The sequence below is a fragment of the Aotus nancymaae genome, unplaced genomic scaffold, assembly GCF_030222135.1.
Source record: "Aotus nancymaae isolate 86718 unplaced genomic scaffold, 86718_ANA_hifiasm-v0.15.2.pri h1tg000030l, whole genome shotgun sequence".
Lineage (NCBI taxonomy): Eukaryota > Metazoa > Chordata > Mammalia > Primates > Aotidae > Aotus > Aotus nancymaae.
Window position 1 is genome coordinate 953,716 of NW_026988443.1, and position 70,621 is coordinate 1,024,336.

The 70,621-nt window shown below is 50.2% G+C and overlaps 3 protein-coding genes across 5 annotated transcripts in view; all 3 read left to right on the plus strand.

Annotated features, from left to right (window-relative positions):
• The first annotated feature begins 11,500 nt into the window (after positions 1-11,500).
• LOC135277190 (uncharacterized) lies at positions 11,501-22,535 on the plus strand. The gene is made up of 3 exons (XM_064382925.1): positions 11,501-11,871; positions 17,956-18,447; positions 21,049-22,535. The coding sequence occupies exons 1-3, from the start codon at positions 11,501-11,503 to the stop codon at positions 21,065-21,067; spliced, it is 882 nt and encodes a 293-aa protein (XP_064238995.1). The 3' UTR covers positions 21,068-22,535.
• A 5,951-nt stretch (positions 22,536-28,486) lies between these two features.
• Positions 28,487-38,874, plus strand: LOC135277219 (voltage-dependent T-type calcium channel subunit alpha-1I-like). 3 transcript variants are annotated; one of them, XM_064382977.1, is made up of 4 exons: positions 28,487-28,986; positions 29,297-29,427; positions 31,921-32,010; positions 36,428-38,874. In XM_064382977.1, the coding sequence occupies exons 3-4, from the start codon at positions 31,927-31,929 to the stop codon at positions 36,608-36,610; spliced, it is 267 nt and encodes an 88-aa protein (XP_064239047.1). In that variant the 5' UTR covers positions 28,487-28,986; positions 29,297-29,427; positions 31,921-31,926; the 3' UTR covers positions 36,611-38,874. The 3 variants fall into 2 exon arrangements, 2 of the variants coding, with proteins under 2 accessions (XP_064239047.1, XP_064239048.1); XR_010344792.1 differs by having other exon boundaries at positions 36,501-38,874.
• Positions 38,875-66,589: 27,715 nt separating this feature from the next.
• Positions 66,590-70,621, plus strand: part of LOC110568476 (tubulin alpha-3 chain-like) — a 5,457-nt gene continuing 1,425 nt past the window's right edge. Inside the window, exons 1-3 of the mRNA XM_064382979.1 lie at positions 66,590-66,710; positions 67,635-67,783; positions 68,412-69,092. Of these exons, the coding sequence (XP_064239049.1) occupies positions 66,590-66,710; positions 67,635-67,783; positions 68,412-69,092 (951 nt within the window). The remainder of the gene's footprint in view (positions 66,711-67,634; positions 67,784-68,411; positions 69,093-70,621) is intronic.

The window sequence follows — 70,621 nt, forward strand, 5'->3', positions numbered from 1 at the left end:
AGGCATTGTTTTAGCAGTTCCCTTAGGAGAGCTTCCCGATGATACACAGGGCCTCAGGGCTCTGGGGCACTTAAACACATTCTTCTTAGCCCTATGAAGAAAGAAATTTTAAATTATCAGGCCCGGAGAGACAGTAAAATGAAATAGCAATCAGCCTTGAACTATATATTCATCTCTGGAAACTGCATGCTATTGCCACAAGGAGCTATGTATCAGCTTAATAATGCCACGCCCTAGAGCTTAACAATGTAGAGCCAATCATGAATCAATGTTATTTCTGTAAACCAATGAGAATTCCTGACCTATTTGTATCATCCCACTTCTTGCCCACCCCTTTTGCCTTTAAAAACTGCTTATTAACAATGACCCAGTGAAGCTCCTTTCCAAGGTTACTTGGGTCTGAGTCTTCCAGGCAGCTGTCCTCACTTTGGCTCAAGGCAACCCTTTACCTTTTGTGCCTCAGCCTCTTCCTTTTAGGTAGACAACTACTAGCGCTGGGCCCAGAGCCAGGGGTGGCCTGGAATCAAGCTAGGCCCTTCCTCAGTGGGCCAGCCTTCCCCACAGCTGGGGCAGCCTCAGCTGTGCATGGTTCAGGGCCCCACAGGGCCACCAAAACTGGACTGGGCCCTGGCAGTGGCAGACTAAGCTCTTCTTTATACAGGTGGAATTTTAGGGTGAAAGGAACTGATCCTCCATAGGGCAGACCAAGAAGGAAAGGAAGGAGGCAGAAAACAGCCTTTTGCCTGGGCGAGTATAATCCATGGATTGGGGGTAAAGACTGGGAGGGTTCAGGAGTCAGCTCTGTCATTAATTCCTGTAGCCTGGCTGTGGCTTTTGAAGCCCTCATTTCTGTCAATGGTGTGAGCAAAGCACTCAGAGCTGAGGTTGGTGGGGTCAGGAGAAGTTGCTAGACATGGGACTTAGGGAAGGGCAAAGATGACTAAAACATCCAAGAGCCAAATCCCTGCCCATGGAATATCATAGTCTTGTTGGGGAGACCAGCACTGCATGTGAGGGTGCCACAGCACAGCACACACAGCACACACAACACAGCACACACAACACACATAGTACAGCACACACAGCACTCACAACATACACAACACACACAGCCCACACAACACACACAGCACACACATCACAGCACACACAACACACACAGCACAGCACACACAGCCCACACAACACACACATCACAGCACACACAGCACTCACAAAACACATAGCACACATAGCCCGCACAACACACACATCACAGCACACACAGCCTGAGCAACATACACAGCACAGCACACACAGCATGCACAACACACACATCACAGCACACACAACACACACAGCACAGCACACACAACACGCACAACACATACATCATAGCACACATAATACACACAGCACAGCACACACAGCACACATAATACACACTGCACAGCACACACGGCCCCCACAATACACACAGCCCAGCACACAAAGCTCACACAACACACACATCACAGCACACACAGCACACACAATACACACACACAGCACACACAGCACAGGACACAGCACACACAACATACACATCACAGAACATATAGCACACAATACACACAGCACACACAGCACAGCACAAACAGCATGCACAACACACAGCACAGCACACACAGCATACACAACACACACACAACACACACAGCTCGCACAATACACAAAGCACAGCACACACAGCACACACAGCCTGCACAACACACACAGCACAGCACACACAGCACACAGAGCACAGCACACACGGCACACACAGCACAGCACACACAGCACACACAACACACAGCACAGCACACACAGCACACACAACACACAGCACAGCACAAACAGCACATGCACACATAGCACAGCACACATGGCACACCACAGCACAGCACACAGCACAGCATACACAGTACACACAAGACGCACAGTTCACACAGCACAGCACACACAACACAGAACAGCACAGGCACAGAGGCCCCCGAAGGAGGGGTGGGGGTTTGGGAAAGGCTTCCAGGTAAGAAGAGTTTTCACGTAGACTAAAAGAAGGTCAGGCCTCGGTGTTCCCAGGAGAGGGGACAGAGTGCCCACAGTGTGCATGGATACAGCAGCAGGGCCAAGCTGGCCACCACGGCCGTGCTGACGCTGGACCATCACGGCTGGGCAGCAGGGTAGTGGGAGATGCAACTTGGACCCAGAGCCAGGTCAGACCTGCAGTTAAGGGCTGAGAGGTCACTTTCCAAAAGGCGTGGGCTTCATCCTGAGGGCAGGGAAGGAGTTGGAGTAAGAGACAGGCAGAATCGGACCCACGGCTGACAGACTGGCCTCAAGTCCTTGGAGGGGCTGCCTGACTGTTTATCATCCAGACGGCAAACATTGGAAGCTGCTGCTGGGGACAAACAATCCTGGCTTTCAAAGAGCGTTTCCCCTCAGCCTAGCACCTGTGTGTCAGTGGTGACAGACGCTGAAGGCTGGAGAACATAGAGCAGTGTGGTGATGATGGTGAAGAGCTGGAAGGAGGCGCAGTGACTGTTAGAGACAGCAGTGCCAGGTCCTGCTCCACTCCAGGGACCCTGGGCTCCTGAAGCCCAGGAGGCCACATGTAACCCTGTCCCGTCGCCCACTGCCTGGCCTGAGGGCAGCATCCCCTTCCTTTCCTGGAAACTCTGCCCTCAGGGCATCCCTGGGGCCCTCCTGGTGTCCTGCCCTGACCATGCCGTCCCCACTTCATCTGCACCTGGCCATCAAGCAGGCTCGCCTCCACCCGCACTGGGCCCTCGTCCCTCGCTGACCTCCTACCCAAGGCCCACTCTCCTCTGCTCGCCTCTGCCCGCTCTGTGTTCTGACGCCTCTCACGCCTCCACTCACTGGCCCAGAACTGCACTCTGAGTGCCTGCTCCTCAGCTCCTCGTGAATGTTTAGATGGCCCTCCAGCTCCTCCCGGACCACAGTGAGCTCCTGATGTTTCCTCACGAGCTGCAGGAATCCAGTGGGCCCCAGGGGCCTCCTCTGGCCCAGCTTCCTGAGCCAGACGCCTGCGCCCTGACTCCCCTCCCTCCCTTGCCAGCTGTAAGGTCTGTTCTCGCCGAGTTTAAAGTGAAGAAACTGAGGCCAGCACAAGAAGATTCAATGCGAAGGGATTTATTCAGGCTCCCGGACGAGGTTCTGCGGTCCGACAGGAGGGGCCGGACAAGTCGCACGGACTCCTCTCAGACGTGGGGTTTTATAGTGAGTGGAGGCGTTTGATTGGCTGTGCCCAAGGTGAGTGGGGCAAAATGGCAGGGAGTGGGGCCTGGATGGAACAAAATGTCAGGGAGTGGGGCCGGGATAGATGATAGGACAAAATGGTAGGCAGGGAGTGGGGCCCAGATAGATGATAGGACAAAATGGTAGGTAGGGAGTGGGGCCCAGATAGATGATAGGACAAAATGGTAGGTAGGGAGTGGGGCCCAGATAGATGATAGGACAAAATGGTAGGCGGGGAGTGGGGCCCAGATAGATGACAGGACAAAATGGTAGGTAGGGAGTGGGGCCCAGATAGATGATAGGACAAAATGGTAGGCGGGGAGTGGGGCCCAGATAGATGATAGGACAAAATGGTAGGCGGGGAGTGGGGCCCAGATAGATGATAGGACAAAATGGTAGGTAGGGAGTGAGGCCCAGATAGATGATAGGACAAAATGGTAGGCGGGGAGTGGGGCCCCGATAGATGATAGGACAAAATGGTAGGCAGGGAGTGGGGCCCAGATAGATGATAGGACAAAATGGTAGGCGGGGAGTGGGGCCCAGATAGATGATAGGACAAAATGGTAGGCGGGGAGTGGGGCCCAGATAGATGATAGGACAAAATGGTAGGTAGGGAGTGAGGCCCAGATAGATGATAGGACAAAATGGTAGGTGGGGAGTGGGGCCCCGATAGATGATAGGACAAAATGGTAGGCAGGGAGTGGGGCCCAGATAGATGATAGGACAAAATGGTAGGTAGGGAGTGGGGCCCAGATAGGACAAAATGGTAGGCAGGAAGGTCCTGGTGGGGCTTTTTTACCCGGGCTCCCGGGGGCGGAGGGGGTGGTGTCTGAACTCCCGGCAAGGGAAGGAGGTGTGTCCAAGCTCCCGGTGAGGGGAGGGGGTGTGTACGAGTTCCCCGCGAGGGGCGGGGGGTGTGTCCGAGCTCCCCACGAGGGAGAGGGGAGCCTCTGAGCTCCCGAGAGGGAAGCAGGGAGCGTCTGAGCTCCCGGCGATGCAACCAGCCTTACACCAGCCATGTGCAAAGCCACTCCAAAGGCTACTGGTTTTCCCATGAGTCTCTGGGTACATGCACTTCTCCCTTGTCTCAGCCACCAGCACCCTATCAGGACTCCTCACAGCCTTACTCGTCCACTTCTCCCTGCCCCGCCCCTCAAATCTGCCCCCAGAAGAAAACATGATTGTGTTGTCCATGCTGAAGCCATGCAATGGCGCTGCTGTTTTCTCAGGGTAGGAGCCGTCACCCCCAACATGCCCTCCAGGCCCCACCAGCCGTCTCAGCCTCACTCGGCCCCACTGTCCACTCAACACGCTCCTCATTCGTTTATCCAATCAACAAATATCTTTTTCCCACCCTGTGTTTTTTTTTTTAATTATGGAATATGACAACTCAACAACTAAAAGACAACCAAGTTAGAAAATGGACAATGAACTTGAACAGAGGTTTCCACAAAGAAGATATACAAATGGCCAACAGGCACATAAAAAGATGCTTAACATCATTAGGCTTTAGGAAAACAAAACTGAAATCACAATGAGACTGGGTGAGGTGGCTCACACCTATAATCCCAGCACTTTGGGAGCCCGAGGTGGGTGGATCACCTGAGGTCAGGAGTTTGAGACCAGCTTGACCAACGTGGTGAAACCCCGTCTCTACTTAAAATACAAAAAAAAAAAAAAAAAAATTAACCAGGCGTGGTGGCTCATGCTTGTAGACCCAGCTACTCAGCAGGCTGAGGCATGGGCATTGCTTGAACCTGGGAGGCAAGGTTGCAGTGAGCCGAGATCATGCCACTGCACTCCAGCCTGGGCAATGGAGTAAGACTCAGTCTCAAAAAAATAAATAAATAAGTAAATAAGTTAAAAAAAATCACAATGAGATGTCACTTCACACCCGTTAGGATAGCTACTATCCAAGACATGGAAAACACCAAGTATAGGCCAGGATGTGGGGAAATTGGAACACTTGTATGCTGCTGGTGGGAATGTAAAATGGTTCAGACACTGTGGAAAAGAGTTTGATGGTCCCTCAAAAAATTGCCCTCTGACCCAGCAATTCCACTCCTGGGTATATAACCAAAGGATTCAAAGCAGGGACTTTAGTACCAGCACATGCATGTTCATAAAAGCACTGTTCACAATAACCCACAGTCCAATGTCCATCAGCAATGAACTGAATGACAAAGTGTGACATATCCAAATGATGGAAACTATCTGGCCATAGAGAGGAATGAAGTACTGATAACGTGCTATAAAGTTGAAAAACCTTGAAATCTCTGTGCTTAGCAAAAGACACCAGGCACAAAAGGCCATATAGTGTATGATTCCATTTATATTAAATATCTGGAATAGATAAATCCATAGAGACGGAACACAAACCCTGGTGATTTGCCAGGGACTGAGGGGAGCAATTGCTTAATCGCTATGGGGTTTCCTTTTGGGGGAAATGAAAATGCTTTGGAATTAAATCGAGTTGGTGGGTTCACAACACCATGACTGTACTAAATGCCGCTAAACTGTCAACTTAAAATGGTTGGTTTGATGTTAATGTGAATTTCACCTCAAGTTTAAAAAATGAAAAAAATTGGCCGGGCGCGGTGGCTCAAGCCTGTAATCCCAGCACTTTGGGAGGCCGAGGCGGGTGGATCACGAGGTCAAGAGATCGAGACCATCCTGGTCAACATGGTGAAACCCCGTCTCTACTAATACAAAAAATTAGCTGGGCACGGTGGCGCGTGCCTGTAATCCCAGCTACTCAGGAGGCTGAGGCAGGAGAATTGCCTGAACCCAGGAGGTGGAGGTTGCGGTGAGCCGAGATCGCGCCATTGCACTCCAGCCTGGGTATCAAGAGCGAAACTCCGTCTCAAAAAAAAAAAAAAAAAAAATGAAAAAAATTAGAAATATTTCAAATGCCACAGAAGAGTATACATAATATTTTAATCGACACCCACGTAATTATTGCCCAACTTCGTCAAATCTTAATATATTGCTTTATCTGCTTTTATGTATTAAGGGAATGAAGCTTTCAGATGGCATCTAAGCCCCCTTAGACATCCTTTTGTTATCTTATTCTCTCTCTCCATCCTCAGGGCCACCCGTAGGCTGAATGTGGTGATCACTTCAAGCAGTTTAGACTCTTACTGCACACATGTGAACTACACATGGCATTGCTTTACATGTTTTCATACTTTATGAAAATGCCAGCATACAGTACATATCCTTCTGCAACATGCTTTCCAGGCAACATTATGTTTTGAGGTTTATACATGTTGACTTTGTTTATCCAGTCTTCTGTTAATAGACATTTTGGATACTTCCAACTGGCTGTCTTTAGCTACTGCAGACAGCATTGCCAAGAACACTCTCATATTTGCCTCTGTAGTTACATGTTGGAAATTTCTCCCAGAAACACATGGAGGATGTGACTTGTTGGGTGACAGGGGATATCCACATCATCATTTTCCCAGATGTTAGCACATTGCTGTCCAAAAGAGTAGTTCCAATTTACACACCCCAGGAGCAGATTTACCGGGAAGCTGATGATGTTAATTAAGTTCAAGACTTCCACTTACTCAAGCCCCTCCAAGACTCTGCCTAATTTTGATTCTTTTATAAAGATGATTCCCCCAGTTGTTTAAGCTTCAGGCTAAAACCTGGACCTTCCCCGGTCCCACCAGCAGCGCATGAAAGTCACCATTGTTCCTCATCACTTGGTAGCGTCAGACTTTATAATTTTCTGCTAGTCCGATGGGTGTGAAATGCTTGATTATTTTATATATCTGTAGTCTACTGAGTTGCTGATGACTCAGTTCAGATTCCCATGCCTGACCTCCCAGCAGCCTGGGAGGCACAGATGTCCAAGGCGATCAGGGTGGAGCACCACTTCCATGTTCAGGGGAATGCCCACTGGAACAGGCGAGGGTGGCAGCTCAGGGCGGGGCATAGCAACCTCTCCTTGGCCCAGCACCCCTATCCCAGAGCTCCTGACCTCTGAAAGCTGCAGGGTCTTCACAGGAAGAGGAAGGCGGGCCCAACTAGGCAGTGAGACTGCCATTCCAAACACTCCCAAAGCCACAGAGGCTGTGCCCTTATTGCATGTGGTGGGGTCATCGGTGCAGCCCAATATAGGCCAGGGGTGAAATGGCCAATGCTCTCCCCTCCTCCAACAAAACCCAGGGCTTTGCTTCTGGTCTGCTGCCCTGCAAAAGTTCCATCCAGTGAGGAACTTCTCCTTTTGGAGCCACTCTGTCTCCTCCTCCTTCTCCATTCTAAGCCAGGGACTTCATGACACTGGGACACCATTCAGGGAACAAAAGGTTGGCAGGGAAGGATTTCTGTCTCAGCTGTGGCCCCTAGAGGCAATGTCTCCCACAGAGTGCCAGGAGAGACCCCCCACTCTTTCAGGACTTTTGAAGGAAAGGCCTGAAGTGGGCCATGAGATCATCCACTCAGCCCCCTCCTCCCCAGGCGGGGTTGTGAGTGAGAGCTTGAGGAATCCCACCAAGCCTTCCAGGGGCACACCCTCCTCCTCTGTGCCTCCGAAATGCGAAGACGAGTGTGGTCACATCATGTGTTGGATTTGGGGTGGGGGGCTGCCTGGAATCAGTTTGTAGTTTTGACACAGTAAACTGGACAGAGTAACAACTAAAATGACACCTTTTCTGTGACCCAAACTGACTGGATTTTTTTTTTTTTTTTTTTTTTTTGAGACGGAGTTTCGCTCTTGTTACCCAGGCTGGAGTGCAATGGCACGATCTCGGCTCACCGCAACCTCTGCCTCCTGGGTTCAGGCAATTCTCCTTAGAGAGTTTATTCCACTTACATTTAATTATTGACAAGGAAAAACTTCTGCCATTTTGCTCTTTGGCTTTTGTATGGCTTAATATTTTCTGACCCTCATTTCCTTTGTAAGTGCCTTCTTTTATGTTTAGTTTTTTTTTTTTTTGTAATGACACATTTTGTTCCCCTCTGATTTCCTTTTGTTTATAGATATTTTCTTCATAGTTACTATGAATATTACATACAATATCCAAAGGTTGTAATGGTCTAATTTGAATTAATACCTACTTCAGTTGCATATTAAAACAGCCTGGGCAACATGGTGAAATAGCATTTCTACCAAAAATACAAAAATTAGCTGAGTGTGGTGCTATGTGCCTGTAATCCCAGCTACTCAGGAGGCTGAGGAAGAAGAATCACTTGAACCTAGGAGGCAGAGGTTGCAGTGAGCCAAAGATCTCACCACTGCACTCCATCCTGGCAACAGATCAAGGCTCCATCTAAATAATAAAAAAAGAGGGGTATAGTTCAGTCTTTCATTCGTTGATATAATCTTGTGCCTCTCAACTCAGTCCGCAAAAGCACTTATGTTCATCTAGTATCACAAGTGGAAAACATTATTACTTGCCATAAACAGAAGGCAACTATAAGCCTAACTACAGGTTAAAAAAAACAAACCCAACATTTTCTCATATACTACCTAAATCCTATTCCCATTGAAAGCTCTGGTTCTGAAGTGTATCTTCTTCATGGGAGTTACGGAGCATTCAAAGCATGTCAGCACTAAATTAAGACTCAACCTGATATATTCAGAACAATTGGAAGTGAATCCAAAAAGGGATGCGATTCAATGTTTTAAAAATGATTTTTCAGAAAGCTCTTGAAACCATTTTATGTTCCACAGCAGATATTGCTTAGGGGTCAAGTGAAGAATAGGTTGGGAAGCAAGAATCAAATTTAAATACCAACCCTCTCAGTGAGCAGCTGAGTGACGTTGAGCAAGTGGATACACCTCTCTGAGTATAAAGTGTTCTTTTTTTTTCTTCTTAAAATGGACTACAAAAAAGTGCCATGTATGGTTTTCAACAAAACCATGTATGCAAATGTAAGTAGCAACTTTATTCAAAATAGGCAAAACTTGGAGACAACCCAGAAGCCTTACAATGGATAAATGGTTAAACAAAAACGGAGCTACACCCTCAACATGGAATACTGTTCTGCAATAAAAAGGATCAGGGGTTCGGCATAGTGGTTCACACTTGTAAACCCAGCAGTTTGGGAGGCCGAGGTAGGTGGATCATGAGGTCAGGAGATCAAGACCAGCCTGGCCAAAATGGTGAAACCTCGTCTCTACTAAAAATACAAAAATTAGCCAGGCATGGTGGCGGGCGCCTGTAATTCCAGCTACTCAGGAGGCTGAGGCAGATAATTACTTGAACCCCAGAAGTGGAGGTTGCAGTGAGCTGAGGTCACACAACTGCACTCCAGCCTGGGCGACAGAGTGAGACTCAGTTTCATAAATAAATAAATAAATGGGATCAAATCATTGATGCACACAACTTGGATGAGTCTCTAGAGAATTCTGCTGAAAAAATACAACGGTCTCAAACAGTTGTACACTATACAATTTATATAGCATGCTTGAAACAACAAAATTATGAAAATAGGGAACAGATTAGTTGTTAGCAAGGGGTTAGGGATGCAGGGAGGACATGAAAAGGGAAGAAGGAGGTGGATGTGGTTATAAAAGAGCAACACCAGAGATCTTCCTGATGTGGTGGTGAATGCACAACCCTGCATATGTGATCAAACTGCATAAATATACACACGAGTGCAAGTGAAATGGGAGATCTGACGATCGGTGGATTGTATTAATCTCAGAATTCTGGCTGAGATACTACAGTTTGCAAGATGTCCCCACTATGGAAAACTAGTAAAGAGTATACAGGCATCAATCTGTATTATTATTATTTGTTCTTGTTGTTGTTGTGATTTTTTTTATTGCATTTTAGGTTTTGGGGTACATGTGAAGAACATGCAAGATTGTTGCATAGGTGCATACGTGGCAGCGTGATTTGCTGCCTTCCTCCCCTTCACCTATATGTGGCATTTCTCCCCATGCTATCTCTCCCCAACTCCCCACCGAGTAAAGTCCAGGTTCCCCACTCAGTCTCCGTTTAGACCCAATGGAGCTCTTTTTCTTTTTACTGGGCAGGGTCTGGCTCCCCTTGTGGTTTCTGCTGACACCCCATTGGGGTGGCCCCATTCCCACTGGGTGGTAGTGAAGATCCAGGCTCCCCAACTTTGCCTCCTCTGACACTGCCCGGCAGGAAGGGGGAGGGCTCTTCATTACCAGCAGGTGGAGTGGAAGCTCAGGCTGTCCCAGAATGGGGTATGGGTCAGGGGTGGGTGTGGCTGTCTCAGCTCTCTCCCTGGCTTCTCTGACACTACGGGGGGAGATGTTGGGATTCTTTGCTACAGATTCCTCTCAGTCCACTGACGGAGAGGCCTACTCTTTTCTTTTCTGAGACAGACTTGCTCTGTCGCCCAGGCTGGAATGCAGTGGTGTGATCTTGGCTCACTGCAACCTCCTCCTCTCGGGTTCAAGCGATTCTCCTGCCTCAGCCCCTCCAGTAGCTGGCATTACAGCGTAGTGATCTACGCCCAGCTGATTTTTGTATATTTAGTAGAGATGAGGTTTCAGCATGATGGCCAGGTGGCTGGGATTCCCCCGCCTCGCCCCCCAGATCCCTGGGAGAGGTCAGCACGGCCCCTCCCGGTGGGTGTCACAGAGACAGATGCGATGCGGGTCCCTCTCCCTGGGAAGGGGTGGGCTGGTTCTGGTCCACAGGGCCCCTCCGGGTGCTGACCTAGGATGGAGTTGAGGTGTGGCAGCGCTGGACCCCAGGGCCCCTGCCTGCCTCCTGGGGAGCCCAGTGACCCAGGCAGCCCTGGTGAGTCTGAGGTGTCTGGGCCCTAGTGAGGCCCCTGGGCTCCCACAGAAGAGATGCGGACAGTGAGGCCGGGGAGGCCCTGCTGCCCTCAGGACTGTCCCTCCAGCCCCCAGGTGTCCGTGGTTCTAAGGGCCCCCTCTACAGAGGGGCAAGGGAGCCCACCCTACATCCAGAGGCGCCGCGCTTGCGGGACCCCAGAGCTCCGGCCAGGCTGCTTCCTTTGCGGATCATGAGCCTGAGGTCCAGAGGAGGGCATGGGCAGTTCCTGGGTGCTCCCCAGGCAAAGGGAGCCGATCTCGGGGCTGGAGTCACAGGGCTCCACTCCAGTGACCTCTAGGGCCCTAGAGCTGAGGATGAGGGACTGGGTGCCTTTCGTCCACCCCTGGGGCTGGGCAGAGGCTCAGCCTGTCCCACAACACAAGGCTGCTTCTGTGCGGTCCCGGCCGGGGCCCCTTTAAGAGGGGGTGGTGCTTCAGCCTGTCGCTAGGGACGCTGTCAGAGTGCGCGCCCCTATGGAAGCCAAGATGCGCTTCCGTGAAGGGTCCAGCAGAAGCCGCGGCGTCACAGTGAGCAGAAGCGGCGGCGGTGTGGTCCGAGCAAGTGGAAGCGGCGGCCACAGGTGGCAGCATAGTCCCAGCGAGTGGAAGCAGAGTGGTCCTCCTTGCGAGCAGATGCTATGGCGTGGTCGGGGCCAGCAGAAGCGGCGCGTCAAGAAGTGGCAGCGCCGTCCCGGAGAGCAGGTGCGGCAGGGAGCAGAAGCAGCCGTAAGCGGAAGCGGCGACAGGGTACCAGCTAGCCGGCAGCGCGGTCCCAGTGAGCAGGAGCCAGCTTCGAAGAAGCAGTGGTGGCTTCCATGTGATGGCGGAGGAGGCAGGTCTTCACGGTAAGTGGTGGGGCATGGACACCACTGGGAACCCTCCGGGCCTCCCTGCTCCTTCCCGGCTGCTCGCCGCCGCTGCCTTTGGCCCCTGACTCCTTTGTGGGCATCTGGGCCCCAGTAGTCTGGGTGGCGGCTGCTGTGAGGTCTTGGCCGCCCCAGCGTCCACACTTTGGTTGGGAACGGTGTCCAACCTGCGTCCAGCATAGGAGCGCTTGGCCCAGAGGCCGCAGAGTTGAGGTCCAAGGTTATTCTGACGTCTCAGAACGTTTAGAAAGAGACCTCGCTAGAGCAGGGGACATCTGTAGTGTCAATTATTTGAGGAGTCTCCACCTATTTATATGTTTTCCGTGGTGTGGATTCTGATTAACATTTTCACCTACCATGTATGAGTTCCCCTTTCTCCAAAACCATACCCGCATCCCCCCAACCCCCTCTTTTTTTCGTGACAGAATCTCGCTCTGCCCAGGCTGGAGTGCAGTGGTGCCATTTGGTCTCACTGCAACCTGCGCTCCTGGGTTCAAGCAATTTTCCTGTCACTTTCTAATAGGCCCTGGAGCCCCATGTTATCCTGGGTCCTGAAGAAGAGGGGCCGGGCTTGGTGGCTCATGCCAGTAATTCCAGAACTTTGGGAGGCCAAGGTGGCAGATCACCTGAGGTCAAGGGTTTGAGACCAGCCTGCCAATATGGAGAAACCCCTGTCTCTACTACTAATACAAAAATTAGCCTGGTGCAGTCGCGGTATAAACCCATGGCTGGGCTCAAGTTTAAGAGGTCTTCTCTGACATTCCTTGTGGAACAGAGTTCCATCAAGGCTAATTTTTAAAGCCTGTGTGGAAAATAACTGTTCTTACTGTACTTTATGCAGATAATCAGGCCAAGTATAAGACTAAAGTTTATTTTGCAAGCAACTCAATCCTGTCACTGATAACGTGTTTTCTTATATGGGTGACCAAAATTACACACATAAAACACAAAAATAAACATGGACTACATCAACCCAAGAAGTTTCTGCACAGCAAAGAAACTACTTCCCAAATAAAAAAGCATCCTATAGATGAGGCAAAAATTTCAGGCAACCATGTAATTCATGAGTTGTTATCTAGGGTGTATGCAAAAAACACTACAAAGTAGCAAAAGAATCTAATCTAGTAACTCGCAAAGAACCTGAACAGACAATTCTGCAACACATAATCGAACAACAGATAAAAGGTCCTCAAAATTATCCAACAAAGTTAACAACTGTGTGTGGTTTAATTGAAAAACACACAGATAATCTCACACAATGAATATTCCTAAAAGGTGGTGTGTTCACTTCAAACTTTTTTGAATACTCACAAACCAGTCAGCATGCACTCCCCATTCTGAGTCCATAAAAAGCCCTACTCTCAGCCATATTAGGGAGACTTTCCTGCCTTTGGATAGGAAACAGCTTTCACCCTTTCCACTGAAAGCTGTTTTTATCACTCAAACTCCCCCATCTTAAAATTCTCCACCTTGCTTAGCCTTTGATTGTCAGTGCATCCACATTCTTCTGAGGCACAGAACAGGAACTTGGGAACCAGTGCACAAGCCAGACTCGGCCCAGGTGGGCTGAGTGGGTAGGCCTTCTCCTGCAGTGGGTAGTTTGGCCAAATGCAGATTGGATGGGGCAATCACTGGCCGGAGGACCCTGGTTTGCAAAGTAACTGAGAAGAAAATCCTGAGTCACAAGGAGATGGTGACAGTTTAGGAAATAAGACAAATTTAAAAGTCTCTAATATACTAAGAAGAATATTTAAAGGCAGAGCATGCAATTCAGTCATCAAAGGTTTAAATAAGACAAACTGATGGTGAGCTTAGGGACATTTATTCCTTGTTTTACAAAACGGTGACTGGAAACCATTTGTTAGGAAAGAGGAAATGAAAAGTGTGTGATAAACTTTCTCTGTACCATAGGAAGTTAACAAAGTGTAAAATGATAAAAAATAATATTTAGAGGAACAGTAATTACTATTAAAAAGTGAAAAGAGGCTGTTCAATGTGTTGCTGGTTTGGCTGGTTTACTGCTTAAGTGAGTGACCGCACAGCCCTCTTCCTCTTTCTCTCCTTACCACTGTTTCATGCTGCTCAAGTCCTAAAGGCCTGAGTGCTGGGAAACTAGCTAGCTTTATAGTTTTATTTTATTTCAAAATTAAAACAAGTACCCTTTTTTTCTTTTTTTTAGACAGTCTTACTCTATCACCCAGGCTGGAGTGCAGTGTTGCAATCTTGGCTCACTGCACCCTCAACCTCCGGAGTTCAAGTGATTCTCCTGCCTCCCAAGTACCTGGCTTCCCAAGTACCTGGGATTACAGGCACCCACCACCATACCCAGCTAATTTTTGAATTTTTAGTGGAGACGGGGTTTCACCATGTTGCCCAGGCTGCTGATTAACTTCTGACCTCAAGTGATCTGCCCGCTGCAGCCTCCCAAAGAGCTGGGATTACAGGCATAAGCCACCACACCCAGCCAGATAAGTAACTTTATGACACATTAAGGTCTGAGAAATCACTGGCTGGGTTGTACAAGAATCCTAATAAAATAAAAATGAAAGGGAAAAAATATATAAATGTCTTTATTACTACCAAAATGCACACTTAAAAATTGTAAAGAGTGTAAATTATATATTTTACCTCAATTTTTAAAAAATTAAATAATAGAAAAATAGCAGCAAAGTAAAAATTCTGACCTTATTGTATTTTAGTTCATGAACATATTTCAGAAACACACCAACGTATGTACAGTTTTAATATAAAATTATATAAACCATTTTATATAATGGTATAAACCAAATTATATACATAGTGCTATAGATCTTTTTATTTTATTCTCCCCCCAAAAAATAATCAACCAAACACACATAATGGAGAGGCATTTGGTGATGCTAGTTTTTATCTCTTTTTAATTTTTTGTAGTGATCAATAAGGATAAACTTCCATGTTTCCTTCTCAGCACTTCTGCAACTTTTAACAGTATGAAAGTTAAGACAGCCGTGCATATAATCACAAATAAAACATTTCAAAGGCAAGCAAGGCTAGCATTTTTTAGCAGTGTCTCATTACAGTTTTTGACAGTGCATTTCTCATTAAGTGTTATTGATCTTATGAAGCCATCTCTAGCTTATGAATCAAAGTGGTTTTGATGTTTTGTATATTATGTTAGACCCGATGCAATCCATAAATTTCTTTCAAGCTCCAAAGACTTTGTTTCATTTTGTTTTAGTCCTTTACCTTGCATAAAATAGATCCTTTGAGATTTGACTCGGAAAGCTGAAGATCCTGCTGCTCTGCTTCGTTTTCTTCACCTTTGGCATCATAGGTGCGCAGCTCTGGGTGGCCCTGCTGTGTAACCGCTGCTTCCTGGAGGAGAATTTCATCGAGTGAGTGCAGCCCTGCCACCCATGCAGTTCTGCGGACTCCTACTAATACAGTTTTTTTGTTTGTTTGTTTGTTTTTTCTTTTTTTTGAGACAGAGTTTCGCTCTTGTTACCCAGGCTGGAGTGCAATGGCGCGATCTCAGCTCACTGCAACCTCCGCCTCCTGGGTTCAGGCAATTCTCCTGCCTCAGCCTCCTGAGTAGCTGGGATTACAGGCAGGCGCCACTATGCCCAGCTAATTTTTTGTATTTTTAGTAGAGACGGGGTTTCACCATGTTGACCAGGATGGTCTCGATCTCTTGACCTCGTGATCCACCCACCTCGGCCTCCCAAAGTGTTGGGATTACAGGCGTGAGCCACCACGCCCGGCCCTAATACACAGTTTTAACCTCCTAGATCATTGGGAATCAGGACCAACAGGATAGAAGCAGGAAATAGACGGAGGTCAGTAAGAGAGGAAAGGGAAGTTAAGGCACAGGCAGAAGTGATGCCCACGAAGAAAAAGAAGACAGAAAACCTGAAATGCAGGCACAGAACTTGGCCCTCTGTACATTCATTCCTCATGGTGGCCTAGGCAGATAAGGTGAGCATCCAGGAAGTGTGAGCTGCCATTCACCGGCTTGTGTATGAAAGCGAGGCGGAGGGGGGAGCGGAACACTCCTCTGAGAGAGGATTGTTGAAAGCTGACAAATCAAGTTCAGCTCTGGGTGGAGAGTAAGGCCAGAGTCATCCCATGTCTGTGACTCCTGCAGAGAGAAGTGAGATTTAGACCTTAACTCACAAGGCATTTTTAGGGCAGGGAGCAGAGAAGTTGGGAACCAGGGTTCACAAAGAGTCAGCAGGATATTTTCTGGATGATCAGAAGGTAGGAATTGGAGATCCTAGCTTAGAACCTGGGGGAACCAGGCAGGGTCTTGGTCAGGGGCATCCATGATTTCCTCAGTGTCCTTTTTTGGGGCTGTCCTCAGTGACATCTGTTACCTGGAGGCTTTTCTTGGGGTGTAACACACAGAGGTCAGAGGTGGGACCACAGAGAACCTCAGCCCAACCTGTCACTATGCAGATAGAGACTAAGGCCTAGACAAGACGGGACTCACCCAGGTTCACACAGCAAGGCTGCCAGCAAGTGTTCAGCCTCTTTCTGATTGTGTGGGTGTCAGGACGCTGTCATTCCACAAACACTCACCAACCACTTCCAGGTGGAGACGTGGAGAACTTTCATCGCGGCATCTTTCCTCTGTACTGTCTCACTGGGGAACTGGATGCATTGACAAAAAGGACGCTGGGCGCTCTGTACTATGGCAGAGAGGGGCCTGGAAGCCCAGAGCAGGTACAAGACTGCCTGGGTAGGGACCAGTGGGGCTTCTCGCTTCTCATAGGATATGATCTAGAGCTGAACCTAGAAGGCCAAGGAAAGTGTCTCCAGGCAGGGAGGGGGATAGGGAGGGGTTGGGGAGGGCATTCCTGAGAGACACCCTTGCCATGAGGTGTGGGGTGCATGTTAGGAACTGGAGCCCCAGCCTGGCCTTCAGGGTCAAATCCTGCCTGTCACTTACCAGCACTCCTGGATGTTTATCCAAAAAAGGGATGGCTTTTATACAGACGTGTACAAGAATATTTATGAGTCGTAAGAGCCAAAAGACCAGAAATATCAGCAGAATAATGTTCAAAACTCACCCTCAGTGCTCCTTCTGATTAGAAAAGTTCTTGGCTTATCTGGCCTGACTGAGCCTCCTATTTGACAGATGGGGAAGTGGAGGTTCAGAGGGAATGGGGGCCTGCCTGGGTAGCCCAGGGCAGCAGCTGCAGAGGCAGGACCAGGTAGGAGCCTGACAAGTGTGTTGTCCCAGAGGGCAGGGCCAAGCCCTCTCTTCCTGTGACCCACACACAGGCCTGGCGCAGGGCAGATCACCAGGAAATGCTTGTGGATGAGGTGACAGACAGGGATGAGAAGGCATCTTCTTACCTAAGAAGCAGGGGATTTTCCCAGAGTCCTCTGGGCCAGCAGCCACCCCTCCCCAACCCTGCCCTTGCCTTAGGACCCCTGCTCCCCAGTCATGCCAGTGGGGGAGTGGACGGGAGGGAAGGATCAATCACTGATGAGGCTGCAGCCTGTGAGAGCCTCCTGGCGGGCAGCTTGAGGGAGATGAAAGCATCTCCTCCAGCTGGCAGGCAACTGAGCTCACTCCCAAGCTCAGCAAATGCTGGGGATGGGGATGGGGCTGCACCCCGATACCTGGAAGCTGGAGGGGAGCCCTGCTCCTGGAGCCAGCAGAGCCATGATGGGGCAGGATCCCTATGCTGACTGGGGCAGTCTCTCCCTCCACCATCCCAACTAAGCACAAATAAAGCCACGTGAAAACCCCAAGGGATCGTTTCTTTTCTCATCTGGGAGCCTAGCTGAGGCCAGAGGCCATAAAGAAGGCAGGCCTGGGCCTGGAAAGCCCAAGACTGGCTGTGGCCTCCCTCCCTGGGCTCAGTGCTGGTATCTCAGGCAGATGGGAGGCCCAGGCCAGGGCCTAGGGCTCTGAAGGGAGCTGGGCTTTGAAGCAGATCCCAGTCTGGCCTGGGGAGCTGCCTGGGCCATCACTTTCTCCTAGAGTGAGGCCTCAGCAATCTTTTATTGTCCCATCTGTGTCTGTGCCTGCATCACTCTGGGCCCCTCCACCTCCCCTGCTCCTCTCTTTCCCAGTCCCCACCTGAACCCCTGCATCTCCACTCCTTCTCTGAGCCCGTCTTACTGTCTCACATGTCTGTTACCATGTTTCTGTATCCCGCTGTCTCTTGCTGTCTGCTCCCTGCTCAGGCCTCTGTGTCTCTGGTTGGTCCCTACTCCTCCTTCTTGCTTCATTTCTGCCTCCGTACCCCCATCTTCATCTCTGTCTCCATCTCTCCATCTCCCTCTACCTCCTCCTTCCCGTATCTCCCTGCTGGCCCTGCCCACGACTCTGCCTCTCTCACCCCTCTGTCCACCCATTCCTGTCCTTGTCTCTGTCCTTTTCTGCCACTGGTCACAGGTGGTGTCCTTCTTCATGATCAACCTGAGCCTCGTTGTCATAGCGACCCACTTCTCAGAGACCAAGCAGCAGCAGAAGCACTACCTGTCCTCAGCACAGTGGCCAGCTACTCTGAGCCTGGCGACTGCTACGAGATCTTCCAGGATGTCTGCCATATCTCGCACAAGGTCAAGCACTGCACCCTGGGCCTTTACTTGCAGAGCAGGTACCAGGCCCTGAGCCTGAACGCCCCCTCCTCCATCAAACCCAGGCCCCAAGTCAAGGAGCCCAGGCACTACAGCAAGTGGCCCAGCATCCAACAGGGCACTCAGGCACTGTGTGCAAAGTATCACCCCTTCCCAGCATATCTGCAGGCCCAGCAGCCTCCAAATGCCAGGTCTTCATTTCGCACTCAAAGTGTTTCCTTCACAGCCCCAAGGGGAGCTCCATCCCCACTCCTTTCTTCCCTCTCCCAGCACCTGCCAAAGCCTGCACTGAGCTAGGCCTGGGGCTGGGGAAACTCAGCCTTTGCCCTGGAGAAATTCCCTTGATTTCTTTGTGTGCCAAGACAGCCCTAGGATCCATTCTTGAAAGAAATTAACAATTGTCTGTCCTCAGTCTCGAAAAGCTAAAATTCTTCTCCTGCTGCGATCCATGCCACCCTTCTCTGGGTTTCTGCTGCCCTCCCCTGCTTTCCAGCACACCCGAGCAATGGCACTGGGCACTGGGCACAGAAAGCCTGTGGGCCTGCCCCTCAAAGCTGTGGCTTGTTGGGGACTCATGCCACCCTGGGCTCTGCTTGCCGTGGGGCTGTGAGAGTTATGTTTTTGTTTTTTGTTGTTGTTTTCGTTGAGACAGGGTCTCACTCTATCACCCAGGCTGGAGTACAGTGGTGCAAACAAAGCTCACTGCAACCTCGAACTCCTATGCTTATGCCATTCTCCCACCTCAGCTTCCCAAGTAGCTGGGTCTACAGGCATGAGCCACCACACCTGGCTAATTTTTAATTTTTCTTTTCAGAGACGGGTGTCACTGTAGGTTGCCCAAGCTGGTCTCAAAATCCTAGGTTCAAGTGATCCTCCCACCTCAGCCTCCCAAAGTGCTGGGATTACAGGCATGAGCCACTGCATGTGGCTGAGGGTTATGATTTTAGGCTTGGAAAGGGGTTCTCCCCGTGATTATCTCATCTGTTCCAGAACACACTCTTGAGAAGGGAGAAGATGGTAGTATTATCCCTAGTTTTCAGATGAGAAAACTAAGGGTCCGGGTGATGAAAGGAGGCACTTAGGGTGGTTCACACAGCATCTTGGGCATCAGGGTTGCCAGGCTGTGGGCACCTGCCCTCCCTGGAAATGATTACTCTCTTGGGAGGAGGCAAACCAGGGCCACATGAGGTAGGCCCTGCCCGCAGCACCAGCGCCACTTCTCCCTGTTGGTGCCAAGAAGGAAATCAGCAGGCATGGGGACTGCACTTGAGCAGCCGTGGCCCTCTGCAGGCCTGTCCCCCACCCAGAAAGTGAGGACAGGGGACCCGAGCACGTGGCCCGCAGCGGTGGGAGTCAGCTGCCCCAGGCCCCCTGCTCTGGAAAGCCCTGTCCTTCCAGCTCTCCCGTTCTGGGAATCTGTTCTTGGGAGGCATGCTAAGAGCTGCTGTTCACCCATCCTCTGGTGCCAACCATCCAGGCATGGTTGTGGAGATGGCCAGTGGGCAGGCCCAGCACCAGATGTGGGAGCTGAGACCTGGGCAAGGCTTGCACCAGCATTTCTGGAGGATGTATGGGAAAAGCGTTTACTCCGAGGGCCTTCCTGCAGCCACTCAGTCCCTTCTGGCACCCTTGCCCCCATCCCTGGACCTCCCTGCTTCCCTTTTTCCTCTGCCCTGGGAAACAAGAATAGGGTGCAGCCCCCTGTCCAGGTGGGAGCAGTAAGCTGGTCCTGGGAAGGGCTTTGGCCTGTCGTCCGGGGAGAGGTGGGACTGCCCCCAGGTCTCCTGGCTGCCCACCCTGGCTCCTGACTGCCCACCCTGGCTCCTGACTGCCCACCCTGGCTCCAGACTGCCCACCCTGGCTCCTGACTGCCCACCCTGGCTCCTGACTGCCCACCCTGGCTCCTGACTGCCCCCCGGGGCTCCAGATTTGCGAAAGAGGCAGAGTCCTTACCCGGGACTCAGGAGGTATTTGGAGGCAAGTATAAAAATAAAGGGCAGGTATGACAATGCTTTCTTTCCCTTTTATGGTCCTTCCTTCGCTTACATGAGCAAAATGTGTTTATTCTAGGAATACATAGAAAAATACAGAGGCCTCTCTGATACCTCTTTGAAATGGTCATGTGGAACTCAGTCCAGAGCCAACCCAGTGATCCTCAGTGATCCACAGGCAGCAGAGGGATGAAGTTCCTGCTCCTTGCCTGCACTTCCTGCCTGCCCCCTCGCCCCCAGCCAGCTGTGACTCTCCCTTGCATGGTGGGAAGTCCTGGGGCCTTCCAGAGTGAGGGCCTGCCCCTGCCCCAGCCCCAGAGCTTCATGCCTCCTCCCCTCCCTGGGAAACAAACCATCATCCCCATCCCCTGTACCGTGGCCTCCTCTGAGGGGGGCCACCCTCACATTGGCCTGGCTCTTTCAGAATTACATGTGGTTCCCAAGCTCCATGAGTGGGGCTCCGGGTCTGTTCCATGAGTCACCCAAGTCCAGGCAGACCTCGTGGGCCTGGGAGCTGAGCACACTCAAGGATGTGTTCCAGGCTGGGTTGGGCCTGGTGTGGGCACTGACCCTGCCTCTGTTTGCTTTTCAGAGCTGTGCCTGTGATGTAGCTCCCTGGACACCATGCTCCATAGCCTGGTGCAGTCCATCTCCATCACGCTGGCCTCCGACCCCGCCAGCTGCCCTTGCTGCCAGCATGAGGCCAGTGGGTGGTCCTCAGGCCTGGGCAGCACCGACTTGGGCCAGGAGGGTTCAGGCCCAGCTGCTCCGCTGGTGGCGAGGACAAGGTGTGTGGGAATGGCCCCTGGAGCAGCAGATACATAGCCTCCTCAGAAGTGGGGAAGGAGGAGGTGCAAGCAGATAGGGTTGGCTGGCTGTGCAGGGATGTATGGCAGGAGACACAAGCCAAGCCACATGGTTTCATGGACACTAAATACTTCAACCAGGGCATTATCATGGCCATCCTGGTCAACACCATCAGCGTGGGCATCGGGCACCATGAGCAGGCCAGTGCGCAAGGCCAGGGCCAGGCCGAGGGATAGGCATGAGAACCCCAGGCTCCTGCCCAGGCATGGGCAACCCCATCTGCCTGGGATTGCCTCTGTCCCAGCAGAAGTACGACCTGAGGTGGTTCAGTTCATCCCCGTGACCTTAGTGCCTGCTGGCCCAGAGCTAATTTCAGAGAAGGGAGGTTCTCGGGTGTCTGCCCAAGGAATGGATGATTGAACAAGTGAATCTTGATAGGAATGAACCTCTCTGGGGCTCTTTTCCTCCTAGGCTGCTCAGTCTGAACACCAAGGCAAGCACAGCATCACCTCTCCACCTGAGCCTTTCTATTTTTCTTCTTCCTTTAAAAAAAAAATTTAAGTGATAGGATTTTGCTCTGCCACCCAGGCTGGAATGCAGTGGTGCAATCAAGCAATCCTCCCTCTTCTGCCTCCCAAGTAGCTGGGGCCACAGGCATGTGCCACCAAGCCTGGCAACCTGGGCCTGTTTGTTCTCCCCCAAACAGCTGGGGTAATTTTTTCAGAGGGGCAGTCTGGTTGGGCGCTCCCCCGCCTCAAAACTTCTGTTTCTCCACATTGCCCTCAGGACAAAATCCAGACCTTCCCACCGGTACTCAAGGCCCTTTGTCTCTGCCACACCGTCCCTTCACCAAGCCAGGGTGTCCTGTCCCATCCCAATGACTCCGTCCCCATAGCCCCATGGTGCTGAGGGCAAGGAGGCCCTGCAGTTGTCTTGCGTGTCCCCTCTGCATCTCCCTCCTGCAGTCTGGGAGCATGAGGTACAGGAGGAGGAGGCACTGAGCTGAACAATGTGCCCCAGGCCCTGGGCCAACACGGGGCTGGCAGACCCCAGGGGGGATAGTGATTAGGAAAGGGGACAGCTTCCTGGAGGTGGTAGGAGTTCAGTGAGGATGTGCATGAGAGGACAGCAGGGCCTCTGTGGGGACACAGAGAAGAGGGGCCGTGGAGTCAGCACAGATGCCCTCATCCATGGGCCCCACCCGGGGCTGACAGCCTGGATGGTAGGTCCAGTCCTGGCCCCATTTGGAAAAACACCATGGCTTCTGCTGTCCACCAGCCTCTGGGTGGGGTGGCTCCCCTGGACCCACTCCTTAGCCCTGTAAGCATCCTCACCCAACAGCTGTCCATTCTGAGGCCCAAGAGGCAGAAGCCACTGGCCCAAGGTCCTACTGCCACTCAGGGGCCAGGTTTGGACCCACTTCTCCCTGTGGCAGGACCAACACCCAGGGAGGGCTTGGAGTTTCCACATTCTCTTTGCTTCCCTGTAGCCCTCCTTCTGCAGAGGCCCCATACGCTGCACCTCATGGGGCCACACTCACATCTCCCTCTTCCTTAGCTCACCAAGCACAGGCTCCGATCAATTTACCTAAATAGGGTTCCTGGGGCGGCTGCGATGCTCTGTTCAGAGCTGCTGGTTTGCCAGCCATTCTGGCTTAATTAAAAAGGTCCCTGGGGAGGGCTGGCAGGAGGGCTGTCTGCAGAGGAAAGCTGGTAAGACAGGGCCCCAGGAACACCATTGCCTAAAGTCCAGCTTGTGGCCAGTGCCTGACCCAGGCCTGCAGGGGTAGGGCAGGAGAGTAGCAGGCAGCATTCCTGCAAAAGGCCCTACAGGGAATGAGTCCTGAGGGGCTGGCTGCAGTCTCCAGGCAGGGCAGCACTGAGGGGCTTGCACAACTCTGCTACACTTGAGCCCCGGCCTTGCCAGTAGCTTGCTGGGGCCAGCTGGTGAGAGCTAATTTCCAAACTCAGGAGTTTTATCAGCCAGTGATGAAACAGTTGGTAGCCATGGAGGGAGTATTTACACCATAGAAATTGTCAGTTGCTACACATCAGAGCTGTTTTCAGACACCTCTGTGCCAGGGTACGATTGGTCCCTGCCTTTTCACCCACCCTATCCAAGGTGACACCACGGCCGGGGCAGGTCCAGCCTCAGGCCATGTCACAGTCCCTGCTCAAGCCTCCTCAGGATCTCCTTCTCAGGCCTGTCCCCTTTCCATCCTGCCACATCCACCGGAGCAAGCTCTCTAACCTCGAATCTGGTGGAGCCTCTTCTGGGTACAGCAGGCTTCACGTGGCTCCCCGACCAGGCCGAGGGATGAAACAGGCTGTTCCCACTGTGCATCTCCTGCCCAGACACTGGGACCACCTTCCTCATCTACCAAGCAGGTGCTTTTCCCTCATAAGAGTGGGCCACCATTTACTGTGCACCCATTCCACACCAGGCCCTGAGCCAGCATGGCGCTAGTGAGTCCAGCCGTCTTCAAGGCAGGTATTATTACCTCGCCCCTCTTATACTCTTGTAAGCCCACTGCCTAGAGAGGCAAATCAATCACACCATGTTTGGGTTTCAGTCCTGGCTCTGGCTGGGCTCAGTGGCTCAGACCTGTAATCCCAGCACTGTGGGAGTCCATGGCAAAAGGATCACTTCAGCCCAGGAGTTCAAGACCAGCCTGGGCCACATAGCAAGACCCCATTTCTACCCCCCAAAAATTTAATTATTCGAGTATAGTAGCTCACATGTGTAATCCCAGTTACTCAGGAGGCTGAGGCAGGAGGATTGCTTGAGCCCAGGATTTCAAGACCAGCCTGGACAACATAGTGGGACCCTGTCTCTACAAAAAATAAAAAAAAATTAACCAAATGTGGTGGTGCACGTCTGTAGTCCCAGCTACTTGAAAGGCTGAGGCAGGAGGTTTGCTTGAACTCAGGACTTTGAGGCTGCAGTGAGCCATGATTGTGCCACCGTACTCCAGCCTGGGCAACAGAGCAAGACCCTTTGTCAAAACAAACAAAAACTCGAAACCACAAAATCCTGGTTCTGCTGTTGACTGGCAGGGTGACCTGGAGTGTCACTTGGCTTCCTCACCTGGTACCCCATCTGTAAATGGGTGCACGGAGCCCCCAGCACAGAGTGGCTAGGAGGGTTGACTGCACTGAGAACGTGGCATGTAGAGGTCCTCATTGATGAGTCACTGCTTCTGAGCCTTGTCATACCACCACCCCTGGATGCATTTATCATCCTCTGTCCAGAGCCTCACAAAATTAGAGAAAGTGAGGGCAAGGAATAATCTCTGAAATGTTCTTTATAAAGCAGCTCCAGTGGCAGCCATGGTCACCCAGGCTCTGAGCAGGGCCCGACTGTGGGCCCACTGGTATATTTGCTCCACTATAGCTCCCGGACACTGCTCTGCAGGAAATGATCTGCCCCCATGTTTATTTTGAGCAGTGCTGTCTCCAGTGATACTCACAGAAAGAGATGGCCCAGGGCTTCCAAGGTGGGTGCAGGGAGATAAGGAGAGGAGGAGAGGGCAGGTGAACCACTGCAGCCCTTCTCCTGCAGAAGAGGCGGCATGAAGGTCCTCGCCATGCCCCATACCTCATCCTGGCTGACAGAAAGCTCCATGTCATGGAAGGGTAGGAGGCAAGGGTGCCACTCTGTGAAGTGGGACAGGGTGACCCCAGGCCTTGTCAAGGGACGCTTGAATGATGGGTTAGACTGCAGGTGCTCACAGCCTTTAGGGTGGCCACTGCTGCTGAAATCAGGGCCATTACCCAGAGAACAGCTTGCATTCAGGCTCCTCATGGCAGTAGATGCTGTTTCTTGAAGGTCCTGGCATAGAAGGAGGTGATGGGTGAAGTGGGGGGTCAGCCAGGCAGGGGTCTGTGTGTGACTCAAGAAGCAGTGAAATGGGGCTGAAATTCCCCGCCTCTGGGTAGGGGTAGCCCAGGCTGTGTGACAAGCAGGTGGGACAGGTCAGGTGGGTGGCCAGGCTTCTCTAGGGAGGCCCAATTTCTTCATCAACACTACTGTCATTGCATCACAGCTCCTCCTGGTGTGATTCTTCAGAAGCTCTGTGGGGCAGGCTGGGGGAGCATCTTATTCCCACCAGGCAGATGGGGAAACTGAGGCTTACTGAGGTAGATGGCTTGCCCAAGGTGCCAGGGTGAGCAGTGGCAGATCCAGGCTCCCAGAGGTTGAGATCAGCAGTGGACAGTTGAATTGGGGCATAGGTCAGGAAGGCATTGCTCCTAGGAGCCCCCCCTGTCTCAGCTTCTCCTTCTCTCGCACACACCCGTGCAGGCCCTGACTCCTCCCGAGCTAGGCGGGTCTTCCCTGCAGCCTCATCGTGTCCTGGAGCTGGAGGCTAGCCACCAAGTTGGAGAACAAAACACACACACACACAAACACACACACACACACACACACACACACACAGAGGGTGGCTACATGGGTAGCAGGGCAGCATGCAAGGAGCCGTTTGAGTAGGGCTGACCCTGGGTCAGGGCATAGCCACTGGCCCCAGCTCCCAAGGGACGGCATTCAAGACCTCTGATTCAGTGGCTGAATCGAAGCGGGCTCTATTCTCCCTTCAGGGTTCTGAAGTGTCAAGTCACTGCCAACCCAGTCTGCAGAGACTTTGGGAAGTAAAGGATGGGGTGGCTTCGTGTCTTACATTCCAGCCTGTGGGAACCCCAGGTAGAGAGACACCAACGTGTAGTCATGAAAGGCTTCATAGAGGTGGTGGCACTAGGGATGGATCCTGAAGGATGGCTAGGAGTTCATCAGTGAGACAGACAAGTACAGGGACCAGGAGCATAGTCATCCCCCCAAAAAAGACCCTAAGCCCTCAAGAAGGATATGTACAAGGGGTGGGGCAGACAGTGCAAGAGGCCAGGAGGGCTGTTCATCACAAGGACCTTGGGGCCGGTTTTGTCCTTAGGGCAATGGAAAGCCACGGAAGACCTGCAAGCAAGTGGCATGTCTGTGCCGAGCTGGGGTCTCATCAGAAAAGTGGGGCAGGTGAAGGCACCTGGGCCGTGGAAGTGGGGCTGTGGCCAGAGGGAGGAGACCTGAGTTTGAAATCTGACTTTCCCGCAGCCTGGTCATGACCCTGGCCAGTCAACTCTCTCTGGGTCTCAGGCTCCCTGTCTGCAAAATGGGGATAATATAGGGCTTGAGGTTGCAACGAGGTAATGCATGGAATATGCTTAGTATGCCTAGCCCATGGAAGGGGATTAACCAGCGCTAGCTACCATTGTTATGATGGGGATGGTGTTGGGCTGGAGGACTTCCTGGGGGCCAGCTGACCTCTGCACCCCTTTATCTACCCCTGCAGAAATGGCAGAGCCTAGGCAGCCTGGTGCCACCCAAGCCTGCATCAGGCGGGGACTTGAAGGCTCCCACTGCCGCCCCACCTCCTTCCTCTGACTGAATCTGGTGTTTTCAGCCTTCAGCACCTCTGCCTTCCCTAGGTGGGTCTTCATCGCTTTCAGCAACCTTTCTGGCAACCTTTCTGCCATCTGTCTGTCTGTCTGTCTGACTGCTCTTTTCGTGTCTTTCTGGCCGTATCTCTAACTCCCTCGCTGTCATTGCACCGTTGTCCTGGTCCTTCTTCAAGTCTGTGTACCTGCTTTTCTCTCCCTGTCTCTCTACACCCCGCCTTTGCCCCTCACTCCCTTCTCTGTATCTGCCTGTCCATCTCTGCCCCATCGTCCTTACATTCCCTCCCTCCTCGGGCTCCCCCTTGCTGTGTCTGTATTCATCCGTGTGTCTCTGTCCCAGAGAAGTGCTTGCAGGAGTGATGGATGGTCCATTAGAAAAAGATTAACAGATATGCTGAGTGGAGAAACAGCTGTTGTGAGGGAGGAGGAGGTACCTTTTGGATGGCAGTGGCTCCCCGAATCCATGATGGGAGTGTGTGTGGTGCATGCGGCCGGCACCAGCTGATCGCCATCATGGAGTGTCAGTGCCTACAGTGTTCATCTCTGTAGACGTTGCTTGCTGGGCTGGCAAATCGCTGGCTCTGAGCAGCATCTGGCTCAGCCAGGGGTGCTGGGCCCCAGCCCTCCCCGTCATTACCCACAAGCTCTTTGACTGTGGTGTCCTGACCTTCATCTCTTCGTGTTTCTTAACTGCATCACCATCGCCCTGGAGTGGCCTCAGATCAAAGCCGGCAGCACGGTGAGTGGCTCCAGCCCTTGGGTAGGGCAGGGGCTGGGCTCAAGGACAGAGTGCCAGGGCTGAGCAGGGCAGGGAGACCTCACCAAATGCCATGGGGGAGGTAGGACAGGGAGTTTGCCTCTGGAGAGGGAAAAGCCTCCATGAACTGCGAGGTGGCAGCCAGGACAGCTGTGGGGCCCTCCGGGCCCATGGCATCTCCAGAGGCTTTCAGGAACGTATCTCCTCAACTTTATGGCCATCTTCGTGGGCGAGATGACACTAAGGATAGCTCCTGGCTTCACCTGGACCGTCTGCCACCCCCTGCCATTGGTCCACGGCCCACCCTGCTGGGTGCCAGCCCCTAGGCTGGGCTCCCATGACCCAGAATAGGTCAGCCGTGTCCCCACTCACAGGAGTCACGACCCCGCCAGACAGGCAGGTGCAGAGAACACCAAGCGTGAGAGAAGCACCTGCTGAAAGTGTGGGGCGGGGGAAGCATTCCGTCTAGGGGGCTTCCCAGGGCCAGTAGTTTTGAATTGGGTTTGCCAGAGGTGCCGCGAAACCTAACCGGGCTGGCACGCTGGGCCCTCCAGGCCACTACCTGCCTGACCCCTCCCCTTTGCCTCAGATGCCCACCTGGCCTCATCTAGCCCCCTCAAGTGGAGCCCAGCTGCCCCCACCACTGCCCCACCCCTCCAGCTATAGCCGAGCCTCACCCCCGTCCCAGGTGGTCTGGCTGGGCCTGTACTTCAGGAGCCGGCTTACCTGCACAGCAGCTGGAACCTGCTGGAAGGCTTCCTCGTCTTCTTATCCATCATTGACATCATGTCTATGGCAGGGAGAAGTCTTCTGGCTCCTGCTTGCCCTACACCCACTTCGGTGATGACCCCTCCACGGCGGATGGGAGAGAGTGATGCTGCACTGTACAGATAAGTCACCAGATCAAATGGGGCCCTCACCCTACCCCTCCCCACCCACCCACCCAGAGTGCCTGCCAAGCACCCTGAACTCTGTTCCTGGGGGAGGGGTCGGCAGACCCTGGGGTTGGGGCGTACTGGAAGAGCAGGGCTGAAGGTGGATCCCAGTATTGCTACCCCCACTCTGTGTGTCCCTGGGTGGCTCACTGCCATCTCTGGACATCAGTCCCTACACCAGGGTGTAGTGTGGACCCTGAGGGGCTGGGCGCAGTGAGGGGTGAGGGCAGGCACCCTGCTCCCGCTGCAGATATGAGGCCTGGGTGCATCTCACCTCCTGCTCTGCCCATATCTAGGTTGCCTGGTCACTTTCTCTGCATTCCCTCTGACTTTCCTCATGGCCTAGGATGTTCAGCCCTGGTGAGCACTGGGGTGCTCCGTCCTGGTGACTCCGGGGTGAACGGGGGCTGCCTGCCAGCCTAGCTGAGGGCTCATGCACCTGGCGTCTCCCTGCCCGCAGTGTCACCAGCAGGGCACCGGGCCTGAAGCTTATGGTGGAGACACTCATCTCCTCCCTCAAACCCGCTGGCAACATTGTGCTCATCTGCTGTGCCTTCTTCATCATCTTTGGCATCCTGAGAGTGCAGGTGAGGGGTGCCCAGGCTGGGCAGAGACTGAACTCTGGGACTGGGGAAGAGGAAGCCTCACATAGCCAGGGGAGAGACTCCACAGTCCAACCCCCACCACCCAAAGCTGGCCAGCCTGGGGGCTCGGGTGGCACTGGTGCAGTAGCCATGGGCCTTGCCAGCAGCTGGCTCTCGCTCCAGGGAGGGAGATAGATGTGGGCCCAGATCATCAAGCACAAGGCAGGCTGAGGAGATGTAATCGAGAAGCGGGTTCCTCTCAGACTTGCAACACCCACCCATGAGAGCACCAGCCTTGTCCCTCTTTCCCCAGATCTTCAAGGGCAAGTTCCACCACTGTCTGGGCATGGACACTCGCAACATCACTGACCGCTCTGACCACATGACCACCAACTACCGCTGGGTCCGTCATATCACAAATACAAGTTCCTCAACCTGGCTCAGGTGAGCACCACCCACCTACCCCGATCAGACCCTCCCCTCTTTTTTTTTTTGAGACGGAGTTTCGCTCTTGTTACCCAGGCTGGAGTGCAATGGCGCACTCGGCTCACCGCAACCTGCCTCAGCCTCCTGAGTAGCTGGGATTACAGGCACGCACCACCATGCCCAGCTAATTTTTTGTATTTTTAGTAGAGATGGGGTTTCACCATGTTGACCAGGATGGTCTCGATCTCTTGACCTCGTGATTCACCCGCCTCGGCCTCCCAAAGTGCTGGGATTACAGGCGTCCTACCCTCTTCTTTTATGCCAGTGGCTCTGGGAGTCACAGACCTGGCTTCAGTTTTGCACTGCCAGGACTGACTGACACTAACTTTCTCCTCTGCAAACTTCAGTTTCCTCTTCTGCAAAATGGGTAAGGGGAGCACTCACCGCTCAGGTGGAGTGAGGCTCAGAAAGTCCATGTGCAGAGTTCCCAGCAAGTGCCTGCACTTAGTAGGTGCTTTGTGAACACTGGTTCTTGGCCCGTATCCACCACCCAGGGCACCCTGACGAGAGTTTTAGAGTCAACCAGTCGTGGATGTGAATCCAGCTCTGCCACATTCCGTAGTCCTGGCCTCCCTGAGCCTCAGTTTTGGGAATCTTATAGCCTGCCAGGCAGGCCACGGTAGAGATGGAAAGGTATCAAGCCCTGGGCCCAGGTGAGGTTCCCTCTCCTGTTACCCACCTACTCGACTTCGTTGACAGGCAGCCCCTGCCTGGTGTCTGCCTTGCCCTTGGTCTCCTCTTCTGGGGGCCTGCCAGGCATGAGCCATCTGGGCACTACCACAGGTAAGAGCCCTTGGCCGGCTGCTTCTCCTTCCTTCAGAGCCGCTCCCATTTCTCGAGGGCCCACTCAGGAGGCCAGCTATGTCCAGACGCAGTCTTGCCTTGCCCCAGGGCACACAGGGAAGAGGAGGAGCAGGATCCAGGCCTGTGTCTCCCACCTGCTGGTGGTCCACCTCCAGCTGGTTCCCATGGGAGTGCTCGCCCCCCAGTGCCCCCTGGGAAGAGAGCCATGGGGCCTTGGAGGAGCAATGAGTGCCCAGAGAAAGGGTGTCAGGAACCAGGATAGTCACGGTCCCTGCCTGTTATGGGAAACGATGTCTTAGGAAGCTGAGGGGGCCCTACTAGGGGCCTTCTGTGCCCATGCTCCTTCACACATGGTCCCCATCCCAGCACCAGCCTCATCCCTTCGGAGCATTTCTGGGTGTGCCTGGCATGGGGCTCTCTTGAAATCCCATGTGCTCAGCACTGGCAGCTGCCTGGAGGGTTCCAGCCTGGCCTGCAGCCTCTGACTCAGTGGTGCTTACCGGCTGTGTGCCCTCAGACAAGTGTCAGACCCTCTGCTTCTGTGTCCTCATCTTTCAACAGGGACAGTGACGGCAGGTCCTTGATGATGGTAGGAGCCTCGTGTACCCCTGTGTCCCCTGCCTTGCCTTCTCCCGGGTCTGAACTTTTTCTGGACACCCTCGGCACCATTCTCACCCGGAACTAGAAGAGGAAGGGTCTATGCTCTGGATGGTGGGAAGGAGGGGCAAGTGCAGGGCCAGAGACTCATTCCAGAGCTCCAAGTCCTGGCCCACCAGGAAAGTGTGACCACCTCCGCCTGGGGGAGAGGGCTTCCTGAGTAGAACATGTAACCTCTGGGCAGTTTCTAGTGAAATGGGACCCGCTGTGAACCCACTAACTACTGGCACAAGGATGGCGCAGGAGGCTGCACTCAAGTCAGTTCAGAAAACTTTTCTTTAGCACCTGCTCTGTGCAAGGCTCTGTGCTGGGTACTGCAGCACCAGATGTGACTTCGCTGAGGGGACTCGAGGATGCTAGTCTGCCATATCTTTGGGAGCCTAGGATGGCTGTCTTCTGGGGACCACCTCTTTCTCAAAATTGCACAAACCAGGGAGAGGAATTATTGCCATTTTACAGATGAGGAAATGAGCCCAGAGACATCGAGGAACTTGCCCCAAATCACACAACCAGCGAGTGGCAGGGGCTGGGCTCTGACCCAGGGCTCCTGACAGGTGCTGGGGAAAGCATGTCTTACCCACCGGAGTCAGGGTGCCAGGGACCTTCTGGTTGAGCCTCAGCTGGCCCTCCCAGCACACCTGCCAGACAGGCACTTGTTAGCTTCATTCTGTGGATGAGGGGGCAGGAGCTCATGAATTTTCTTGCCCAAGATCACTCAGCTGGTTAATTTCAAAGCTGAGACCAAAATCCAGCACCATGGGTCCAGTGCTGTTTCTTCTGCAACAACTACAGAGTATGTGGCAGCCACATAGTAAGTCCTTAGGAAATGTTTGTTGGATGAGGGCCCAACCCTGCCACAGAGGGAAAGCCTCTTGTCCCTCCACCTCCCAGAGGCAGAAGAATGGAGGGGGTGGCTGCTGAGGAGGGGTGGCTGCAGCTGGAGTCACTCACACCCCTCACCCCTGAATTCCCCCTCCCCATGTCTCCCAGGCTCTGATGTCCCTCTTTGTCATGGCATCCAAGGATGGCTGGATGAACATCATGTACAATGGACTGGAGATGGTTGCTGTGGACAAGCAGGTGAGTATAGCTGGGACCAGGCCAAGCCTGAATAGGAGGAGGGACACGGTGTTCTTGGGGCACAGTGGTTTAAAATGGGTGCCGGGGACACCGCAGCCCAGTGTCTCCCCGCTGTTATCACAGCCCACCTCTCACATCCTGGCCCGCATCTTCACCATTGGGACCGCTCCTTGGGTGGTGTAAATCATTGTTCCATTCGCTTCTGCAAATGCCCCCTGCTCTGTGAGGAGACGGATCTGAGCCGCTCCTCACTGGAGGGGTGCAGAGCCTGGTAGGTGGAGAACCAAGTGCAGGCAGAGAAGAGGGGCTGAGCCAGCTGGCAGAGGGACAGAGAGAGACAGTGAGAGAGTGACGTGTTTAGGGAATTGGGATTTGGGGCCGGGAGTGGAAAATAGAGGTAGGAGGTGGGGGGAGGAGGCAGACAGGACTGTGTGGTCTACAAGCCCCAGTGTGTGCTGTGGCAATGGGCAAGGGTTTACTCTGAGGGCAACGAGAGCCAGTGAGGGCCTCACACTAAGAGTGGCGCCCCTGCTTGTCAGTTCTGCAGGCTGCTGGGTGAAGATGGTTTTGGGGAGGGGATTGGATGGAGGAGGTCAGGGGAGAGACTGAACCTTGGCTTCTGAGACCTTTCAGGGAGCAGGGCCCCCTCCGGGGTTAGGCGGGGACTTTAGGCAAGACGTGTGGCTGATCAGGGTTAGACATGTCCAGACTGAGGGCTCACTGGGAGAAGGAAGAGGGAGATTCTCTAGGTCAGGACAGGGCCCATTCAGTGGGGGAAGCAGGGCTTTGTGTAACTCCCAGGCCTGTAATGAACCTCTGGCTCTTGGCTTCATGGATCCCACTCAGTAAGACTCTCGAGCTAGAAGTGGGGGTGGTGGTGTGGGGTGGGAGAAGTGAGAACACTCGAACATATCTTCCTCCACTTGCTTGTCTGCTCTGTTCCCTCAACCCCACCAGTGTACACATGCACATGCATACATGGATTCCAAGGCAATGGTCTCCCCTCTGCTGGCCACCTTGTTTTCTGCCTTGTTTCTAGATGGTTGAATAAGTTGATGGATGGATGGGTGGATAGATGAGTGGGTAGATGGGTACATGGTAGAATTGATACATTGAAGGGGGGATGGGTGAGTGGATGGGTGGAAGGATAAATGGGTGGGTGGCTGTATGGATGGATGGATGGGTGGGTGGGTGGGTGGATGGATGGATGGCTGGGTGGGTGGATGGATGGATGGATGGATGAGTGGGTGGATGAATGGGTGGGTGGGTGGGTGGATGGATGGATGGGTGGGTGGGTGGATGGATGGGTGGGTGGGTGGGTGGATGGATGAATGGGTGGGTGGGTGGGTGGATGGATGGATGGGTGGGTGGGTGGGTGGATGGATGGGTGGATGAATGGGTGGGTGGGTGGGTGGATGGATGGGTGGATGGGTGGGTGGGTGGGTGGATGGATGAATGGGTGGGTGGATGGGTGGGTGGGTGGGTGGGTGAATGGATGGATGGATGGATGGATGGATGGATGAGTGGGTAGATGGATGGATGGGTGGGTGGATAGACAGATGAGTGAGTAGATAGATGGATGGGTGACTGGCTCACTGGTGGGTGGATGGATAGGTGAATGGATGGTGGATGAATGGGTGGGTGAGTGAGTGGAAAGACAGATGGACAAATGGATGGATGGGTGGTGGATGGATGGGTGGGTGAGTGGAAAGATGGGGATGGATAGATGGATACATAGGTGAATGAATGGATAGGTGAATGAGAGGAAAAAGATGGTCCAGGAGGCAGCAGCTGAGCAGGGAAGGAGAGGTGGCTCCCTCTGCTGACCACTTTATTGCGCCATGCCCAGGGTTTTACTTCACACCTACCGTCTCATTTAGACCTTACAGCAACTTCCTGGAGGCAGGCTTCTCACGCCTGCACTCCATGGAGGCTCAGCCAGGTTGTGCACCTGCCCATGGCCCTGCAGGGCCTGGTCAGCCACCACAGCCCCCTCTGGCTCCCCTGCGGCCTGTGACCAACTACAACCCCCGGATGTTGCTGTACTTCAACCCTTCCTGCCTATCATCACCTTCTTCACGTGTGTGGGCATCGTAGTGGAGAATCCCACAAATGCTGGGAGTGCCAGGAGGTTGATGAGGCACCCGAGTGAGTGGACACCTGTGAAGGGCATGGGCCACCAAGCTTTGGCCCCTCTGCCTGGGCCTGACCCCAGCCTCCTAGGCCTTTGGAGCTGGAAGAGAAGAAAAGGTACAGCCCCCGTGGCCAGGACTCAGTTGCTTCTCCCAGCATCTTCCAGTCCAGGGTACTGGAAGCCCCATCAGTGTCCACCCGGAATCCAATGGCTGACACCACTGCCAACCTGAGTGATGCTCTGGGGCATTTGGTCCAGGCAGAGGACAAAGGCAGAGGATGGGTGCCCTGTGCTGGGCCCTGGGCCATGGGAGACCTGCCCTCTCTAAAGGCAGGCGCAGAGCCCCTGCCACAGCCTTGTGTGGGGTAGATGGGGAGAATCAGCGTGTCTTTACCGTCACCCTTCCTCATGATTTCTCCTGGTGCAGCAGCTGCGTGGAGGAGATCTAACACCGATCCCAGTCCTGGGATGGACCAGCATCTTTCCCCCGCTTCCTCCCTTTTTCCACCTCTCTGTCCTTTGTGCCCTGTGCCCTTTCTCTTGGCCCCAACCCTCTGTGGTCTGTGCTACTCCCCCTGTACCCCCTGCAGAGGCTCAGTGGCTGCCCTACTCTGCCACCTTGCCACCTGGCTGCTCATCCACTCCACGTGTGCCAGCCGCTACCCGAACATCTTCACCGTCATCTGCCTCAGTGTGGTCACCATGTCCCTGGGCTCAGGCCCTCATGATCCCGCTGGGTGTTGACCTGAGTCTCAAGGACCCCACAGCCTGCCCACCTGGCCCCAAAAACAGCAAAGTGAGCTCCCCTGGGGGCTCCTGGGTAGGGGGTCTGTCATTGAAGGCTGGCCCCTGCCTACCCAGGCAGGACATCCCCACTTCTTTTCAGTCTACCATGTAAGTGGCACTCACTGTGTGTTAGGCCTTCATCTCCTGTTGGTTAGATGAGGGCAGTAGGGCTCAGAGAGGCGGAGTGACTTGCCTAAGGTTACACAGCAACAAGCCCAGCCACCGGGCTCCACCCTGACACCCAGCAAGCGCTCACTGCTGCCTCTTGTTTCCTGTATTTTTTGTCCATTCAGTGAGGACCATCCCTGGCTGGTGGGATTATGGGGCTGAAGCAAACAGGGGAGTCACACCAGGCACAAGCACCTACTGTGTGCAGGCACTCTGCCTGTGCCAGCTGTTTGCCTCACAGTTCTGTGTGACAGGGATGACTTGTCCCTGCTTCACACTCAAGGAAATGGGAGTTCTGAGAAGTACAGTGATGCCCACATCACACGGCCTGGAATGATAGAGCAGGGTGATACCCATGGGGCTGGGGCCAAAACCTCTGTGTCCCAGTCTGAGAAATTCTGCAGGGCAGGAAGGGCCCCTTGCTGATCTTGCAGAATTTGGGGGTTAGACATCAAGACACAGGTTCATGACCTCAAGGCCAAGGTGGTCCTGCCCTGCTTGGGGTGGAGGGTGAGGGGTGTAAGGGACAGCCTGTGGGATACCCTGTGCTTGGCACCTCTGACTTCCAGACTGACCCTCCATCAATTCAGGGTAGGCTGGGGGGTGGGGGAGAGTTCTTCCTGCCCCTTCCATGCCATTTCTGTCCCCTCCCTGACTGTTAACAGTTCCTGCAGCTTCCTGCACCCCCATGGTGCTCTCCTACAGAGGATGGCAGGGCACACAGTTTCTGGGACTCAGTTGGGCAGGGTGCAGTCTTTTGTGCCAGACTCAGCAAGTCATAGGAGGCTGGGATGGCATGAGGTCATCTGCCTTGTAGGGGCATTAAGGCAGCTCTTGAGGAGTTTTCTGTGCAGGAGTCAGTGTGGGCTGCAGACTGAGGAAGGCAGGGGCCAGGGAATGCCTAGGAAGGAATGGCAGGGCCAGGTGTTTTGTGTGCAACACCCCAGCACAGTGGCTGGGAAGAAGGGGTTACTCTCCTCGGATGTGGAAACTGAGGCTCACCCAAGAGAAGGGACCCACCCAAGGTGAAGCTCACGGAACACACATGTTGGCCACTCAGCCTGTCTTCTGATGCCTTCTCAAGCCATGCCTGGGCTTCTGCACTGGTCCAAGGTCTGTACCAGGGGAAGTCACTAACTACCTGGATCATCTGATAGTTCTGGAGGTGGGGTCCTTTCACCCAAGTTTTGGAAGATGGCCAGGTAGAGGAGGTGAGAGGAAGGTCATGCTAGCTCTGAGGGTAGCCCAAGCAAGGTGCTGTGGAGCAGGCCATGAGGGCAGCTGCCCCCCTCCTCCATTTTGCCCCATCCTACCTCCCTTTCCTTGCAGGGTGAGCCAGACCCCTCTGAGCCCATCCGTGTGGGAGACCTGGGCAAATGCTTCTTCCCCTCCTCTTCTACAGCCATCTCACCAGGTCCTCTACGGCCATCTTACCAAGAGAACTTTCTGTGTGAGATGGAAGAGATGCCATTCAACCCGGTCTGGTCCTGGGTGAAACATGAGAACAGTTAAGGTGAGGGGTGGGACACCAGCCGGCCCTCACAGCCCTCATCTTGGGCATCTGCTTCACAGGGAGATAATGGGTTGAGTTTTTTCATTAGTATTTTTACCCAGACTTTTACATTTAGTCCAGAATAAACCAGATGGATATCTGACAATAAGAGAGAGACTCAGGCCTGATACAACAATGATAAAAAATCCAGAGCCAAATAGTACAAAAAGATGAGGTAATTATAGCAGAAACCCAGGCTAAAGGAAGCTTCATGCTGAGCTTCCTAGGAACCATGGTGAAAAGGGAAATGGGCACACACAGCTCTAGTTATCAAACAGAAGGAAAAGCTGCAAGATTATTATGGTGTTTTTCTAAAGCTGAATTTGAGAAGTGTTAAGCCCACAGATCTTCATATACAAGGGGATGTTAAATGTGGGAAAGGCTGGTGTCTTCAATAGCCCTTTTGTCAATTCCTGACACAGAGGAGAATCTGGGTCCTGACCTTTCTGTGGAATCCAGGGCCACAGAGGAGAATCTGGGTCCTGATCCTACCTGGGTGCCAGAGCCACAGGGGAAAATCTGGTGTGGTCCTGCCTCAGACTTCTTCTGCACCGGTGAGGATTCAGTGCATGGATCCCACCTTAGTGCCTGGGACTGACTGCAGGTGACCCGTGCTTGTGGGGGCAGAGGCAGGTCCAGCCCCTTTGCTGACTATGTGGGTGCCTGTTTTACTCTGTCTCATCTCTGTTTAAACCAGATTGGCTCTTGTGGCCCTGAAGGATGAGGGGTCACCCTATAGCCTCACCTGTTCCCTTTCCTCCTTTTCCTGGCTTTATCACTTCAGGTCTCATCTTGAATGACACCTCCTCTGGGAAGCCCTCCCCGCTGCCCTATGGCTGAGGCAGGTGCTCCCTGTTTGTCGCATGACCTCCACTGTTTCCTTCACGCCAGGTCTCCCTCCCAGACATCATTGTCTGTTTCTTGAGTGAGTCCCCATAAGGTTGCACTGACCCAAGGACAGGAACCATTTTTACCCCCACCCAGAGTCTGGTGCAGGTTAAGCATCAGCAAATGGCAGCTACATGGCTGTGTTTTGGAAGCAGAAGGGATTTCAAAGGCCAACTAACATCTCTCATTTTTCCACTAGAGGAAACAGGCCAACAAGTAGCTCTGAGACTTGTTCCTCTGCCTAGTTGCCAAGACATTTTTTCATGGTTTTGGCTGCTAGAGATGCTAACGGGATGACTTTGGGGGTTCACTGGGCATGGACTCAGGTTGAGTTCCGGGCCCTGGCACATACATGGGGCGGTACCAACCCTTGAGTATGAATTATGCCTGGATCTGTGCATTCACTCTTATGTGTTCATTTCCAAGTGGCATCTCTGATCTACAGTATTCAACAGGGGCAGGGATGGTGATTGGCGTCCTTTCATCTGTGCACTACGCTCTGCTTCTGGCACCCAGCATGGTCACTACAGGTCAGCACCTGGCTCCAAACCACTTATGGGCCCACTCCCCAAAGAGAGTCATGCACCTGTCTGTCCTTCAAGTGTTTTGGCTCCATGTTCTGCAAGGCCAATGGGCCCTTCCAGTGGATACGCCCTTTTGCCTCCAATTGCTGTGGTGACTTTATGGTTTGCTGGTTTGGTCTTAGGCTATGCCAGATGAAGGATGGATAATCTTTTCACAGTGGGACTTGTGAAAAGTCTTGTGCTGCAGCGGGCCCCTCACCTCTGTTTCCTGTTGTGCTGACATGTGGAAAGTCAACACAGAAAGATCATGTTTTAGGAATGATGTAATTACATCTATAAAAGCTCAAAAGACAACATGGATGGAAGATGTATTATCCTCCATTTATGCCATTAAATTCTGCTAATAAATAAAAACCCAATTATCCTTCCCATTATCCTGCATACCCGAGGTGAGACATACATGTGTGGTCATCAGTGCTGAAGCCGAGTCATGACAACTTCCTGGGATGACCTCTACCTACTTGTTGTTCAAGAGATCCTTGCCTACTCCTGGAATAAGCTCTTTCATAGAGTTTTGAAATGAGCATATCAATTCCTCCAAGTTTGAATACAATTCAAAAGTACATTTGTAGGGGCCGGGCGCGGTGGCTCACGCCTATAATCCCAGCACTTTGGGAGGCTGAGGCGGGTGGATCACGAGGTCAAGAGATCAAGACCATCCTGGTCAACATGGTGAAACCCCGTCTCTACTAAAAATACAAAAAATTAGCTGGGCATGGTGGCACGTGCCTGTAATCTCAGCTACTCAGGAGGCTGAGGCAGGAGAATTGCTTGAACCCAGGAGGCGGAGGTTGCGGTGAGCCGAGATCACGCCATTGCACTCCAGCCTGGGTAACAAGAGCGAAACTCTGTCTCAAAAAAAAAAAAAAGTACATTTGTATGAGATTCATAGATCAACTGAAGGAGAATGAACATCAGTACAATATAAAGTCTTCAGATCCATTAGGTCTATCTTCTTTTCATTAATGATTTATCAGTGGTTTAATAAAATTCCATGTAGTTTCTTGTTTTCTTTTTCTTTTTCTTTTTTTTTTTTGGAAACGGAGTCTCCCTCTGTTGCCCAGGCTGGAGTCCCGTGGCGTGATCTCAGCTCACTGCAATCTCCGCCTCCCAGGTTCAGGCTATTCTCCTGCCTCAGCCTATAGGCACGTACCACCACACCCAGCTGACTTTTGTATTTTCAGTGGAGACGGAGTTTCACCATGTTGGCCAGGCTGGTCTCAAACTCCTGATTTCAAGTAATCCATCTTCATCAGCCTCCCAAAGTGCTGAGATTACAGGCATGAGCCACCACACCCATCCCATTATTATGTGACTGGATTTGAATATTTTAACAGCCTTCCTTTGTTAACCTTTCAATCTATGATGATGATATATCTTTTCATTTATGAAACAATTTCTAAAGTATCTATTAATAGAGCTTTTTAATTTTATTGAGACAGAGTCTCACTCTATTGCCAAGGCTAGGATGCAGTGGCAACACTCTCAGCTCACTGCAACCTCTGCTGCATGGGTTCAAATGATTCTCTGCCTCAGCCTCCTGAGTAGCTGGGAATACAGGTGCACCACCACTCCTAGCTAATTTTTGTATTTTTAGTAGAGATGGGGTTTCATCATGTTGGTCAGGCTGGTCTTGAACTCCTGACAGGTGATCCACTCACCGTGGCCTCCCAAAGTGCTAGGATTATAGGTGTGAGCCACCGTTCCTGGCCAATAGAGCTTTTTAGAACAATGAGGAATAATTAACATCTTCATAGTACTGAGTTTTTAACCATGAATATGGTATAACTTTGCATTTATTTAGGCCCACTTAAGTGCCTTTGAACATAGCTTTGGAATTTTCACTCAAAGACATTGAACTATCTGCAGTCATTATGGCCACTTAATGTGTCCGTGCTACGGGAAATGTTATCTCTTCTAAATATTTCTTTTTCTATTAGTTTGTTCTTGGTTTATAAGCTCAATCGATCTCTGTACTGATTTTGAATGCAGAAAACTTGCGACACATTTAAGATTCTAAAGGTGAACATAGATTTTTGGGTTTCTGAGAACACAATAACGTCATTGTGAAACAATGATAGTTTTGTATCTTCCTTTCCAGTTTTAAGTACTGTTATTCTGTTTGCTTGTTTGCTTTTGTGTTCCTTCTGGTTTTATTGCATTTTCTAGCATCCTTACTATAATCTTGAGAAGTTATAACTATGCGAACCCATGTATTTTGCCTGAGCTAAAATAAAATGTTCTTAACACTACACTGTTCAGTATGATATTGATGGTAGGACTCTGTGCAGGTGCCTTTCTCAGGTTAAGGCATTTTCTTTCTCAGCCAATGGAGGCGGAGACACAAGAATTGCTTGAATTCACCTGGCTGGTTTTTTTTTTTTTTTTTTTGTAGTTTTAGTAGAGGCAGGGTTTCACCATGTTGGGCAGCCCTGTCTCAAACTCCTGGCCTCAAGTGATCTGCCTGTCTCAGCCTCCCAAAGTGCTGAGATTAGAGGCATGAGCCACCACATCTAGCAGCATTTCCTTTCTACTACTAGTTTGCTGAGTTTCCTTTTGAATCATGTTTACTTTATATAAGTTATTACAAATTACACTGATTAACTTAAATGTTATACAGACACATCCAACAGACACAAAGGAAAAGAAATAAATATATAGTGAACTCTTATGTCTCAGTCTCAATAATTATAAACACTTGGCCTATTCTGTTTTTTATGTACAAGATTTCCACTTTTTAAATTTATTATTTTAAGTAAAATCTCATATAGTATGGGCTGGGCATGGTGGCTTATGCCTGTAATCCCAGCACTTTGGAAGGCCGAGGTGGGTGGATCACCTGAGGTCTAGAGTTCAGGATCAGTTCAACCAACATGGTGAAACCCCATTTCTACTAAAAATGCAATAATTAGCCAGGCATGATGACACACACCTGTAGACCCAGCTACTCAGGAGGCTGAGGCAGGAGAATTGCTTGAACCTGGGAGGTGGAAGTTGCACTGAGCAGAGATCATGCCACTGAACTCCAACCTGGGCAACACAGTGAGACTCCATCTCAAAAAAAAAAAAACTCACATAGTACAAAACTTTACCATAATTTCATAGTATGATTTGCTACCATATATTTCAGATAGATAGATAGGATGGATAGATATATAGATAGATATAAAGATAGAAAACTACCATGCTATTAGCACACCTAATAAATTAATTTTTTTGTTGTTGTTGTTTTTACCCAGGCTGGAGTGCAATGGCGCGATCTCAGCTCACTGCAACCTCCGCCTCCTGGGTTCAGGCAATTCTTCTGTCTCAGCCTCCTGAGTAGCTGGGATTACAGGCATGCGCCACCATGCCAAGCTAATTTTTTTTTGTATTTTTAGTAGAGACGGGGTTTCATCATGTTGACCAGGATGGTCTTGATCACTTGACCTCGTGATCCACCCGCCCCGGCCTCCCAAAGTGCTGGGATTACAGGCGTGAGCCACCGCGCCCAGCCATAAATTAATTTTTAGAGGACTTAATACTTCCAGATATCCATTGCATACTCAAATGTTGTGATTTACTCAGGAATGTCTTCTTCAAATCAAAATCAAAGTCACGGTACACAGGTTTGTCTAGCTGTGCCTCATAGTTTGTTTTTTATATTCTGGTAATCAGACATTCTCCTTTATTCATGCCATTTTTTTTCCTAGGAAAAGTAGGTTGTTTTGTAGACAGTTCTACAGACTATGTTTTGCTTATTGTTTCTTCATGGCTTTACACATTCCTCTTGCAGAATTAGAGTGGAGGCAAAGGAGGAGAAAGTCCTCCCAGGAGGACTGAGACTCAGAGACTTCCTATTCTGCAGAGCAGTTAGTACATTGTTATGAGGTCACATATCAGGACAGTCTTTCACAGGCCTGGGGACAGAGGAAAAGGAGCAACCTCAGCAGATCTGTTGCTTCTTGCAGATCCAGTGTTGCTTCCAATAGTGCTCACATTAATCAGTGATCCAGGAACCAGCCTTCCCCATGTAGACACATGCATATGTACAAGATTTTTCAGGATGCCAATTACTGTGAAAATATGAAATAGAATCAATTAATTCTCAAAATCACAGGCAGGGACAGGACACATTAAGCCATGTCTAACTGGGTCCTCACCATCAAGGTCCCAGAGGAAGATCTGCCCACCTGAGTGGGGGCCAGCCTCTTGGGTTGTTGAGAAATTCCAAGAAATAAAAAATCGTCGTTATATTTTATAGCAGAGTTTTGACCACAGTGAACTATTGACATTTGGAGCCATATCACCATGTGTGGTGAGGGGCAGTCCTGTGCACTGAAGGGTAGTGAGCAGCATCCCTGGGCTCCACCCACATAATGCCAGTGCATTCCCACCTCTATCGAGACAACCCAAAATATTTTCAGACAGTGCGAAGTATCCCTAAGAGGAAAACCATCTCCTGTTGAGTGCTGCCATCTTATAGCAATCATCTGGTGCAACCTTTTGATTGTACATTAAACAAATTAGGCTGAAATAGACAAGTGACCTGACATCTCTGGATCCCTAGACCTAAGTTTGAAGACATGAGGTCTTTCAGATTTGGTTACAAGAGGTGCTAAGTCTGTGGAATGAGACTCTGTCTTCTTTTATAATGTCTCTTGAAATGCTAATAACGTTCATCCGTCCATTGATTCATTCATTCACTCCACAATCGTATGTTGAGCACCTTGTTGCATACCAAGTGTTCTGATAGGTACCAGAGACATGTAGGTGTGTACCCCCTCTGCCCTCAAGTCGCAGCCTGTCTGTTGGGTAACACATACATAGGCAAAGAAGATTCTAATAGAGCTAGAATTACAAAAATCTCAATAGAGTGTGGCCGGGACAGTAGGAGATTCTCATTAATTTATGCTGGACACAAGATGGATCTTCTAAAAAGTCATATTGCAATTTGCCAGACTGAAAATAAAGTGTGTTATGGGTAGATGGCATGGCAAGAGCAACTTCAGAATAAGATACCAATGTCTACAAAGAGGACTCATCCAGCACTTAGCTAGTGTAAAGACGCAGGCAGCACGTGACAGGGTAGGAGGTGAGAATGTCAAGATTAATGATCACCCATGTGTGGGCACTGAGCAGTGCCATGGAAAAGAGTCTGGACGTTATCCGCGTGCGTTGAGTGCTTGGGTGTTTTCTGAGCCACGTCAAAGACACCTTGTAAAGTATGGCACCACGGCCTTGGGTAGAACATAGGCTGAGAAGGGCAGGATGAGATCTACAGCAGTTGTTCTGACCAGAAACCTTGAGCCCTGAGCTGAGGCAGAGGCAATGGTATGAAGACTAGTAAGAGTTCTCAGGAGAGGTCCAGGAGGCTGCAGTGAAACTCTCATAAGGTGCATGGAAATCAAGGAACATTCAAAGACAGGTGATAGCTGGTCTGGGAGGGTTGTTAAATGCCATGCTGAAAAGTTAGGAGAAGTTTCTTCCAGTGTGTTCACTAGTAGTTCTAGATAACTCCAGAGGAACTCTACCTGTTAATAAGGCTGGAAATCCCACATTCTCTAACCCCCTCCATAAAGTGTACTATCCTCTTTAATATGTTATGGATACGGTGATGATCTTGAACAATGAATTCTTGTTTGATGTTGTTTAATCTATGGTTTGCAAGCATGTGCACACACACACACGCACACACATGCTCACACACAGGTTTGCAGCTAACAAAATTAAGCATCAGAACCATAGATAAGTAGTTTGGTTTATAGAAAACTAGAAGTGAGATAGTGGGAAAACCCTCAAATGGACGACCTCTCCCCGGCTCCAGGGAGAATTCTGAATGGCATTGAGGGGCTCTGAGTCCCCACAGGGACACTCGCATGAAGATGAAGGCTGAGCCTTGCTGCCAATCATAGATGCCTTTTCAGTATCCTTGCCTGAGGCCAATCCAGTAGGCAACATCTTTATCTGGACTCAGGAAATCCTAAATAGAAAGAATGCAGGTTCAGTCAAGATATACGGGACCAGACTTAAATGTTCCCAAGGGCAAGGAGCATTGTTCAGTGTAGCAGTTGCATGCACTGGCTAAAAGCTCCGGATAGACCTTGCTTCCAACCTGACCATAGTATATGTGCTCAGCAAATCATGGGCCTCTGTGATCCTTAGGCTCCTCATCTATAAAACGGGGATACCCATGGCAGGTGCCTTCCAGATGTTTCTGACAGTTCAGTGAGGAAATAAGAGCATGTTGTGGATGAGTGGTAGTGAGGAGTATCATTCAACAGCATGGAAGACAGGGCAAGGAATTTAGACTCTGCTCAATGCTGGCAATCGAACGGATTCCACTGACAAAGGTGCACTCCTGCTTTATGTACAGCCCAGTTCCAGGCACTATGGACTCCAAAGCAAGTAAGATTCAGTCCTTGTCTGTGGGATTCCTCATGTGTGGGGTGATGGAGCCATATCTGCAAGAAGAGTCCAGAGTTAAGGAGGAGATCAGGGAAGTATATTAATGGATGGTGTTTGAGCTGCCTATAAAGTAGTAGGAATCATCCATGCAGATTAAAGGAGAAAGGGTATTCCAGACAGAGGGCAGCATGAATAATCGCCCAGAAGCCAGGCACCAATGAATGGTGACCACTCCATGTCCTGAGAGTCGATGTAAATTACAAAGAGTTAAATGAAGGATTTGCTCTTATTTCTACAAGGGTCAAGGACAGGAGCTTGCAATGCCTTGAAAGGTCCCCAAAATGCCCCTTCTGTCTTCCCATCTGCTCTGCTTGGCTGTTGATGATGCCCAGGTGAACTCCCTCCTCAGCACAGCAATCCCTGACTTGGAACCAGGTATGTGTGTTTGTAGAAAATTTGTAACAGGAGCCATCAAATGTCACCCAGGCTGTAGGGCAGGACTCACAGGAGGATCCTGAAAGGAAGGCAGGTCAGTTCTGCTGGGGCTAGGAGCTGCACCAGCCACCAAACTGAACCTGCAACAAGGCAAAATGATTCAACCTGACCCCCCAGCTGCATCCTTCACACATTGTCATGGGGAGCACATGAACTCCCCAGGCATCCATTCCCGGGATGGACATGACTGGAAGGCAGAATATTGTGAGGCAGAATGGCTCAAACTTCATGTGAGCATCAGCTGTGAGTGGGGCCTTGGTTAAAATAACCCTCATAGATTCACAGGCTGCAAAACCCACTATTGTCAATACTGTGAAGAAGAGAAACATGCCATTGTCTCCCAACTGTCACTCCCTACCACTCAGCCCCACCCCGTGCCCCCTTACCATTGCCTGCCCACAGAGTCGCCACCTGCCAGAACATTTCTCTCCGAAAAATCCCTCATTTATGTGCAGCGTCTGCCAGACCCAGTAGAACTGAGACCCATGGAGGAAGAATGGTCAAGAGCTGGAGAGGGGAAGGGGCAGGAGCAGAGAGGCCCACCGTTTTCAATCCGCACTCACACTGCCCCCAGTTGCTTCAGCTCCTGTTCCATCTTGTACACAAACAGCAAGACTGGGGAGATGGGGAGGATAAAATGATACGCTCTGGATCTTTAGGCCACTGGGCTATTTTCCTACCTCTAATATCTCCTGGCTAGGGTGGGGAGAACAGTCTCTTTCTAAAATCATTATGTCCTATAACAGCCCAGTCTTCCCTTCCTGCTCATCACTGACAGGCCCTCCTCTGAAGATGGCAGGATTAGGAGGAGCCTGGTGCCTTCTCATCACCCATTCCCACAGCCCTGGCCACCTCAGCTTGAACCAGGACCGCTCCAAGGATAAGGACCGAAAGAAAAAGGATCAGGGTCATCATCAGGCAAAAAAACTTCCAGGGATCATCCTGCAGTGGCTTTGGTTCTTGCTGTGCTGTGAAAGGGGCCAGGATCACTGCACACAAGCTCAGAAAAGTGCTTGAAGGGTCAAGACTTCTAGGATGGTGGAGGGAGAAAGCTGAATATCTCATCACTGGAGTGGTGAGACAGAGCGGCCATTGGTATTGAGGAGGGAAATGTCCCTCAAGGTCCCTAATGCACTTGTCCTTCTAGGCTTCTGGTCAGATTCGTTTCTGAAGATCTTGCAGTTTTTCAGACATAAAACTGTGGTTATTTCAACATAGGGGCCACTCCTATAATTCTCTCTCAGCGTGTGTGGCCAAAGTCATTCCCACCTATTAAGGTATAACTTTAGTATTAACTGGAAACTGTGTTGCAGCAGCGGGGAGAAGTGAGGTGATGTTTACGGAGAGCCCTCCAGTTATCGAACTTCCTGTTAGAAAACTTTTACACATTCTATCATTTAATGTGTGTTTTACCTCTGGATGCTGTCATAATTTTTATCCTTCTCTTTTTCTATTACAGTTTGACTAGGATGCACATATGTGCATGTGCATACACACATTTAGGAATTTATCCTGCTTGGGATTCTCTAAGCTATTCTGATCTGTGTTTTTATTATCTTTCATGACTTTTATAGAATTCTCAGAATTCTGAGCCCCAGATTTCCTGCCCATTTGCTGTGACCTGAAATTGCCTAGCCTCTGAACTTCAGTTTCTTCATGTGTAAATGGGAAATTATTACTAAACCTACCTCCTAAGCACATTGTCAGCATTGAGAGCACAGTATCTGGTGGCTCATGTCTGCTGGGAAAGCTCAGCTAAGGTCTTACAGGGTACAGGGCTGTTTTGAGACTTGACCAATCGGGGTATCTACCTAGGCATTGAACACCCAGGGACCCAGACTTTCATGTCTTCCTCCAAGATAGGCCTCCTCTAGTGACAGAACAGACGAGGCTATCTGACTTCCACAAGGGGCCTCCAGGCCTAGAATGAGTCTGAATTGAGTCCCAGAGACAAGAAATATGGCCTCAAACTTTTCAGAGTTCCCTCTGGTGCCTGGAAGGTAAGCAGTATAATTACATTATCTTCTGTAATTGTTACAGTCCTGGGCTTATCGGAGCTTTAAAACCCTTTCTAAGGCTGCAAATGTATGATGTGATTCTAAGGGCATTAGAATCCTAATGTCATCGAACTTGTGTGCCACACTGCCCAACCAACCATGAAAATATTCTTAAAGTACCACATTTAAACTAATAACTGCACATTTTCCAAGGAAAGGGTGGCCTTGCCTAGTAAAGAGGTTTCCTGCATCTGCTGTCAGCCTGGATACACCAACCCCCACCCCTGCTAGTGAAGAACTGGAAACCAGGAGGGGTCCTGGGGGCCACTGTGGGAGGCAGCTCTGGGCATCACCTGGTGTAGTGGCATGGGCCTGGCTGGTGGTCCAGGGCGGCCAGAGGCTTGGGTCTGCAAAGTTGAACCCAGAACTAATAGAGGGCTTTCCCTGGCCAGGAGGAGAAGCCTGAAAAGCAGGCATTGCCCACAAGGGAGGGGGAGGCCCTGGAGGAGGGAGAAGTGGGGAGAGGCCAGCATGAGGGGAGTTAAGTGAGGTACTGGGTGCAGCGGAGAAGGGGGCGGGCTGCCCGTGCATAACCCTCCTTGTGCCAAGCTGCTCGGGTCCAGGACCCCTAGGACTGGGACTGGGAAGGGGAGGAGCTGCGGGTGGACAGAGGACGACTTGGGGCCCTGCTGGGAGGGCTGCTTCACAGTGGTGTTTGGTGTCCTTCACTGCAAGGTGAGGCTGGGTCCTCCCTCTCTCAGGGTGGCTCTGATCTGGGGGTCGGTTGCCAGTACTGAGTAGCTGGAGTTAGGACCCAGCTGGCACTTCACCACACCACCATGGGAAGGCAAATCACACAGGAATCAGCACGTGTGCATGACAGCACTGATCCAGACAAGGGTCCAACTCCGTGTGCATAGGTGGACTGTGGCAAAGTGACTGGAGATGTCACCAGCACTGCCAGTCACAGCGCGGGCCCCGCTCAGGGAGTCTCCTGCCTAGGGGCTTGGCTTAGCCACTGAGATGCTTCCTGGCCACCGTGGAACATACATGCTGAGGAGGCAATTTAATAATTACCAGGTCTCATCAAGAAAAGCCCAGATAGGCTGGGCACAGTGGTTCATGCCTGTAATCCCAGCAGTTTGGGAGGCCAAGGTAGGCAGATCACTTGAGGCCAGGAGTTTGAGATTCACCTGGCCAACATGGTGAAACCCTGTCTCTACTAAAAATACAAAAATTAGCAGGGCATGTTGGCCCGTGCTGGTAATCCTGGCTACTCGGGAGGCTAAGACAGGAGAATCGCGTAAATCTGGTTGCAGTGAGCTGAGATTGTGCCACTGTACTCCAGCCTGGGCCACAGAGAGAGACTCCATCTCAAAACAAAAAAGTCCAGATATGCAAGAAGGTAATAACAGTTTGTAGAACACAGGTCACACAAAAGCGCAGGGATTTGGGTGTTGGATAAATCTTCAGCATGCTCACAGGAGCACTCCAGGATGAGGAAGGGCCTCCTTAACAGGAAAGCCTTGCTGTGGAAGCTCACTTCCTCATTATCCCTGCAGGCTGGGCCTCATCCTATGTGGGTGAGTTTCCAAATCTCCTCACAGGAACCAGCCTGCACACTAATTACAGGCCAGTGGTCACAGTGATATGCACAGGTCTTGGCAGCCAATTGAACTGCTCATGAATTGAAATAACAAAAGAAAATGCTTCTGCTGTCACAGAAAATGAAGGAAAATATCACAGCTGTTCTTGCAGAACAACTCTGCCCACTGGCGCATAGTTAGAAGTCTGGGCCCCGAGTCAGCACAGATCTGGGCTCCAGCCCTAGGACCATCCCACAGCACTGAGTGACCTCAGGTTGGTTACTCATCTGCAAAATGGGGCGAGTACTGAGGGAAAATGGTATGATCATGTCAAATCCAAGCACGGGGAAAGCACACAAGCCAGAATCTAAAAAATGCTGATAACAATAACCAGAAACAGAGGCAAATAATCCTGAGTATCTCTAGGTGACATTCTTTTTTGTGAGACTAGAGTCTTGCTCTGTCACCCAGGCTGGAGTACAATGATGTGATCTGAGCTCACTGCACATCTGCCTCCCAGGTTCAACCAATTCTCCTGCCTCAGCCTCTTGAGTAGCTGGGATTACAGGCACACACCACCATGCCCAGCTAAGTTTTGTATTTTTAGTAAAGTCAAGGTTTCACCATATTGGCCAGGTTGGTCTCGAACTCCTGGCCTCAAATGATCTGCTCATCTCAACTTCCCAAAGTGCTGGGATTATAGGCATGAGCCACTACACCCAGCCTACTAGATGATTTGACAATGGAAGATTTTCTACAAATCTTTTTCCTATCTGAGTTTATAGAACAACCATGGATCATACACTTTGTACTAATTCTCAATAGATGACTTGGGCCAGCCACAGCAGCACACTGCAGCTCCCAGGGCAGCAGAGATCCACGGTTCTCAAAATCTCAACTTAGCATTAATAAAACTAAATCTACTAGGGTAGGCTCATATCTGTAATCCCAGGATGTTGGGAGGCCGAGGCAGGCAGATCACTTGAGGACAGGAGTTCGAGACCAGCCTGGCCAACATGGTGAAACCCTATCTCCACTTAAAATACAAAAACTAGCTGGGGGTGGTTGTCCACACCTGTAATCCCAGCTACTAGGGAGGCTTAGGCACAAAAATCGCTTGAATGTAAGAGGCGGAGGTTGCAGTGAACCAAGATCTTGCCACTGCACTCCAGGTGGGTGACAGAGCAAGAATCTGTCTCAAAAAAAAAATTTACTGGTGAAAATCACCTATGGAGATGCAGCCAGAGAATAAACAAACATAAGCTTCCTTTGGTGGGGGAGCATCACTACCAAAAAAGGATTTGGCTGGGCCAGAACACCGTGGTGGCAGAGCTGATGCATTTTGTGGCTCGAGCTCCTGGCCTCCTGGAGGACCAGCACCAACTGACTCTTGGGGACTGAAGTGCGGCCATGTTTTGGGTTGGGCCGCACATGCCCTTGTGCTTGTAAGCACGAAGCATGCAAGAAACATCTACAGGAACACAGTTCACAACAGCAAAAGCCTGGAAAGGCCCATTCTCTCTCCTCAGGAGAATGGAACAGTATGATTCCATCAGCAATGGAAAGAGACCTGACACTGAATAAAGGAGCATGGTGCAGATTGTGCAGGGCCACCTGTTTATAAAGCTCAGATGTAGCAAAACCAATACATTCCTCAGGAAGACACCGATATGGGTGAAACCATTTGCAAGAAGGAAGGGAGTGATTAACACAAACTCCAGAGACCAGTGGTGGGAAGAGGCTGGGAAAGATGGGCTGGGCCGTCATGACTGTGAGTGACACAGGAGCACTTTGCAGAACTGCTGGTAGGGATCAAATATGTTAATTACAGAAACAAGCTCTCACCTTGGTCCCTGACTCTGCAAGCATCTAAGTCCAAGAGCAAAACCCTTAGTCTCACACAAATTCTTGCTTCTTATTTTTTTTAGAAGTACACTATAATAGCTAATTTTATTGGTTCAAGGACTCATGTTGCAAGCATTAAGCCAAGCATGGGCTTTGATTCTGTAAGCCCAAAATCACATACTGAAAAAGACAAAAGCAAATTGTAATCCATGTACATGGACGAAAACTAAAGGCTCAAGCTTAATCTCATTGTAGTTTTAAAGTATTATCTAAATATAATTTAAATAATTAAATTACAATTTTTAAATGTAATAAAATAAAAAATTAAATGTCAAAAAAATAAATAATAAAGTTTTACAGCCTACAGTTCAGTAGTCTGCACATTGAGGATAGTCGAGAAATAATTCTCACACACAAGCCACATGGTTCCGTAAGGTTATCTAAGTTCAAAGAGATAAATGGAAATAAATGTGGAGAAGGAAGTTGATACATACAACACAGTGATTACCTCTGGAGAGGAGAATATGGTTTTGGGAATGAGAAAAGGGGAATGGGGAAATTGAACACTGAACATTTCCAAATAAAATGTGTTAGCTGACCAGGCGTGGTGGCTCACGCCTGTAATCCCAGCACTTTGGGAGGCCGAGGCAGGCAAATCACTTGAGGTCAGGAGTTCGAGACCAGCCTGGCCAACATGAGAAACCCCGAATCTACAAAAATTTTTTAGAAAAATTAGCCAGGCACGGTGGCACATGCCTGTAATCCCAGCTTTTAAGGAGACTGAGGCAGGAGAATCACTTGAACTCAGGATGTGGAGGTTGCAGTGAGCCAAGATCATGCCACTGCACTCCAGCCTGGGCAACAGAGGGAGACTCCATCTCAAAAATAAATAAATTAATAAAATAAAATAAAATGTGTTTGTAGCATTGGTATAATTAAGAAAAGGCAGGGTTCTGACATCTTCCTGAATTACACATCATTCTTAAAGTTATTTTCTAAAACTAAGAAGGCATTCCAGGTGAAAGGAATTCCCTTTCTTTGGTGCAGTCAAAGTCAGGGCCTGCATAGCGGGCAATGAATGGCACAGCAGGCAAACTCTACAGGGGTTGAGCCGCGTCCAGGGACACAAGCAGGACAGGTGAGCACTGGCCCATTTCAGCACTGCTCTGAGACGTCAGACCCCATGTGGGATTCACTTCCCTCTAGAGTTCATTCATCATGAACAGTTTCACATTTTTTAATTGCTGCGATGTTGAGACATCTACAGACGCCTCCCTCATCTAGCTAAGGACTGACAGTAATTCTCAAAAGGAGATGGGCTTGCATGCCTGGACAGAGGTCCTCACTGCAAGCTGTTACACAGGGACCAGGTGAGTGGCTTCTGGTCACCAAAGGCAGTTGTGTCACCTGGACACGAGGGCAGAACCCAGGTGAGAGCATCAGCAGGACAACGCTGTCTTACCTCCTGCAGTTCTGTGCTCACAGCCGCAGAAATTGATGGGGATGCTTCCGGCTTCAGTGCTTGTGTTTCTTGCTCAGTGGCTGAGATGGTCTGTGATAACAAAGGAAGAAATAGTGAAGTGAAGACAAGTTCCACAGGATTCAGATTCTACTTCCAACTTATTTACTTAAAAAGTGCACCCTGTCTGGCCTGGAGGTTCCCGTGGTTCTTAATCCTGGATCCTATCACCCCTTGTGTCTCTGCACAGACCTCCATTCCAATCCCAGCTGGCGACCTGCCTGAGCACCACTGCCCTTGGTATCCTAGGCTTGAGTGATGACCACATGGGCAGGTGGAGTCTGACAAGTAACAGTGATCACCAATGGCGAGAGGTCACCTGGCCTCACCTGAAATGCACAGCCCTCACCGCACACCCTCTGGCATGTGAGTTTATCTACAATGGAACAAAGCTGAGATGAGACAATTTCACTGCATAACTTGTCCATGTGGCATCCTTTAAGTATGCTAGCATTATTAACACTGGAAGTTCTTTTGAAGATTTTAAAGTTTTAATTGTCATGAGATTTTTCCAAAGTAGTTTAGAACGTGTTTCCAAACATGAACATCATGATATGGATTTTTTAAATTGTATTTAATTTAAGTTACATTTCAATTCAAATAAAAACCTAAAACTGATAGACCTTGGCCGGGCATAGTAGCTTATGCCTATAATCCCAGCACTTTGGGAGGCTAAAGTGGGCAGAACACCTGAGGTCAGGAACACCTGGCCAACATGGCGAAACCCCATCTCCACTAAAAATGCAAAAAAAATCTGGGCGTGGTTGCTCATGCCTGTAATCCCAGCTACTTGGATGATTGAGGCAAGGTGCATAAAAGGAAATAAATTTGGAGAAGAAAATTGATACATAAATTTGAACCCGGGAGGCAGAGGTTACAGTGAACTGAGATTGCGTCACTGTATTCCAGCCTGGGTGACAGAGCAAGATTCTGTCTCCAAAATAAAATAAAATAAAATTGATAGACCTGGCAATTTCAGGTAATTAGCACCTTTATTTGTTTTTGTTTTTGTTTTTTTGAGACAGAGTCTCAGTCTCACTGAGGCTGGGGTACAGTGATGTGATCTCGGCTCACTAAAACCTTCACCTCCCAGGTTCAAACAATTCTTGTGCCTCAGCCTCCCAAGTAGCTGCGACTATAGGCACACACCACCAAGCCCTGCTAATGTTTGTATTTTTAGTATATACAGGGTTTCACCACGTTGGCCAGGCTGGTTTCAAACTCCTGACCTCAGGTGATCCACCACCTTGGCTTCCCAAAGTGCTGAGATTACAGGCATTAGCCACCATGCCCAGCCCTGTATTTTAATTTCTAAATGAAGTAATATATTTAGATTTGATCCTTTTCATAGTTTTTTTCCTTTTTTTTTTTTTTTTTGAGATGGAGTCTCGCTGTCGTCAGCTAGGCTGGAGTGCAGTGGCGCAATCTTGGCTCACTGCAGCCTCCACCTCCTGGGTTCAGGTGATTCTCATGCCTCAGCCTCCCGAGTGTCTTGGATTACAGGCATGAGCCACGGCACCTGGACTTAATTACTTCCTCATTTCAGCATCAGTTTCTTGTTTTCAAACAGCTCTGATCTTTCTTGTGTGTATTTATCTTTTCTTGTATCTACTGCCTCCTCCATCTTATTATGCCTGTAAAGGTGAATGAAACAGCTTTAACAGCTCATTAACTTCACTAATATTCATATCTATGGCATGAGCATAAGCTTTCATTTTCTGCACTGAGAAGCTCATGAAAACCTACCACTCTCATTTTGACTTTTCTAATTTGTCTTTTAACATCAAGATTTCTTTCTTCAAGGCCAACTGGTGGCTTTCTGAATCATGCATCTCGTTCTTCAGATTTTTCACTGCTAGCAAGCACATGGGAGGCCTCATGTCTGACCAATTCCTCTTCATAAAATAAGGTGTTCATCTCAAGCATGCATTTTATTTTGGAAATCTCTTGCTGATGCTCTAAAGGGGGAGCTGGTTCCTGGTCCCTTGCTTTACCTGTAGATGACAGTTAATATAAATTGACGAATCTGTGTGTCCTTGAGGGTCACACTGTCCTTTCATCCTCAGCAAGTGTAGACACCTTCCCAATGACCATTTGTATGCCAGAGTACCCCAGATGATGCTGCTGACCTGGATGATGTGATCCAAACTTTGGTGGCTGCCTTGTAGGGGGATATGCCCAGATCTGCCTGGGACCCCGGAACAATTCATTCATCCATGCAACATTCTTTTGAGGGCTGACTCTGCGCCCAGCCCTCTTCTGGTGCCTGGGGTGACATTGAGGTGTCTGCTGTCATAGGTGGGGGTGAGAGGGAATGACAGCCAACCAGTAAAGAACACACAAACACAGGCTGAGTCATAGGAATGGAGGGCATGCCCGGATGGTTAGGAACACCAGCATTGCTCAGGTGGTGACCTATTAAGTGAGGTGTCAGGCCAGGGACAAAGAACAAGGCCTGGGTGAGGGGGTGAGGTGGGAATGCACCAGCAGTGCTCACAGCACAGAGAGAGGCCAGTGTGTCTGGAATGGTAGTGGGAAAGGTGCAGGAGAGGCACTGCCAGCCTGCTGGAGAGCTGTGGAATGATGGGGGCCCTGGCTGTGAAAGTGATGTGCTCTGACTTCAGCCTGCCAAGCTCACTCTGGCTGCAATGTGGAGAGGAGATTCAAGGGCTGAGAAAAATCCAGGGAGGTCCAGGCACCACCAGGCTGAGTTGCAGCCAAGCTGAGCTGCTGGTGACTGGACCAGGCAACAGCAAAGATGATGGAGAGGAACAGACATCTTGGGTACATGTGCTGGAGGAAGAGCTGACAGATCACCAAGGCACGAAGGAGAGGGGAGACCCATTACACCCACCTCTCACAGGAGGAGACTCAGGCCATGCTACACTGCTAGGAGGAGACCCATCCATTGACCCAAGCCACGCTATGCTACCCGGAGACACGTCCACTGACCCAGGCCACACTACACTGTCACAAGACCTGCCCACTGACCCAAGCCACACTATGCTGCCAGGAGACCTGTCTGCTGACACAGGCCACAGTACACTACCACAAGATCTGCCCACTGACCCAGGCCATGCTACACTGCCATGAGACCTGTCCACTGACTCAGGCCACACTACTTTGCCAGGAAACCTGCCACTGACCCAGGCCACGCTATGCTACCAGGAGACCCCTCCACTGACCGAGGCCACATGACACTGCCAGGAGACCAGGAGACCTGTCCACTGACCAAAGCCACACTACACTGCCACAAGACCTGCCCACTGACCCAGACCACACTACATTGCAAAAGACCCATCCACTGACTCAGGCCACACTACACTGCCAGGAGACCCTCCACTGACCCAGGCCATGCTACACTGCTATGTGACCTCCACTGACCCAGGCCACACTACACTGCCAAGAGACCTCCCACTGACCCCTTGCCCAGGCTCAGCCACTGTAGCCTTCTCTGTTCAGTCCCTCCTTGGCCTCCATGGCACCCTGCGGTCCCACCAGCTGACCACGACAGATGGCCAGCCTATCTTTTTTCTGGTCAACAGCATGTCATGGGCTTTAAGGAGCTTTTCTAAAACTGAACTGCACTGAATTTAGAAAACCAGGATATGAAGAAGGATATAAATCGATTGGACTGAACTCAGAGAGGAGTTGATTAGATATTAGTTTACTGGGATTTACCACGAACTGCCTGAACCTTTCATATAGAAAATATATTTGGATTTGTGTTCCTGCACAAATCTCATGTGGAATTGCATGAGATTCCCAGTGTAGGAGGAGAGACCTGGTAGGATATGACTAGATTATGGGATCAGATTCCCCCCTTGCTTTGCTTGTGATAGTGAGTTCTCATGAGATCTGGCTGTTTAAAGGTGTGTAGTATCTCCCTGATCTCTCTCTTCCTTCTGCTCTGGCCATGTACCTGTGTCCCCTTCTGCTATGACTGTAAGTTTCCCGAGGCCTCCCCAGAAGCAGAAGCCCGTACAGCCTGCAGAACTGCGAGCCAATTAAACCTCCTTTCTTTATACATTACCCAGTCTCAGGTGATTCTTTTTTTTTTTTTTTTTTGAGATGGAGTCTCACTATGTCACACAGACTGGAGTGCAATGATGTGATCTCGGCTCACTGCAACCTCTGCCTTCCAGGTTCAAGTGAGTCTCCTGCCTCAGCCCCCTGAGTAGCTGAGATTATAGGCGCCCACCATCATGCCCAGCTAATTATTGATATTTTTGGTAAAGAGGGGGTTTCACCATGTTGCTCAGGCTAGTCTCAAACTCCTGACCTCATGTGATCTACCCACCTCAGCCTCCCAAAGTGCTGGGATTACAGGCATGAGCCACCATACCCCGCCTCAGTAATGTTTTTCTTTTGTGAGATGGAGTCTTGCTCTGTCACCCAGGCTGGAGTGCAGTGTTGCGACTTTGGCTCACTGCAACCTCCACCTCCCGGGTTCAAACAGTTCTTCTGCCTTAGCCTCCTAAGTAGCTGGGATTATAGGCACACACCATCACATCCAGCTAAGGTAATTCTTTACAACCATGAGAAAACGGACTAATACACTTGGCTTTCAAAAATAAAAGCAATCACAAAGGCAGCGTCCTGCCCCACCTTTCCACATCCCTGTCTTGTCTGGAACTGCCTTGGGTAATGCTCAGCTGGGAGCAGCACATCACACAAGGTGATGCCCTTCAGGTGGGCATGTCATGGCATCAGCAAGGATGAGCTTCCTGTCTTGGTTAAGAGTAAAGACTCTTAAACTAGCACCGCCTCAAGGGCTTGGGGCTCACGTTCTGTTTGCTTGAAGACCGCGCTGTGCTCACGAAGTCTGTGCTCCTTTGAGGCCTTGGCAATAGCATTCTCAAGCTGAGCTTCCAGCTACCGACGGAAGATCCGCTTTTCATTAACACAAAGCAAGCATGGCCTCACCAGTTAGAGCTTCACCCAAAGCACCTCTAAGAGAACAAGACCTTGAAAGACCTTTGTATTTTTTACCCTTCATCAAATCTTATCACAAATTAACGTTTCAGAAATACACTTCAGGGCTCAGCTGAAATGGTCGGTTAGTAATAAAACAAGTTCAAATTCTAATTTAGGTTGATACTTTGAGGTTAGATTCCAAGAAAGGAGACTGACTTGTGAACATAAGTACTTCTGATATCTGCAGAACACTAATTTCAAACACATACAGAAAAAGAGCAATGAACTCCATGTACCTGGCACCCAGCTTTTGCAGTGAGAAACTTCAGCCAAGCCTGCTTCATCGCTGCCTACACCCAAACCATTCGAGAGCAAATCCCAGGCAGTGTATCACTGTATCCATATGTGGACTAAAATCCTTAGTTAGGAGTTTCATTAACTCGAGTCGCAACTGGCTACAACTACAAATATATTTGGGTTGCAAAATCAACTGTCTAAGAAAACAAACAGGCATTCTGTGGCTAAACAGCAAAAGCCCTGAACTTGAAAGGAACATGAGCATGTGCTTCCAGGCCTTCTCATTCATGGGATTCATTAAGTAAATTTCTTCTTTTTTTTTATTTTGAGATGGAGTTGCCCAGGCTAGAGTGCAGTGGCATGATTTTGGCTCACTGCAAATGTCCGCCTCCCGGGTCAAATGATTCTCCTGCCTTAGCCTCCCCAGTAGCTGGGATTACAGCCACCTGCAACCACACCCAGCTAATTTTTGTATTTTTAGTAGAGATGGGGTTTCACCATGTTGGCCAGGCTGATCTCAAACTTCTGACCTCAGGTGATCCACCCACCTCAGCCTCCCAAAGTGCTGGGATTATAGGCATGAGACACCACATCCAGCCTCATTGAGTTAATTTTAATCAAATTTTTTCTCTGTCACCAAGGCTGACGTACAGTGGTGTAATCTTGGCTCACTCCAATCTCCACCTCCCAGGCTCAAGTGATCCTCCCACGTCAGCCTCCTGAGTACCTCATACCACAGGTGCACGCCACAATACCCAGCTAATTTTTTTTATTTGAGATAGGGTCTCCCTCTGTGGCCCAGACAGCAGTACAATGGTGCCATCTCAGCTCACTGCAGCCTCCGCCTCTGGAGTTCAAACAATTCTCCCACCTTGGTCTCCTGAGTAGCTGGGATTACAGGAATGAGCCACCACAGACCAGCTAATTTTTGTGTTTTTAGTAGAGATGGGGTTTCACCATATTCGTCAGGCTGGTCTCAAATGCCTGACCTCAGGTGATCTGCCCACCTCAGCCTCCCAAAGTGCTGGGATTGCAGGTGTAAGCATCCGCACCTGGCCACATCCAGCGAAATTTTCTGTATTTTTGGTAGAGAAGGGGTTTCACCATGTTGCCCAGGCTGCTTTCGAACTCCTGAGCTCAAGTGATCTGCCTGCCTTGGCCTCCCAAAGTGCTAGGATTAAAGATATGAGCCACCGCCTTGTCTTTGATCAAATTTTAAACTAAGCATTGCTTAAAACATGTCACTCATCAACAGCGGGGCATTCAGAATACCTATGGCAGCAGTTCTCCAAGTCAGGGCTGAGAATCCTGGAATCCTGAGATGTCAGAGCATAAATACCCTCTACTTACTTAAAGGAAGGTTTTTAAAACTTAGTACCACAGGAACCTCTTTGAATAATTAGCTATCTGTAGGAGCCAGGAGTTCTTCGTATACTTCATCCAGAAGAGTATATCAAAACAGATTGAATGCAGAAACGGACATGAGAACCCAAGTGTTTTCTATTAGGCCGGATAATAAAGAAACATTTAAAAATGTAAAGACGCCATTCTTCTCACTAAACTTTTTTTAAAATAGTTACTTTTAATTACAAATGTTATGCTAACCTATAATGGGTTTTTGTTGTATTGGAAGAATTCTGTTTTGATTTCTGCCATGGTGCATATTGAGAGCTGCAGTCTACAGAAGTAGAAGCTCTTTGGGGTCCTTAATAATTTGTAAGAGCGTAAAGGAGTGCTAAGGTCAAGGTGCTTCAGAAGCACTGGTCTAAAGCAAGTGGCCTGAAACATCCTAAGCTGTGATCTGCCTTTCTGCTGTCGCCGGCCTTGTATGGACTGCAGGTGCTTGTATTCACTTAAGCCAGGCCACATCACAGCACAGCATCAATACCCTCTACTACTTAAAAGGGAATTTTTGAAACTTAGTACCACAGGAAAAACTCTTTTAATAATGTTACAAATAGATACTGAGGGATGAGAACAAAATAAATGCCTACCAGATCAACTTACTTGGCTTCACAAAAACTTAAGAATCCGTTTTAAAGTAATTTATATAATGCAGCCCAAGTTTTCAAAGATGTTTTATTAAGGTCACACAAAAGTGTAATCAATGCCATCGTATTGATTAACCATCTAACGTCTAAACAGCTTCCTCTCTCTGAGCTTCTTGATCTTCGTATCTCCTGCCACATCGTGTGGACTTTCTGCATGGCTACCTCCATCTCCTCCTCCTTGTCCCAAACCTTCTGCTTCTGACAGCAGAGCTCTGCCATGGCTCACTGAGCTCCACGAACTCCTGCAGGGCCAGCTTTTGCTGCTGACAGGCATCTTTGAGTTCTTCGGCCTGGGATTTCTGTAACTCTAAAGCCTTGACCAATTGCTGAAAAAAAAATTACAGATGTTTTATGTTTGCTTAACAAAGGCCTAGAAGGCTGGAGGTTTAGTCTTACACTATACTAAAGAGTTACAGGTGACAGCCAATGCTGGTTACAGATTAAAACCACAGATCGGAGAAATCCCCTGCTTGGAAAAAGCCCTGTGCTCACCTCACCCCAGCCCAACATGCAACGGGAAGACCACCTAGGCTCAGGTGCTGAGCACCAACTCCACACCAAGAAAGATCCTTCCACTGCATGGAGTAGCTTACACATCTGGCTCTGTAATGTCAACCTCTGCCTGATGTCTTCTGTATTACTGCAAAGGTGAATAAAGCATTTGGGCATTCAATCTAGTTCCTTAAACCTAAGCACAAACAGAAAAGATACGGATATGTGTGTGTGTATATATATACATATGTGTGTGTGTGTGTGTGTATATATACATATATATGTGTGTGTGTGTATATATATGTGTGTGTGTGTATATATATATATCACACACACACACACACAAAGTGCTTAAGATTTAAATCAGGCCAGGCACAGTGACTCACCCCTGTAATCCCAGCACTTTGGGAGCCTGAGGTGGGAGGATCACTTGAGCCTAGGAGTTCAAGACCAGCTCCTGGGCAAAATGGTGAGACCTCATCTCTTAAAAACATAAAAAAGAAAGAAAGAAAATAAAATTAAGAAGAAAAATATTTAAATCAAAGTCTCCCTGGGTGGAGAGTGACAAGTGGGACTTACCATGAGGTCAGCTGCACTGACCACCCAACCTTACCACTTGCTGCACTGATGACCCTGACCTCCCTGCAGCCAGTCTGGTCAACAATCTAGCTGTTTGGTCACTGTCACAGCTGCTGGACTAAGACTGGAAGTGACAAGACCTGGATCCAGCTGGCAGCGCAGCTCCCACACAGGGAGGAAAGGCCTCCCCAGACCTCTCAGGACCTGGCTCAGAGTTATCGTGACTGCGTCAAGCAATGAGATGCCACACAGCCCACACTGCACACTCCCAGACAAGCCATGCAGGTGGATGACACCGCAGATGATCTTAAGAAGCAATTTGGGTTTAAAATCTGGCACAATTTGTGGGACAGATCACAAACCACAGATTCAAGGACTTAAGTGTATTAATGCATATATTTTAGAAAACAGAACCTAATTGTGCTATTACGATATTGGCATTTGAACATGAAGTTTCATATATCTTACTAAAAACCAAATTTATAAAGGAGTTATGGGGGAATCACCCACATTTAACAAATGGGTCTCTTTTGCAGTTCCCTCTCATCACTAAGATGCCCCTTCTAAGACCAGAGGGCATGGTGGGGAGAGAAAGGGGAGGTCACTGGTGTCAGGTGCGGCGTGTCACTGTAGATAACACAGACATGGGTCCTCATTCAGAATGGGTGGGGTGGGGGAGTTGCTGCTTACTCTGTGGAGTTGAATGAACTGGAGAGGGCATATGACTGTGAAGTGGGTGCCTGCTGTAGACAGGGTGCCAAAAGGCACCCATGATTGGGAACCAAGCTCAGATAGCTGACACAGGCTGTGCAGCAACCGGGCACAGCAGGGGCCCTAGAACCAGGCTTGGCCCTAGTGTCCTGCATGCAGCACGGACAGTCCATGAGCAGGAGAACTGAGGAGGTCTTTAAACATCTGTGTGAACTCAACCTTACAAAACTCTGCAAGGTCTCGTGAGCCTTTTTGACCCGGAACTGAGCTGCCTGCCTTGTGCAGGTCCTGCTGCTGCACCATGCTGCCTCTCTGCCCTCCCCCAACCAGCTGCGGCATGAAATCTTGGCAAAGTGTCACTTTGTCCTCGAGTTGTCTCTCAAGCCTGTTTGAATCTGAGCAAAGGAGGAAATAATTTGTATTCCTTTCTGTGCAGTGACTACATGTAAACTTTCTTAGCTCATTTATTGCAAGGATTTAATAATTCACACATCTCTTTTTAGTACCGTATACTAAATAAAATATACAAGGCAGCAATACTTAGGGGCCAGAAACACTGTTTACTACAAGTCAGTTATGGAATCATAACTACATTGGGCATGTAAAAATGGGCATGTCCCAGGCTCAATTTTTCCTTTTCTTTTGTCATTTACAGTAGAATAGATATTTTTTTTGCTAATTTGCCACACTCTCTGCTGGGAATATGTGTTACTTTTATAATCAGGAAAATAAATATTGCAGTCATGTGGCATATAATGATATTGCAGTCAACAACAGACAGGCTATACGACAGGGGTCCCATAAGATTATAATACCGTATTTTTCCTGTAGCTTTTCTGGTTGTAGATACACACATCCTTACTGTACAGGTCTGTAGCTGAGGGGCAATATGCTGTCCCATGTGGCCCAGGTGTGCATAGGCCGTACCATCTAGGTTGGTCTAAGTACACTCTATCATGTTCTCACATCAACAAAATCTCCTGATGATGCATTTCTGAGACTGTATCCCAGCCTCTGAGGGACACGTGACTGTACTGAAGAGCACCATGTGATGTGGCTTCAGCTGAATTCTGTGCATGATGTGCTTGGAGCCCTGAGGAAGGGGAGAATTATGAACTGAACTGTGTCCCCCCCAATATTAGACACTAAAGCTCCAATCCTCAATGTGACTGTATGTGGGGACAGGGCCTATAAGGAAATGATGAAGATTAAGTGAGGTCATAAGGGTGGACCCTGATCCAACAGGATTTGTGTCCTTATAAGAGACCAGAGGGCTTGGGTGCCACCTCCCCCCACCCCCAGTGGGAGGACATTGGAAGAAAGTGGCTGTGTGGAAGCCAGGAAGAGAGGCCTCTGGGACTTTTAGCCTCTAGAACTGTGAGAAAATAAAACTCTGTTGCTAAGCCACTCAGTCAATTGTATTTTTTGAGGGCACCCAGAACTGACAAAGATGGAAGAACTCACCCTTCTGGGGAGGAGAGGCAGGGGACCAGTTTCCTCCTCTGGTTTCCCTGGCTCTCTGCAGAACCCCCTCCCTGCCCCTCCTCCTTGTGCCAAAGCATCCTTCTAAGGGCAGTCCTGACTGCACTGTTCAGAGCACCCCAAAGCCCACAGAAAACTCTCAACTCTTAGACATCATGTGTCACATCCCACTGGGGGAGCTCCCTCTCTTCCCTGCTCTCCTCTCAGGAGGGAAAGTTAAGGGCCTGTTTGACCACCCCGGAGGGAGATGCCAGAATGCGATGCTCCATTCTGGTGATGAGCTGGGATAAGCCAGCACGTCTCCTGTGCTTTCCTCAGAACTGAATACACACTAAGATTATCTTTAGGAATGGAAGAATCAAACTGGAAAGAGTCACACGCCTGGAGTCCCAGCCTACAAGGAAGGCTGAGACAGAAGGATCACTTGAGCCCAGGAGTTTTGAGTCCAGCCTGGTCAACATGGTGAGAACCAGTGTCCAAAAAATAAACAAATAATAAACAAAGAAAGAAGAATCAGGTGACTGTTCCAAACTCCTCCAAAATGGGTATCGGGTCCCCAGTCTGCTCTTACCGGGACAGGGCTGTGCCTTCCCTATTTCTGGTGGCCATAAACCCACTCCCTCCCACTAAAGAAATGAGAAAAGAAAACGTGCTCCAAGCACTTTGAGTTATGTGAGGTGTGCAGAACGTATCAGGCCCAGAGAGACAGGGATGTGGGACTTCAGTCACACACCTCATACCCATTCCTGGGGGTGACTGTTTAAAGACATTTTGTTCTGGATTGGTTTAACCCATTAACTTCCTGTTCCTGGAATTTGTGATACAAAAGACAACGTAGAGCCAATAAATAGCTTATGTTATTTTAATATAAATTACTCTGACCAGGCCGGCCAACGTGGGAAGATCTCTTCAGGCCGGGATTCAAGACCGGCCTGGGCAACACAGCATGACTCCATCTCTATTTTAAAAATTATTGGTAAACAACATATGAACTGCCTTTTTTTCCTTTAAAAACCCACTGTAACTGCTGCTAATCGGAGAGTATATTAAGGCAAATTGCATCTCCAAGGTTGCAATTCTCAAACCTGGCCCAAATAAACTCTATCTCTTGTCTCTGAGATTGAGTCTTCCTCTGTCGTCCAGGCTGGAGTGCAGTGGCATGGCTCACTGCAACCTCCACCTCCCGGGCCCAAGCAGATTCTCGTGCCTCAGTCTCCCAAATAGCTGGAATTACAGGCGCCTGCCACCATGCCCAGCTCATTTTTTTTAATATATACTTTTGTAGAAACGGGGGCAGGGTGGGTCTCACCACGTTGCCCAGGCTGGTCAAGGGATCTTCCCGAGGGCCTTCAAAGGCACTGGAATTACAGGCCTAAGCCACTGTGCCTGGCACAACCACTGCACCTATATTAATTTTACCTCAGCTTCTTCCTTTTCTTTTTCTTTTTTTACTTTTTCCGAGACAGAGTCTTACTCTGTCGCCCAGGCTGGAGTGCAGTGGCATGATCTTGGCTCACTGCAACCTCCATCTTGCGGGTTCAAGCGATTCTCCTGACTCAGCCTCCCGAGTAGCCAACACTACAGGCACGTGCCACCACACACCCGGCTAATTTCTGTATTTTTAGGAGGGACGGGGTTTCGCCATGTTGGCCAGGCAAGTCTCAAACTCCTGACCTCAAGCGATCCGCCAGCCTCTGCCTCCCCAAGTTCTGGGATTACAGGTGTGAGCCACCGCAACCAGCCCACTTTTTCCTGTTAGATCACCAAAGTGTTGGAATCCTTTCACTTCCTGGTGCTGGGTGGGAATGGGGGATGATTGTGGTGCAGCCGTGACTTGGGTAGACTGCAAGAAGGCCTTTCAAAGGCGGTCCTGTTTGCAAAGATCTGAATAAAGCAGATCCGTAAGAGCAGGCCTGGGGCAACCAGACAGTGAGCAGCGGCGTAAGGTCGTGGTCAAGACACTCACAGGCTGGGAGCTTACCCGCAAGGCAATGCGCGACCAACAAAAGCACCGTAGCTGCTTCAACCCGGGTCAGAGGGTGCCCGGAAATGCCTCAGCCCTGGCACCGCCTTCAATGACGTCACTGCCTTCCCGCCAATACTGCATCCAATCAGAGGGAATTCCCATTACGTGTGTTGAGTATGGCCAATCGTAACTGGGATCTGGGCCTCCGCCCGCCTTCCAGGAGCTCTGGACCAATGGCGACCTGGCGCTGGTGAACCAATCCTGGGCAGTGCGCGCTGCAAGAGACTGGAGTTGGGTGCGTAGTGGCAGCGGCGGTTGAGGTCAAGTAGTAGCACTGAGCTGCAGCTGCGGAGCTCACCATGGTAAGGCCCGGCTCACTCCCACCCAGCAGACGCCCAGGCAGAACGGTGGAGGGAGGGACGCTGTTGTGGTCCTGGGTGCGGAGAGGAGGCCAAGAAGGACATGAGGCCCAGGGCGGGACATGAGGACACGAGATCGTTCCCTGCGTCTGCGGGTCCCAGGGCAGGGACGGCGGCTTTTGTTTTAAAGGAGGCTGATGGCCTTGACTCGGTGGACGGGGACCATTGACGGTGTCCAGCCCCGCAGAGAGCAAAAGCGATGTCGCCTCCTGAAGACTGGAGGGCGCTGCTCCCGCTTTCCAGTCTCCAGGCGTCTCTGTGCTACTGGAAATGACTCGGGAGCCCAGAAGCCTTTGCTGATGGGAGTTGGGGCTGTGGACATTGGTCAGATTAGGAATTAAAGCTTAGACACTGCTGAAATATTGCCTGATTCACCTAAAAGCAACACTGTGGGCCAGGCATGGCGGCTCATGTCTGGAATCCCCGCTCTTGGGGAGGTCGAGGTGGGTGGCGTGGGGGAGGGGGGTGTGAGGGGGTGTAGCCACAGAGTTCAGGATTTTGAGACCAGCCTGGCCAAGGTGGCAAAACCCTCTCTCTACTAAAAATACAAACATTCCCCGAGTGTAATGGTATGGACCTGTGGTTCCAGCTACTGGGGAGGCTGAGATGGGAGGATCAGCTGAGCCCAGGACTTTGAGGCTGCACTGAGTCACGATGGTGGCACTGCACTCCAGCCTGGGTGACAGGGACCCCACCTCAAAAAACAAAGAAAATAAAAGTAACTCATTAACATAGAGAACAGACTCCCAAAACCCAACAAGTCCCAAGTCTAAATAGCCATTGCTGTGGCTTGTCACTTATCTCCTTTTTTTTTCCCCTCTGAGACCGGACTCAACAACAGCTCTGTTGCCCAGACAGGAGCACAGATGCAGGATCTCAGCTCCCTCAAGCCTTGAACCCCTGGGCTCCAACAATCCTCCTGCCTCAGCCTCCTGAGTGGCTGGGATTGCAGGTGTGTCCCACCACACCTGGCTAATGTTTAAATTTTTCATAGGCCCAGGCTGGTCTCAAACTGGTCCCAAGCGATCCTCTTGCCTCAACGCCCCAAAGTGCTGGGATGAGCAACCACGCCCTACTTGGCAGCACTTAAAGAAACCACCAAAGGACAGTGCAGTGTCCCAGCACTGATGACATCTGGGAGCCGTTACACTACTAGGCTTCAAGGGGTGGAGGGAGGGAGTGGTTACAAAAAATCGAGAGGGTAGCCTTATGAAGTCGGCCACCTGCCAAAAGTGCGGCCTTGATGAAGGGATTCAGGTCACCCACGGCAGTTGAGCAGGAAGGGGCCAAGGAGGGAGTACCCAGAGAATTACTGTGACTGGCCATAATGTGGGGTTGATTATTGACGTTACATGGCTTCCAGGTTTTTAAAATGACCTAATTTTTGTGTAATGGCAAACATTAGGTTCTAGGGTTACCTCTGGAACGTAGTACTAGGATGGTTTAGAGCAAGTTTTCACACGGATGAAGAAGTCAGTCACCTAACCCTCCTAGGAAATATTAGTTACAAAAGCACCAGACACTGATGCACTATACAAATACTAAATTAGAATATTTTGCATGCCATACAGTTTCAAGTTGCCTTAAAATGAGTGGGCTCACATTTATGTTCTGGTTCACAGCGTGAGTGTATCTCTGTCCACGTGGGGCAGGCAGGTGTCCAGATCGGCAATGCCTGCTGGGAACTGTACTGTCTTGAACATGGAATTCAGCCCGATGGTCAAATGCCAAGTGATAAAACCATCGGTGGTGGAGATGACTCCTTCAACACATTCTTCAGTGAGACTGGGGCTGGCAAGCACGTGCCCAGAGCAGTGTTTGTGGACCTGGAGCCCACTGTGGTCGGTAGGTGCTTGGGCGCTGATGGCAGCTTTCCGGGGAGGGTGGGAGAGCATCTTCAGTAAAGCCCCATGTGGGCTCCTTTGAATCCTCCTGCAGAAAGGGGTAGAAGAGCATATGCCTATGGCATTGTTAACAGAGAAACTGAAAGGTTTATGATGAAAGTGTCTGTGAGCCTCGGTTTCTAATTTAGGAAAACCTGACCTACCGGGAAAAGCTGCTTTGCCAGCAGTAAGATGGGCTGTGGAGTGATTCCCTCGTGGCTGCCTCAACCCTGCTTAGGTGGCCCCATGTACAGGGCACAGCGGCATTCGTTCCCTCCTGAATACTGTGCACTCTCTTACGCTGGTGCACAAGAGTCTTGACCTGCAGATCTCAGGCATAGAAGGTTAAGTACAGAACAGTCATTTGCTTCCTCCAGATTAGAAGCCCGAGGTAGTTTACAAGGAGAGCTGCAAAGAGGCAGCACATTTCAGTGGCCCCCCAGGAGATGACAATGTGACCTAAAAGCCCATGGGGCCCAGGCCACACAGGGTGCCCTATGGGACTGCCCTGCAGAAGTCATACTAACCTGGTGGCTGCCAAGTTTCTAAGAGTTTCTAACTTACAGCCTTTGATGTAGGAGAGAATTATGTACCTGTAGAATTACCTGTGTTGGGGGGTGCTAGAGCATATTTCCCTTCACTGGGAACTGGTCATGCTGACATTTATCCCGCAAGCTGAGTTTAACTTCCTAGAGTCATAAATTGTACTTGCAGTTTGGTTATCACACAGAAGCATTTTCTACCAGATCCTGCCACTGTTGACTTAACGACATGTAGGTCATGTACTTTGAACAGCATACTTTATAGAAGTGAACAGTCCTGGAATGTATCCATCTTGGTGAATACAGGCCTTATAGATTCACGGCACACGTGATCTCTTTTGTAGATGAAGTGCGCACAGGGACTTACAGGCAGCTCTTCCACCCGGAGCAGCTGATAACCGGGAAGGAAGATGCAGCCAATAATTACGCCAGAGGCCATTACACCATCGGCAAGGAGATCGTCGACCTGGTCCTGGACCGGATCCGCAAACTGGTAAGAAGAGAAGGCTTCATTTGGACATTGTCCTGCATGGGAGGGTAGGTCTTGGATTGTGAAGGGAAGGTCATTTTGTCAAAACTTAGACCAGCACCTTGACGAGGCACAGTGACTCACAACTGTAATCCCAGCACTTTGGGAGGTCAAGGTGGGCAGATCACCTAAGGCAGAAGTTCGAGACCAGCCTGGCCAACATGGTGAAACCCCATCTCTACTAAAAGTACAAAAATTAGCCGGGCATGATGGGGCAAGCCTGTAGTCCCAGCTACTTGGGAAACTGAGGCAGGAGAATGGCTTGAATCCAGGAGGTGGAGGTTGCCGTGAGCCAAAATCACACCACTGCACTCCAGCCTGGGCAACAGGGCGAGACTCTGTCTCAAAAAAAGAAACAGACCAGCATCTTGCGTCCTACTGAGTCTGCAGGAGTCTTACTCTGAAGTATGCATGGTGATTTGTCTGTAGATCTTTGTCTGCTTTTCTTTGCTTCAGAGTGTAATGTGTGTTTATTATGGATGATCTGAATCCACATCAACTCTTAAGAGGCAAAGAGAAGTGGCCCTGGCTTGTTAGAGGTTAGTGATGTGGCTTCCAAGGGCATTGGCTCACATCATCTGGTTTCTCTCAGGCAGATCTGTGCACGGGACTGCAGGGCTTCCTCATCTTCCACAGCTTTGGGGGCGGCACTGGCTCTGGGTTCGCATCTCTGCTCATGGAGCGGCTCTCAGTGGATTATGGCAAGAAATCCAAGCTAGAGTTTGCCATTTACCCAGCACCCCAGGTCTCCACGGCTGTGGTAGAGCCCTACAACTCCATCCTGACCACCCACACAACCCTGGAACATTCTGACTGCGCCTTCATGGTCGACAACGAAGCCATCTATGACATATGTCGGCGCAACCTGGACATCGAGCGTCCCACATACACCAACCTCAATCGTCTGATTGGGCAGATCGTGTCCTCCATCACAGCCTCCCTGCGATTTGATGGGGCCCTGAATGTGGACTTGACGGAATTCCAGACCAACCTAGTGCCATATCCCCGCATCCACTTCCCCCTGGTCACCTATGCCCCGGTCATCTCAGCTGAGAAGGCCTACCACGAGCAGCTGTCCGTGGCCGAGATCACCAATGCCTGCTTCGAGCCAGCCAATCAGATGGTCAAGTGTGACCCTCGCCATGGCAAGTACATGGCCTGCTGCATGTTGTACCGGGGGGATGTGGTCCCAAAAGATGTCAATGCAGCCATCGCCACCATCAAGACCAAGCGCACCATCCAGTTTGTGGATTGGTGCCCAACTGGATTTAAGGTATGAATGGGTGATGTGAAGTCCTTGTACCTTTCAGCAAGCAGCAGACACGCAGAATAATGCTACCCCTGAAGGCCCACATCCTTTGGGGAGACTACCCCTGTCCCATGGGCTAGGTGCATGGGCATAAATTAGTGAAGCAGAGTAATAATTAATTCAGCGATGTCTCTATTTTTTTTTGGAGACAGAGTCTAGCTCTGTCACTCCAGCTGGAATGCAGTGGTATGATGTCAGCTCACTGCAGTCTCCATCAGCCTCCCAAGTAGCTGGAATCACAGGCATCTGCCACCATGCCCGGCTAATTTTTGGGAACGTTTGTGTCAAGTACCTGGGACCACACGCATGCACCACCACACCCACCTAATTTTTGTATTTTCCATAGAGATGGGGTTTCACTATGTTGCCCAGCTGGCCTCAAACTCCTGGGCTCAAGTGATCCACCCGCCCCAGCCTCCCAAAGTGCTAAGATTACAGGCATGACACACCATGCCCAGTTTTTGTTGGTTTTTTGTTGTTTGTTTTGTTTGTTTTAAGAATTAGGCATTCTCTAAAGGATTTTTGTGCCCTTTCTTGGGTGGTAGAATTCACGTGAAAAAGGTAAGTCAAGCTTAGAAATGTATGGGCATTTTGGGGAATCCTGTGGATGGTGTATGTATTTTATCTTAACTTGGCTATTACTATAAACTGTTTCACTAACTCCTTCACTGTCTCATGGAGTGTTTGCGTTAAAGAAAGAATGAATCTTTGTGATGAAAACAGCAACAGGAGCGGTGGCTCACACCTGTAATCCCAGCTCTCTAGGAGGCCAAGCGGATTGGTTCTACTCAGGAGTTTGAGAACAGCCTAGGCAACGTGGCAAGACCCTGTCTCTACCAAAAATACAAAAAAAATAGCCAGGTGTGGTGGTGTGCACCTGTGGTCCCAGAAGGCTGAGGTGGGAGGATGGCTTGAGCCTGGAGGGCAGAGGTTGCAATGAGCCAAGATCCCACCACCGCATGGGTGACAGAGTGAGGTGGTCTCAAAAAAAAAACAGCTTTATTTCTCTCCTGGAAAGCCTAGTAATTTTGGCCTGGGTTTGCCTCAGACATAAAGTCTGTCCCCACCTTCCACCGACACATGAAAGAAACCTTGCTGTCTTCTTTGGGCTTTTCCAATAGTTGGTTACTAAATTCTTCCGCATCTCTCTATTGGACCTGTGTGTCCTTGTGCTGTGCTTTTCCTGCCACCCCTGGCTCAGACCCCCACTGCCTCTAGAAAGACTACTGCAGCCAGCTCTGACTGGAATTTCCTACCGTGGGTGTCTCTTCCTCTCTTTCAGGGGTTAGCACAGCTGCTGGACTAGCTGCTGAATTTTGTAAGTTAGGGCTTTGTCTCGACACGGCCACCACACTCCTTCATTTGCAAATTGATTTTGCTATCTAACAGAAGAGTGGGGTAGGTGTGACAGAGGTTATGTGACCTATAAGGCCTAGAATTTGTATGACCTTGGCTTTTTGTTTGTTTGTTTAGACAGAGTCTTGTGCTGGCAC

Coding starts and splice junctions, on each gene's coding strand:
- LOC135277190 (XM_064382925.1), top strand. CDS start 11,501: ATGGAAGCCAAGATGCGCTTCCGTGAAGGGTCCAGCAGAAGCCGCGGC. Junction 11,872..17,955: donor GGAGGAGGCAGGTCTTCACG/GTAAGTGGTGGG, acceptor TCTCTTTCCCAG/TCCCCACCTGAACCCCTGCA.
- LOC135277219 (XM_064382977.1), top strand. CDS start 31,927: ATGTCCCTCTTTGTCATGGCATCCAAGGATGGCTGGATGAACATCATG. Junction 32,011..36,427: donor TGGTTGCTGTGGACAAGCAG/GTGAGTATAGCT, acceptor CTTTCCTTGCAG/GGTGAGCCAGACCCCTCTGA.